Here is a 60,328-nt window from a genome sequence, read left to right as displayed (position 1 = left end):
CGAATGGATCTCACAAAAACCGGTGAGAAATAATTCTCCATGATAAAAATCGTTTCGATTCCTCGGCGACCTCCTACGAGCCACGCAACTTTTATTAACGTTTATTTAACGGAAGGAACAACGATAACTCTTTTATTAAAACGATAATTTCGTCTAAGAATGCGAAAAGAACGCGGGAAAAACATGGTGTTTTCGCAACCGTAATTTATTAATTTATTTATGAATATTTTCCGATACGAAATTCGTAAATACAAATATAACTGAAAAAACAAATTAATAAATTCATAATAATTAACTCGTGATTCTATAATATCGAAGGTGATCGTTAAATTTTGTGAAGCTAATATTTAATCGTTGACTTATCACATCGAATCTTCACACTCTTATTCGATAATTCTGTATATTTAATTAGCAATATTTAGGAATATTATCTGACGAGAGGGACAGCGATAAAAATCTTTTGTTAAAACGATAATTTTGTATAAGCACTTGTATTAAAAATTTTATATTTGATCGCGCGATGTATATACTTAATATGTATATTTATACATGAGACGGTACTCCCGGTTTCGGTACGAGCGAAAATCCCATTTCACTTAGGAGAATCAACTTCGAGTCAACCGGTCGGGATTGCAACGATACAACGAGCAAGGACTAAGCCCAAACCGGAAAGAAGACGAAACGATTGACGGAAATAGAGGAAAATGAAGTTCACCAACTCTTTTTCGCGCATAATTATCCTATCTCGTATCGAACCTGGACCCGCTAAGCACGATTTCAGGTGCTCCGCCCGGACATATTATGCCTCTCGCGGTTGCTATATGCTACACCAGGCTAGTAGACGGCAAAAGAAGAGGATACCCACATTTTTTAAATGCTAACATTTAGCAATTTAGAAAATGGGGAGGCAACCCCTTTTACTGAGCGAAAATCATGCCTAGGGGAATCCACTCGACTCCTCGACAGGGTTAACACACGCAGTGCGTGTGGCTGTAGACGAGCAAAGAGAAGGGACCCATTGACGACCATTCCGAGCAATCGATCGAGTTCTAACTAATTCGGGCCGAATCACTTGACGAAGCACGAAGCAAGAGTGTACGTTGCATAGCAACGTGTGCAAACTCGAAACATCCCAGTTAGTTGGCATCGGAAGTAGAAACTCGTGACAATAAATGAAATTGGGATTTTATATGAAAAGTCCAAAAGTTCCGCGAAAACGCGACGACGCGAGAATACTACAACGCGAAAACACGGTAACGAAGCGCTTGCCGTCCGCGGCACGTTGACGGCACCGACGACGCAAAAGGGTACTTAGCTTCCCATTCAGGCACCTTAAGATTTATCATAAATAGAAAAATTTAAGATAAACCTCAAGGCACCATCCAAGTACTAAGCCCTCCCACCGCGACAAGGTGTACCCCATGGGAGGGTTATATTATATATAATTTTATATATAATATAATACATAATTTGAAATTTATTTTGTAATATAGTACACAAATTTAAATTCGCAAATATAAACGATAAATAAAAATATAAAGGATAAGAGAACATCTATTATACAAAGCAATGTTCAAAATAATTGATTTTAAACCTAATTATTGCGCGCAATTAATTTTTACATTTTTACTTTTAAATAGATATATTTTAATATTATAAACTGCGTAATTACAAAATAATTTATATATGAAATATTTAAATAAATATATTAATTTGAAATGTTTTATAAAACATAAAAGTATCTGAAAATATTAATTAATAAAAAATTTTGTAAATGTTTTAATTATTTTAAAATAAAATGGAATATTTTTATAAGTTTATGTATTATATTTGTTATACAATTTAAAATCACTATTAAATCATAATCAAAGAAATAAAACGAAACGAAAAATATGTATATTTTGAATATATATATTATTGATAAATAATTTATATATTGTTGCGTCCGCGGAACGCGTTATATATCGAACGCGATATATATCGAACGCGCGCGACACAATTGGCAAATACTAAGCATACGCTGACGCTCGTACACTCGTAAATAATAACGCGATTTAAGGTGCACAAGAATTTTAATAAATCGCGAGTAACATACAAGAATTCAGAATAATCGTAAAACGGATCACAAATAGACGCGCGTCCGCACAACTTGACAGCTGGGCTTAGACTCTCTGACAGTCGTTGTTTATAACAATATCTTGACAACGCGCGCGAAAACGATCTTCTTCGAAAGAATTCAACGGGTAACGAATACATTCAGCGGGACGGGACGCGGGGACGCAACAATATAATAAATAATGAATGTGATAAATAATTTATATTAATGACTTACATCATATCTTATTGATCCATCCACTTCCAAAACCTCCTTTTTTCTTTTGCTTCCTTCGCTCTTTTCTCGTGGCACTTTAATCCTCGTTGCACTTACACTTATTCACGAAAAGTTCCTCGTTGCACTTGCAATTGTGTTTAGAGAAAGAATTTGATAATATATGAAACGTCTCACATCACTACTTCACTGCTCAAGAGCCACTGAACGAATGATCGTAAGTCAAGAACATTACCGCGGTTCTGTTTATATCGCCATGATCGACTATGAAAGGAAAGAATTTGATAATATATGAAACGTCACTACTTTATTGCTCAAGGTTACTGTGCGAATGATAATAAAGCCGTGTAACGTATTAACAATAGCGCGATACTATTTATCAAGGTTGAACACGGTGTTATTGATAATCCTCTCGTTGCCGAAATATTTTCTGTAATATAAAATATTCGCGCGCGGAATATTAAATTATAGAAGTATTTTAATTTATTGATTTCAATTAATTATTTTTTAACAATTTATCACGGAGTCTTTCGTTATGCTATTTACCTATTTGCATCTATAATTCGATTGTTTTACTTTGTATTCTCTCATAATCCAAATTATTTTTAGATTTTCAAGTAGAATGATAAAGTAACACGGATGAAATATATTTGTGACTCTAAATATTATAATAATAATTATTGTCCGTAAAAATCGCAACGATCGAAGTAATTATTTAATATTTTGGATTTCTATCATTTAATCGATTTTCGATTAAATTGTATATTGTTTAATAACAAGGATTGAGAAAATTAAAACATTGGTCGAAATATATTTAATTCTAATATTAAAGCTTTAACATAGCGCGCTACTGTTTATTTTTTTGTATTGCCAAAGTCGAACACCGTGTTATGGATAATTCGTTGCCGAAATATTTGATATATTATAAAATATACGCTAACGCGGAATATTAAATTATAGAAGTATTCTCATTAATTAATTAAAATTGATTATTTATTAAATAACTTATTACGGAACCTTTCGTTATGCTAATTATTTGAATTTATTCGATTATTTTATTTTCAAAGTCAAATTCTATAATATTTAGTTTTGCATTTTAGAAGACTGACTTAGAGCGAGCTAAATAAATAAATAAATAAATAAATAAATAAATAAATAAATAAATGATGTTGAGAAGAAAAAGAACACACATAAATAAATAAATAAATAATAGCGTGGAAAGAGAGAACATACTAATATTTTTATATAATAAATTATTATTAATTAAATTATTTATATTTTTATTTATATTATTTATATTATCAAAGAGACATATATGTTACCCTCTGAGAACATTCGTGGACATTGGCTTTGTAGTACATGTTCACGTTTTTAATGTCCACAGAGGGAGTATCGCTTCCAGGGATCACCTAAAAGCGAGCCATGACATCTCTCAGTCTTCTCTCTGATATGGCGTTTTCGAGTCGCGTTTGACCCGACCTGGGGTAGTTTACTAGACGTTATTGACCAATCACAGCCATTCTTCTGAAGAATGTATGGTTTCATTCTTCAGAAGAATGGCTGTGATTGGTCAATAACGTCTAGTAAACTACCCCGGGTCGGGTCAAACCCGATCACTCGAAAACGCCATATGTTTGTCTCTTTCTAACTTATTGCACTAGTGTAGCAGTGCAGCTAAAAAGAACAGATTCTGCGTTATGTCATTACAATTCTTAATGGCCGCATTCAGCAGACTCAACAGTTGGGCAACATTACTAGATTTTCCGATGTAATTCGACGCTGATTGGTCGGACCTGAAAGTAGAAACCAATCATGTTCGATTGCTACTTAGCGGTTGAGTCCGCTGAATGCGGCCATTTCTAACCAATACCACGGAAGTGGCGACCATAGATTATATATTATACTAGATAGTTAACATATGTGTAAAATTTGGTAAAAAAAAATTTCATAATTTCTTAAAAAATTTTAGATTTTTCATAATTCAAATTTATGAAGAATTCTAAAAAAATATATTAGATTTATTTATTCAAATTTTTTAATATTAAATAATTGGATAAATAAATTTTTCATAATTCAAATTTCTGAAGAATTCTAAAAACATATATCAGATTTACTTATTCAAATTTTTTAATATAAATTATTTGAATTATGAAAAATTCCTAAAATTTTCTAATGAAATTATGAAATTTCTTTTTCACCAAATTTTATACATATGTGTTATAACTATCTAGTATAATATATAATTTAAAAAATTATGGAATAAAAAATCTCAGAATATTTAACATTTATTTATATAAAAAATTCTAACAAAATTCATTTACGATAAAAATATGAAATATTTTCATTTTTTTCCTGAAGATTTGTGAAAAGTGTGCCAATTTGTACAGAAAATCTTAAGTTTTCTGCTAAAATTTTAGAATTTTTATAGAAAATTTGAACATTTTTTGAATAATTCTATAAATAATTTTTACCAGGGACATTTAATAAAATAGTAAAATGGTAAAAAAATAGTGAAATGCACTATTATATCTATTTCATTTGTCACTTCGGGAGCATCATCTGTCTTTATTTAACTTTCGGCGAACAACAAGGATGGGATGATTCCACTTGCATTGGAAACGTCAAGTGGAACATGCTTTATACGTGAGCAGAATTTCATATCAGCTGTCAATGTGCCATTTCTCTTGATAAGACATGACATGAACGCACATTACAAAGTAGATTATAAAATAAAGATAAAACACAGTGAAGAATATCAAGTATATTTTATTCTCTTATAGTGACATATATGAAAATATTATATAAATTACGCCATTTATATACATATATATTCTTTATCCAATTTATACATTCTATCCACACAAAAGCAGGTAATAAATGCTCTTATACTTATTCTAGCATCGAAATTAGCGGTCTAGTAATAGAAATCTATGGTAATCGCAGGTTTATCTTTGTACATAACCTGTGTGATGTAATCGTGCCACATTCATGAATGACGTTTCATATATAGGGTGTCCTAAAATTATCAAATGAACTCTTATCATGAACATCAATTGAGTATAGAATATTGTATATAGAATAAATTGAAAATAATATTGTACAGAAAATAAATCGAAAAAGGAAAATAATCATTATGTTTTAATAAATAACGAAAAAAATTCTAACCTTGATTTTTTAAATTTATTTCAAATTCGTCGTAAAAACAAATATTTAATTAGAATAGAACAGTAGTAAATTTATCAAACTTTTTAGAAATTTGAAAATTTATTAATTATTCATCGATATTCCCCTAAATAATAATGATTCGATTTAAAGCGCGAGTGACTTCATATTTCTTTTTTAAATAAACACACGATTAGTAAAACGTGTTCGTTAATTTCAGAGCACTCTGTAGAGCGATAAATACAAGAAACCGGCATCACATGAAGAGATTCTGAATTCAAGGGCGTGTACGCGGCGTGTGTTTTCGTTTCTTGCTTTCGTTATGTCGATCAGCTATTAGCTTCCATCGAGACTCTCTTTGCCTCCTTGCCTTTTATATAAAAATCATCGTGAAGATGGGCCAACGTGTTTCTAGAACGGACTTTGAGTGGGTTTATACAGAGGAGCCGCATGCCACGCGGCGCAAAATAATTTTAGGTATGAACATTATAAAAGAGAAGAAAATATTTATACATTTTAATGTGTTATTTATTGTAATTTAGCGATTTTTAACGAAATTTAAAAATATCGGACTCCCTATATATAAGGTTAAATACTTTTTCATATACATATAATTAAATTGCATAAAATTATCTTATATTAAATAAAGTCAAGGGATGCAGAAGACCATACTGTTTATTATAAACATTTTCTATTTTTCCTAATTAATTATTTTATATAAAAATAATATTGTAAGAGCGATAAAACATTAATTGAGCTTATTAATGCATTCTTAATCTGCCATTAAATAATGAATGCAAAATATATAATGTTAAATTTAAAATATATTTTACAGATACAGATACAGATTAAATAATCTAGTAAATAATCTAGATTAAATAATCTATCTAAATCATGTATAATTAAAAACTGACAAAACACTTGTTTGCTTAATACAATACATAATGCATAGTATGTAATGCATAATACATTTGCTTGATATAATACAATATAATATATACAATACTTAATATTTAAAATTTGTTTATTTATAAAAAATTCCAAGATATTTGACATCGAAAGAAATTACTGAAATATATAACAAGAATTCAACAAATCTTGCCTCTAATTAATTGAAAATATACATATTATCTTTGAAATAAATGCATTTTTATTTATCAAATAGATTTAAGAAATTCTGTAAATAAATTGTTTCGCAAATGTATTATATATCATAGAAATATATTATACAACATTTACAAAAGATATTTTATATATTTTTTAAAATCATATGTTTGTTAATTATTTTATTCAATTAATTCTGGAATGTTTATTATAAAAATAAATGTTTTCTTTATTTTAGAGAAATACCCGCAGATTAAAAAATTATTTGGATATGATCCAAATTTTAAATGGATTGTAACTGGAATGGTATTAATACAGTTTGTGACATTTTTCATTGTCAAAGATTTAAGTTATCCACAACTTTTGTTATCAGCATATTGTTTTGGTGGTGTAATAAATCATTCTCTTATGCTTGGTATGTATATTTCATTTATCAACACATTAAAACTACTCTAAGGTCATGTATATTATGTATAATTTTTAATACATTATGCATTGTTTTTCAGCGATACATGAAATTTCTCATAATCTTGCCTTTGGACATGCTAGACCTATGGCTAATAGACTGTTTGGTTTTTTTGCAAATTTGCCAATAGGAATACCAATATCTATTAGTTTTAAAAAATATCATCTTGAGCACCATCGTGTGAGTATTACAAGACTTGATGCAAAATATGTATTTTATATTTTATATAGTAATATACATATATGTTGTGTAGTGATATATATTTCCAATTGCATATATATATTAATAAAGTATATTTTTGGTATCTAGTATCAAGGAGATGAGAAATTAGATACAGATTTACCAACGTTATTAGAGGCAAAATTATTTAGTACAACCTTTGGAAAGTTCTGTTGGGTATTGTTGCAACCATTTTTCTATGCATTCCGACCTCTTGTAACATATCCAAAGATACCAACTTTTTTAGAATACATCAATTTAGTCTTACAATTGATATTTGATGGTTGTATATGGTATTTTTTCGGTAAGTTTCAGAAATCACATACAAATTAAGATAATAATTAATAAAATTAATTTAAATATAAAGTATAAATTTATAAATTAATAATATATATATATAAAAAGCAAAATGTATAATTTCAGGTGGTAAAGTATTGTTTTACTTGCTTATTGGCTCATTTATGGCAATGGGATTGCATCCTGTGGCAGGCCATTTTATATCAGAACATTATATGTACAAGAAAGGTTTTGAGACATATAGTTATTATGGGTGTCTAAACTTAATTACTTTCAACGTCGGATATCACAATGAGCATCATGACTTTCCTGCAGTGCCTGGTTCGAGATTGCCAGAAGTATGTCGAAAATTAATTAATTTTAATATATTATATAATAATATAGCTTATGTTTATTAATTTAACTATTTTACGCAGGTAAAACGTATAGCTGCAGAATTTTATGACAATTTGCCACAACATAATTCGTGGCTTTCTGTCTTGTACGATTTCGTGATGGATCCTGAAATTGGGCCATATGCAAGAATGAAAAGAAGGCATCGTGGATTAGATCAATAGATTTATCAATTTTTCAAATTTTCTATAAGAATGTATCGCGTATAATATCATAAAATTTACTTCTATTATTATGAAAAATTGCATATTTGTGAAAAGATATAATTTAGAAATGTACTTTATCATTTGGAACAAAACACAAATGACACATGTTGGAAAATACGATAGCGTATTTGCCCATGTTATAAAGAGAGATTAAGGATGATATTAATCTATAGCAAATATCTTTTCGATATTCTTATCTTGTCAAGTTGTTCATATTTCATAAGTTTTTGTTTTCTACAATCTAGTCATGATACCAGCATTTTTTGACTAATTATTTAACTGAATTGTTTGGAGAAATTATTTTCTTTTAATTAGCACAATGAAGAAAATAAAAATATAACATGATATATTTTAAATTTTTTCTCCATAATATTGGATACCACATTTTGCTTTCTTTTAATGTTTATATGTTAATTATTAATTATTAGTATTTTCGATAAAAACTTAAAAATTTAAATTCGAAAATATGATTAATTTTCTGTTTCTATAATTTAATACATATAGAAGAGTATATCTCTAAATTATTTTCAAAGTGATATAATCTGTATCAAAAAATGCTATATACATCTTAAAAATAGCAAATTTTTAATATGAAGGTATATTCTGTATATTTTTATATATATAATTTTTTTTATGATATTGCCATTAAATACTCTTATCATTATAGTGTCTTAATCAAAAATATACTTGATAAAATATGCCGTATAATGTGAAATTTTATATATCATTTCAATGCTAATTGAAAATTATTTGTCAATAATTATATTTTTCCGAAAAACTAAGAATATGATCAAATTAGACGTAAAATTGAATTATATCAAATTTTCTATTTATTTAATTGTACATATGCACATATTCAATTATGTTAAAAATTATATTTATTTCATAAGTTGTAATATGAAGTAAAAATTATAATATTAAAAAAACAATATGATATTAAAAAAATTATAATATTAAAAAAGTGTTTTTTATCATTATATTTTCATTTATATTTATTAATGTATTCAAATTTTATATTATATATGAATATACAGGATTTTTATTTTTCTCGGATTTTCGTTATACAAATTAAATACGATATATAATCGAACAATCATCAGAAATCCCATATGGTCTAGTGGCTAGGATACCTGGCTTTCACCCAGGAGGCTCGGGTTCGATTCCCGGTATGGGAAAATTTTTTTTTTATTTCTATTTAGTTCAGATACGAACCATAGCACGGACATGAACCATGTTACCAAGCCTAAATACTACTCCATAGGTAAAATAGATAGGTAAAATGGATCCCCGTTAAATGGCCGCTCTCTCTGCTTGTACAAATTATCACGTGGAAAGATGAGGAGAGGATTTAACGATATACTTGCTGGCGACAAGCAGAAATGGTACCAAGAATACCAGAAGACAGAGCAGCCTTGCAAACATTCCGTGTCGGAAATCGACGTGTTGCGTCTGAAAGATGAGGGAAAAAGGTATCTGGAGGCGGAGACCGCGGCTTTTCAGTCGAAACAATCCAGGTCGCCTGACTCGGAGATGAAATGGCTGAGGACGGCGTTGCAGCAAGGTACTACCTCGGATAAAATAGCGGCCAGCGTAGTCCTGGTGCAGGATAATCCAAAGTATAACTTGACTCGCCTGGCGTCTCTGGTGTCCCAAGTGCGAGGAGCCAAGCACAACCAGTGCGGCATGGTCATTATGTCTCTGAAGGAGCTCTTCCTGACTGATCTGTTACATCCCAAATTTAGGTTGTTGAAGTTGGAAGAGCAGGACCTAGATAAGCTTGATATGAGAAACGAATCGGACCCCATCGTCAAGACGAATGCCTCCAGAAATAGGCTGTTGGCGCATTGGTACTTTGAAGATCAGCTTCGCCAGCAATACGAGTCCTTTGTATTGAATTTGTCTATGGTAGCTTCCGACACAGTAGACACAAATCGTGAGAAAGCTATATCCGCGATGACGGATCTGTTGATAGGCAATGCTGAGCAGGAACACAAGTTGTTAGAGCTGCTTGTAAATAAAATTGGCGATCCACAGAGCAAAGTTGCATCTAAAGCTGTATTTTGCATCAATAAGTTACTGTACGAGCATCCAAATATGAAGCTTGTAATTCTGCGTGAAATTGAAAAATTGCTGTTTAGGAAAAATATGGCCCAGCGTACTCAATATTACGCTATATGCCTGCTGACGCAATTTGCTCTGGATAAGAATGACAATGTAATAGCTGCTACGTTGATAGAAGTGTATTTTGCATTTTTTAAGGCATGTTTGAAGAAAGGAGAACCCGATAGTAGGATGATGGCAGCAATTCTAATGGGTGTTAATAGAGCGTATCCTTTTGCCAAAATAGACTCGAAAATATTAAACGAGCACATCGATTCTGTCTATAAAGTAGTACATCTTGGATCCTTTAATGTTTCTCTAAATGCACTTAATTTGCTGCATCAAGTAAGTACTATTGAGTAGTATTTGTTGTGATATCATTGAATATCTCATCTTTGTATTTTCAATTAATTTATATTAAATCATATTTAATATTAATTTATATTAAATCATATTAATATTAATTTATATTAAATCATTTATAATAATTAATTTATATTAAATCATATTTAATAATATAATTATATTTATATTAATTTATTTAAATCATTTATATTAAAAAATTTATATTAAATAATATTAATATTAATTTATATTAAATCGTTTATATTAATTAATTTATATTAAATCATTTACAGTAAAAAACATTTGTTTTTTTTTTTTTAGATTATAGGCAAGGACGAGTCTCAGGCAAACAGATTTTACTCAGCCTTTTACAGAAAGTTATTTGATCGACAGATAGGAATAGCGAGCAAACGTGCGATATTCCTGAATTTGTTGTATCGAGTTCTTCAGAAGGATCAAAGCATAATACGTTTACACGCTTTCATTAAAAGAATCTTGCAAATTACATTCTACTTTTCTGCAAATATGGCATGCGCTATTCTGTATATCGTCTCAAAAATTCTTCAACGCAAGGACCTAAAACATCTGTTGCTCGAGCCACAAAAATCTGTTAAAATCGAAAACGACGTATGCGAGTTAAACGACAGTCCGTCCGATGTAGAGGAGGTTTGTGTAGTAGAAAAATCGAAAAAGGAAAACTCCATTGTGTTATCAAATGTCACGATTGGTGCGGACGACACATCGGAAATGAGGTCTGATATAAAGGAAGAATCGGACATAAAAGTTGACATGCAAAATATGAAGGCATACGACTCTTTCTGTCGTAATCCTCTTTATGCGGGAGCAATCACAGGATTTAACACTGAACTCCAAGCATTGTCCAGACATTTTCATCCGAGTGTCGCTTTATTCGCAAATCAGATTCTTCAAGGTGTGGTGAATTTTAAACAAATCAATTTTATACAATTTTTATTCGATATAGGCAATTGTTATTTGTGAATTTCTTTTTTTTATTTTTAGGAAAACCGATTACGTACACGGGCGATCCGCTCGAGGATCTGACATTGATTCGATTCTTGGATCGATATGTCTTTAAAAATCCCAAGAAGCTGGACGACAAAAAGGTGCAGAGGAAGAACGACCCCTTGGCACAACGCGCCGGATACACACCTAAAGGGATACGCTCTTTGCCCGTTGATAGCATGGCATATCTCAACGAAGCAGAGGAGCGAATACCAGTGGATGAGGTATTCCTCTATCGATATCTAAAGAGGAGAAACGAGATGAAACAGCGTGTCAAACAAGAAATTGATGATGATGATGAAGACGTAGAAAGCGTTAATAGTGAGGAATTTAATGATATGCTGGATCATATGGGTAGCGGTCAAGATTTTGACGACTTGGACATTGCGGCGAATATCGTACCTGGGAAGAAGAAAAGTAATATTATATATCATATAAAATATACTTTTTTGTCTTTAGCTTCTTTAAAAGGAAACAAAAGAAGTATTAGACTTAATATATATCTTCAATATATTCCACACACACATAATTATAGAAATTATTTTTATTCTTTCTTTATAATTTTTAGAAGACAAGATAAATGAAGATAATGATGAGGACAGTGATGATCAGGATGATATTAGCGATAATGATGATATATCAGAAGATCTTGAAGACGATATCGCGGAAGACGAGCAAGATTTAAGCGATATTGATTTTGGAGAAATGGATAATGAGGAAGATTTGAGCGATATAGAATTTAACGATTCCGATGATGGAGAGATCTTAGATGATGAACTAATTTCCGGTTTAAATAAAAAGTTGATAACGAAAAATTCGAAGAGCAAAGAGAAGAAAAAGGGAAGAGGAATCGACAGTGATATATTCATGTCGGCAGAGAAATTCGCCGAGATGCTGGAAGAGCAAAGCAAAACCAAAGGAAAGCACGGTGGTAGTAATACTTTTAACAGCAGCGACGGTGCTAGCGTCAAACAAATAGATTGGGAAACAAAACGGCATCAACGATTAAAAGGATCATTTAGTAAGAATAAGCGAAAAGCTGCCCAATTTAATAACAAACAGGCTAAAAAATCCAAAAGATAAATATATAATAAACACGTTTTATAGAGATAACTTCGTTTACATTCGTTTACAATAAACCTCTTTTTTCCGATTACTTTAAATCGATATTATGATCAAGGTATAGAACAAGCTGAGAGAACGACAAACACTTATTCAATTATTTGCATCATTATTAGTAGCACTTTTATCTTTTTGTAAGATTTTTAGGCAAGATCATAATATATATATATTATATATATTATTACATATATATATACAATATATTATATATATACAATATATATACATATACAATATATTATATATATAATATATATACATATACAATATATTATATATATACAATATATATACAATATATAATATATATATATATAATATATTGTATTATATATATATATATATATATATATGTATATACAATATATTATATATATTGTATATATATATACTATATAACATATATATATATACACAATAATATATAACATTGATAAATTTTGCCATTACATTTCATAATACAAATGTTTTTTTTTCATCAATATAATTTTTGATATGATTAATCATGACAATTCAAATAATAGAATGCGATATTTTAATACGAACAAGTCGTCTTTAAACAATAATATTAGATCATTATTTCCAAGGGACTTTTAATTAAGAAATATTAAAAAATATTATGTAAATTATATAAAACTAAATCATAATTCTTTGACAATTTTTCTTGACGACTTATTTTCATTGAAAAATATGACTTTCTATTACAATTGATGTACGTTAGATGTGTACATTTGAAACTTTTAGGCAAACGATAAATATGCGATTTTTCTCAATTTATATTTATATAGAATACTGTAATACAAAAAAAATTGCAGAACATTTAGAAAAAAATTGATTCAAGAGAATATTACTTTATAATTGATTGTGTGCTTTATAATTGACTGTCACTATTTACTAATAGTAATATGTAATTTATCTTTGAAGTATTAAAAAAGAATTTTGAATATGTATATATATACATTAAAAATATTCTCAAGGGAGTTTTTAAGCGATAGTCTTTTACATGAATTTAAAGTGCTGCTTTTTTTTCTGCACATCAAACATTAAACACAATATTTAATATCTATACGAATTACCTATTTAGCTTCCCAATCTTCAACAGAATTTTCAATTATTCAAAATCTAAAGAGATTATCAACTAATGAGCGTAAAATATAGTGCAGATAATTATAATATATATAGTATAATAATAGTTATGCAACACTTTTTTACTTTAATATCTTTAACAGGAATATATAGGTACAATGAGAAATTAGAGAAAAACTGGAAGGGAAAATAGGTCTTTCATATAGATAAAAATTGTCCATTCTAATCAATTAATACATGTACAACAGGACAGTGCTAGCTCGCTTGTAACTCTCCAGTTTTTTTTAAAAAAATTATAAATCTATATTTTATTTGCAATGTGTGCAATGACAATAGATAAACTTGCAAGTTGTTCAGTTATTTTATTACACGTATTTAAAAAATGTTAAATGTGATATATCCTAAAGCGAGCTGTATATATGTATCTGTAAGTTGGACGCTACTCTGGGTCAGGTTTGGTAGAGTTTTCCTCATCATGAGTAGGGCTGTGCCACGTAAGTCGTTCCTCGTAAAATTTAATGACAATTTGTGGGCACTTTTCGTTGGCGATGCGAGCAGGCACTAAATCTGCATCATCCGTTCCTTTCCACTTCATTAAAAACATCAGTTCACCACTGGAATCTGTCGCGCCAATAATACGTTCGGGTTCCAAGTTTCTATCAAATCCTGTAAGATGAATATTTGCAGTTAAGAAAATGAAATTCAATAATTATTCATTAAAATAAACAGTGGCTTTAATTTGTTACAAAAAGTAAAAAACAAAGGGAAGAAAAAGAGAACAAAAAAAAGATAAAAATAAAAACTACAAATTTAAAAGAAATTTTCGATGCTTCCCTCCTTTACCTTCCGCCTTCTTCTCTTCTACTACTGACTTCTTTTTAGCCTGAGTAGGTGTCGGTGTGCTGGCACTTTTTCGTTTTTTCTGCTCTTTCTCTTCGTGTCGTTTTCCTGACGCCGCCGCCTCCTTCTTTTTCCGTTGCTCCTCGAATTGAGCGATTAGATCAGGGCAATCTAAATTTTCCTCAGGCTCCCAGGTGTTTTCATCATTTGAATATCCTTTCCATTTTAGGAAATACTCCACCTACGATCCAGAGAGAAACATGTATTTAGAATAAATCTTAGTTACAAGGTATAAACGACAGGATCTTATGTACCTTTCCCTTCACGACTCTTCTATCTAAAACTTTTTCCACGCTGAATTCCTCCTCTGTCTCATTATCCGTCGGAGGAGACTCCTTGACCTTGCTCATTATGGCTCGTTATACACTGTAAATATGAGGATTAAATAAGTTTTATTAATTCTTGTTTTTTTTTTCTAGAAAATCATTTAGGAAGATATAATAAAAGACAAAAATATAGAATTTCTGAATTTGTACAAGTGTGATAAAGCAACGTACAGAAAACTCTCTCGCTTTCTCTATGAAACAAAAGGGCTACCACCAATTACTTAACTTACAGTAATATAACATATATATATATGCAATTACAATAGGTTTTCTTGTAAATAATTATCGGATATATTCCCAATAGTAAAAAAATATAGAAATTGCAAGGAAAACAAAGGACTATTCGAGACAGGTTGACAAGTGTAATACATGCTTGCTCATGATTTTTATATCATTTTAAAATAATTCACAAGCGAGAGATCCAAACTGCGTGGATTCTCCCAAGATCGGAGAAAGATTTCGCGTGACCGCACGATTAATCACAATCGGCGGTTCGGATGCAAAATGGCGGAGATGAAAGCGGTGGCGGCGTCGCGTTTACCGGTACTCGTGACTTCGCGTGCATCGCGCGAAGACGACGCGATTTACCCGCGTTTATGGCGCGTTCGTGATAAGGATAACGGGTACTCACATAAGGCCTCGTTAAACCGCGTCCAAAAAACCTCCTCGATACGACAGATCGCCGCAAATTGCTCCTTTTATCGCGAACGCACAGCTTCTCGATTGTTTGCGGTGCGTCACTCGCGATCCCGCGCGTTGCCGCGAAAAATGTAAGGCTGGCCAACTGTCCAGCGCGAAAAATCCCTAGGCATCCCTAGGGAATTAATCTGCAGTTAGGTTGGTGAGGTCTGGGAACTTTCCCAGCAGAGAGAAGACGTGATGGCGTTTTCGATTTGTCAGGTTCAATCGCTCCGGGGTAGTTTACTAGATGTTATTGACCAATCACAGTCATTCTTCTGAAGAATATATGGTTACATTCTTCAAAAAAATCGCTATGATTGGTCAATAACGTCTAGTAAACTACCCCGGAGCAATTGAACCCGACAAGTCCACGAATGTTCTCAGAGGGTAACATATATGTCTCTCTGATGATATAAATAATATAAATAAAAATATAAATAATTTAATTAATAATAATTTATTATATAAAAATATTAGTATGTTGTCTCTTTTCACGATATTATTTATTTATGTCTCCTTTTTCTTCTCTCAATCATTTATTTATTTATTTATTTATTTATTTAGCTCGCTTTAAGTCAGTCTTTTAAAATGCAAAACTAAATATTATAAAATTTGACTTCGGAAAAGCGCGGTAAAACAATCGAATAAATTCAAATCATTGGAATAACAAAAGGTTTCGTGATCAACATCAATTGTTTAATAATTAATTTAAAATAAAATATACCTCTATAATTTAAAATTCCGCGTGTATATGTAGTACGTAAAATATTTTGGCAGAGAATTATCAATAATATCATGTTTGGCCTTGGCGACGTTTAGCAAGCACGCTATACATGTCACGGCTTTGTCATCATTCGCACGGTGACTCTCGAGTAATAAAGTAGTGATGAGAAACGCTTCGTATATTGTAATTTTTGTACTAAACACGATTACGATTAGTATCAAAACATAATTTGTTATAAATATTAATAAGTATTAATTAATTAAAAACTAATTAACGACATAAAACTGTATCGCAACGATAAATCTTTATCGAATCGCATTCATTCCCCACACAGCACATTATACTAAAAGATAACGAAAAGATGTCTTTTTTAAGTTATCTTTTCGACAAAACGAAAAGATGTCTATAAAGACATCTTTTCGCTTTGTCGAAAAAAATGACATAAAAAAGACATAATAGTATGTGGCATATGTTTCTTCGCTTGCCGCTACGCGACGAGCCACTCTTAACTTTTCTCGTATTTAATATTTATCACGAAATGTATATAAAGAATTAGTAATTATCAAGCGACGCGGTAGCGTCGCGACGCCAAGTACATAAAAAACTGATAAAAAATTGGATCCGAGCATTGAGAATCACTGTTCTCGAGGCGGCGCTACCAAGTAGCTTATCCGGAATTTTACGTTAAATGACGTCACATAAACTTTTAATTGAAATATTTCAGAAACTAAAGCCGTAATTAAAAATCTAACGGCATTTTTCTCATATAATGTGAATACAAGCTTTCGATTGTGACCAGTTTGAATAAAATCGGTGCAGTCAATCCCGAGAAATGATAATCGCATGTCAGAATTGTGACATTTTTCATTTTCATTCATAAGGTTCAGACTCATGAACGTATCTTCGCACGCACACATTCAAAACGATTTTGTCCCTCAAGCTGCGTTCATACCGCGCATATATGATTATTCGCTTTAGTATGCAAAAATGCTTTAAGAAACAAAACCATTTATGTACATGTGTGTGCATACGTGTGATATGTGTATATGTGTGTGTATACGTGTGAGAGATTAATTTATCGCATAACAATTTTCAAAAACCTCTTGGAGGTAAAATCTAATCTATCTCGAAAACGGTATCACAAAAATATAAAAACTGTACCGTTAGATAAGACTTCTAAGGAGACTAATTTATCGTATTATAACAATATTCAAAAACCACCCCTTGGGAGTGAACTCTAATATCTAGAAAATGAAACCTTGTAAAAATACGCGACTTATCCTTAGTAAAGATTTTTTAAAATGCATATACATTTTTTGCAGAAATAATATAAATTTTTACAAAAAGGTGGTAATATCCCTCTAGAAACAACCTTATAACGGTAAAATAAAATACGTCAAGTATATAAAAATGTATGGTTCCATTCTTCAGAAGAATGGCTGTGAACACAATTGCAAGTACAACGAGGAACTTTTCGTGAATGAGTGTAAGTGTAACGAGGAATTGAAATAAATGCAAGGAGGATTGAAGTGCCACGAGGAAAAAGCGAAGAAAGCAAAAGAGAAAAGGAGGTTTTGGAAATGGATGGACTAATAAGATATGATGTAAGTCATTAATATAAATTATTTATCACATTCATTATTTATTATATTGTTGCGTCCGCGGAACGATACATATCGAACGCGTGCGACACAATCGGCATACGCTGACGCTCGTGCACTCGTAAATAATAACACGATTCAAAATATACATATTTCTCGTTTCGTTTTATTTCTTTGATAGTGATTCAATAGTGGTTTTAAATTGTAACATATACAGGGTGGGCCATTTTAATCTATGCACCCAAATTTCTTTGTACCTAAGACAGATACGGAAAAATGATTCAGACAAAAGTTTTATGGTTTCGAGGGGGCCATAAGATGGTATCATTGGTTTGACCTTGAAGAGTTATTTGAAGGTCACATGAAGGTCACCTTTAATTTCTTAAACGGAACCTACTATTTGTCATTGCACATTCTTGTAGCTTATCTCGAGAGCTTTCCAAAACACTATAATTAAGTACTTTTTTGTTAAGTACTTTTTGAGTTATGAGGCTTGAAATAATTTCTTAATTTTACATAAACCGTAAAATATCTTGTAAAATATTCATTTTTCGATTATCTTACCTTAATACTTTTATGTACAAAATAATGAGAGGAATCAATTGGTGTAAAGAAAATACATAGTTGTTTTTAAGAAAAAATATGGAATTGTTAATTGCAAATTCCATATTTTTTCTTAAAAACAACTATGTGTTTTCTTTACACCAATTGATTCTTCTTATTATTTTGTACATAAAAGTATTAAGGTAAGATAATCGAAAAATGAATATTTTACAAGATATTTTACGGTTTATGTAAAATTAAGAAATTATTTCAAGCCTCATAACTCAAAAAGTACTTAACAAAAAAGTACTTAATTATAGTGTTTTGGAAAGCTCTCGAGATAAGCTACAAGAATGTGCAATGACAAATAGTAGGTTCCGTTTAAGAAATTAAAGGTGACCTTCATGTGACCTTCAAATAACTCTTCAAGGTCAAACCAATGATACCATCTTATGGCCCCCTCGAAACCATAAAACTTTTGTCTGAATCATTTTTCCGTATCTGTCTTAGGTACAAAGAAATTTGGGTGCATAGATTAAAATGGCCCACTCTGTATAATACATATACTTATGAAAAATATTCCATTTTATTTTAAAATAATTAAAACATTTATAAAATTTTTTATTAATTAATATTTTCAGATACTTCTTATATTTTATAAAACATTTCATATTAATATATTTATTTAAATATTTCATATATAAAAAAATAGAAATTATTTTATTTATCATATTTTTAAAAGTTTATATCTAAGAAATATAAATTATTTTGTAATTACGCGATTTATAACATTAAAATATATCTATTTAAAAGTAAAAATTAATTGCGCGCAATAATTAGTTTTAAAATTAATTATTTTGAACATTGCTTTATATAATAGATTTTCTTTTATCTTTTATATTTTTATTTATCGTTTATATTTGCGAATTTAAATTTATGTACTATATTACAAAATAAACTTCAAATTATGTATTATATTATATATAAAATTACATATAATATAACCCTCCCATGGGGTACACCTTGTCGCGGTGGAAGGGCTTAGTATTTGGATGGTGCCTTGAGATTTATTTTAAATTTTTCTATTTATGATAAATCTCAAGGAGACTGAATGGGAAACTAAGTACCCTTTCGCGTTGTCGGTGCCGTCAACGTGCCGCGGACGGCAAGCGCTTCGTTACCGCGTTTTCGCGTTGTAGTATTCTCGCGTCGCGTTTTCGCGGAACTTTTGGACTTTTTCATATAAAATCCCAATTTCATTTATTGTCACGAGTCTCTACTTCCGATGCCAACTATGTGGGATGTTTCGAGTTTCCACACGTTGCTATGCAACGTACACTCGTGCTTCGTGCTTCGTCAAGTGATTCAGCCCGAATTAGTTAGAACTCGATCGATTGCTCGGAATAGTCGTCAATGGGTCCCTTCTCTTTGCTCATCTACAGCCACATGCACTGCGTGTGTTAACCCTGTCGAGGAGTCGAGTGGATTCCCCTAGGCACGATTTTCGCTCGGTAAAAGGGATTGCCTCCCCATTTTCTAAATTGCTGAATGTTAGCATTTAAAAAATGTGGGTATCCTCTTCTTTTGCCGTCTACTAGCCTGGTGTAGCATAAAGCAACCGCGGGAGGCATAATATGTCCGGGCGGAGCACCTGAAATCGTGCTTAGCGGGTCCAGGTTCGATACGAGAGTGACAATTGGCCTCCTTGTCACTCCGGGTCACTCATTTGTTGTGCTGCCGAAACATGTTCTTTTACAAGGGTTTTTATCGGCTTTTTTTTATTTATTTATAGCGCTCTAACGATTATTTCTTTTTATACTTATGATTTCTTTCTTTCTATGCGACATACGAAAAACATTTGTCAATGAATACGGATCATTTCACTTCGCTGAATTTGTTATATTTCTTACTGAAGAAGACTAAGTAAAGTCGAAACGTTTTTGTTATTTTTCAATTAAACGAATTTATGATTATTTGTATTTATGTTATTTAGACCTTAGTAATTAGCTCGTATTATTGGCCCTAGAATTTTTAATTTTTATTTTTTGATTATTGCTTTGCAACACACGAGCAGATTTAGTATTATTATTGTTTAATTTTCGTTTCATTTTTTTAACTTATTTGAATCTATATACATTGATTATCATTGATTAATCATTTCAAATAATAAAAATTTTGCAATTTTCTTATGTTGAAAATATATTGATACTAATAGCATCAATTATTAAATTGTATCTGTTATAATTATAATATAAATTGTAATTATATTTTTTATTTTTCATAATTTTCTGTGCAATTGTATATAAATTGTAATCTAATTGTAATAATGTAAAAGAAATCTAATGTACATACATTACACGAAATTAGAAGAATACGTACAATAACAAAATTTGTTGAATTAACACATTTAATATATATTTTATTTGAATATTTTCATTGCAAAATTATTCAAGTATTTGGATAGTTTACTTTTTATACTAAAAGATTATTAATAAATTCGAGAAACTTTCCTAATCGCGCAAATACCGTAAAAAAAATTCTTTTACATAATATAAAGAATATTAAATAAAAATATCAAGAGAGACACGATGTTAACCCAATAATTAAATATTAGCTTTTTATAGAAAAATATTTATTTCATCTTTGAATATTACAGTATCTTTCGCGATTGAATAATTTATTTACTATCAATTTACATACATAAATATCTTGTTATACAGCAGTAGCCGGTGCTACCGGCATTTTGTGCACATAGCACGGAACAAAACCAGAAATTGTGCACATTATGTATTACCCTCTGAGAACATTCATGGACATTGGCTTTGTAGTTCATGTCCATAGAGGGAGGATCGCTTTCAGGGATCACCTAAAAGCAGGCCATGACATCTCTCAGTCTTCTCTCTGTTTCTAGCAAGATTTTTTACAATGACGTATATAACTAGACCAAGCTTTCATATAGTTTATAGGTGAGGGGAGTGAAGCCGGATATTGACAGTTTAAAACAGAGAGAGAACGTTGAATGGCCTCTATGCTTTCTCTTTCTATTCTATAGACTGTCAAAAGCAATATGACGTGATATGACACAAACGCAAACTGGACATGCGAAACAGTATATGAGTAAAATTGGTAAAAATACACGTAAAAATATATACATATATAAATTTTTTGAAAAAAATATTACAAATATTGCATTAAAATAAGGACAAAATGGCTGTTTGCTGTATTTGTGGCATCGATTATGCACCAAAATCAATTTTATTACTAAATAAATATAACAATATTTGTATTATGATCATGTGTATACTGCATAAAATAGTATTAATATCAATAATGTATCAAGATAAATGAAAATTTCGATTCCATTTTTATTTCTGTACCACCTTATATATAGCTCTTGACAGCTTTGGGACGGCCATTTGCTTCTTGTATGATAGAAAAGGAAAGCATAGATGCCGTTCAACGTTCTCACTCTGTCTTAAACTGCCAATTTCCGGCTTCACCCCTCTCTGAGAATGCTTGGTCTAGTTATATACGTCATTGATTTTTTACCATTAGGGTGGGTTTTCATTTGACACTCAATGCTTATTTTTAGCGTCAAAAGACATCATGTGATGAAAAAATGACGAATTGGTATCTTCATTTTTAGTCACGTGATGTTTTTTGATGCTAGAAAATGAGCGTCGAGCGTCAAAAAACATCACGTGACTAAAAATAAAGATACCAATTCGTCATTTTTTGATCACATGATGTCTTTTGACGCTAAAAATGAGCGTCGAGCGTCAAATGAAAACCCACCCTTACGATTGCGTGCCGAATATTCCCGCCACGAGCATGCGAGTAATCGAAGCACTATACTACTTATCTTATCATTCTTTCAGAAGGCAGCAGAAGAGTACGACCGGAAAGAGTTTCAATCAACAACAAGCATGAAATGATACTGCCGATGTTAAATGGAACGTACTTAATGAGGACATTTTCCAGAGATAATTCTATTTATATTCGATAACAATAAACTTTTTTTTCAATTACTCTAAATCGATATTATGATCAATACAGAACAATCTGAAAGAACGACAAACACTTATTCATTATTAGTAGCATTTTTATCTTCTCTTTTCTCTTTTTATCTTCTCTTAAAATTTGTAGGCAAAATCATATTGATCACCATTAAATATATTACAAAATAATACAAAAGAATACAATATATAAAATAATACAAAAATTAAAAATGTTAAATATATTTTTATGTTTAATTTATTTTTTTTTAATGTGTTAAATAAATATCTTTTTTCACTATTATCCACTTCTAAATGCCAGCAACTATTATTTGCAGTTAATTTTCACATCGAACGCAAAGGAAAATAAATACATAAGAACAAATAAGAAAATATTAAATTCAAGTTATATGTTCATACATTACAGTTTTTACATGCCGTATATAATTATGGTGTATAGAAAATTCCGCGCGTAAGATGGATTACATTTTAAACATAAATATTTGAATTTTAAACTAGAGACTTTTAAAAAATTGATGAGGCTCTATATTTATCCCTGAGTATAAAATTTATTTTCCTCATGTTACAATTTATAAGTTGTCGGGTATTTTTTTATACTAAGTTTAATATATAATATATAATGCAAATGTGTTTTTTAATTCTTTTTAAATAAATCAAAGTTTATACAAAAATTTTGAATTTAAATTTTCCATACATATAATATTAAATAAAACGAGAATTTTTTTCATTTTTGCATATAAAGATGTTGCTTGACACTTTCTTAAAAGACAATTTAATATCATATTATACATAATGAATTACAATCTATAAATGCGGTTATGCAGATGAATCTAGTGAAAATTAATAATTTCTTTACTCGTCATATTTAAACATTTATATGGATCGAAATTTTTAATTTTCTCACGGTTTATTTGCACGCGCGCGCGCGAGTCAAAAGAAATATTACAAAAGTCTATATTAATAGAAATAAAACCCCCTATTTTTCATTACATATCCTTGTAGCTCACTTCGAGAGCTTCCCAAAACATAATTAAGTTATTCGTTAAGTACTTTCCGAGTTATGAGGCTTGAAATAATTTCTTAATTTTACATAAACGATAAAATATATATAATAAAATATTCATTTTTCGATTACCTTATCTTAATACTTTTATGTAAAATAATGAGAGGAATCAATTGGTGTAAAAAAAATATATAGTTGTTTTTGAGAAAAAATAATGTAATTGTTAATTACAAATTACATATTTTTTCTTATTATTACATTATTTTTATTATTGCATTATTTTTATTATTATTTTATAGTTTTCATAGCATATTTTTATTATTTTATAGTTTTCAATATCGAAATTTTAGCCAACTCATTGGAATAATGATGCAAATATATAAAAATGTGAATGTAATACTCATATTTTTCATTTTTTTATGTTCTTCCTGATATTTTACTATTCTTTTCCTCACAATTGCAATCAATCAATCATGATTATTGAAAACTATTAATCTTTATGTTGACTGAAATATATGAAGGCAATCAATTCTGTCGATTTAATAAAAACTATCATTAAATCGAGATTTTGTTGTTCTTGTCCTTTAAATCGAATTCTCATGTGCTTCATCATTTTTCTATCAAATAATAGTCTATAATATATATGAAAGAAAATCTTATATACGATTATATATATATAAATTTTCTTTCGTAATTTTTAACGGTATGAGATAGTAGTTAAAACAATTATTCAGCATATTTAACTGAAAAAATTATATATATATATATATATATATATATATATATATATATAAGAATGTTCGTTAAAATAATAGCAAATAAATTATCAGTATGTATTGACAGTGCATCAAAAAAAAATTATCAGCAAACAGATAAAAATATCTTAATATGAAGTTTATAATTTTACACAATGTTATTTAAGTGTCAGTATAAAAGGATTCATCGCATTGCTAAAGTAGTGCCAGAGTCTTTTAGTAGTTAATACGAGAGTTTATTCTTTTAGCAGTTAATATTCATTGTAAGTTTGTGAAGTAAATAGTAAGATATCTCTTAAATATTTATTTATTCTCTTACTTATCTTTCAAATATTGTTTTAATAATTCGTATTAATTTAATAAAATAAGGTTATTATCTTTTTTTCTTTCTTACAAAGTTTGTCAAAGAACGAATTATATTATTTTATATAAATTATTGAATATATATATAATAGATATATATTAATATATCGTGTGTCTATGTGTATATGTGTAAACTACAAAGTAAACTACTATAAAGTAAAGTAAAATTATATTTTTCCTTTATTCAAGCATAATTTATAAATAAAATCAACGCAATCTACTTATAATCATTATTTAAATTATTAAAATTATTGCTTAGTTAATAGAAAAGGAGCAAAAATGGGCGAATTCTCTAATAATAACAATAATTCACTTTGATAATAAGTGACTAAAAGTGTGGAATATGCACGAATATAGATTAACTTTTATTTACTAAATCTTTGGAATTGGCTCAGTGTTAGAATGTGTGACATTCTTTTGAAGGCAGATTCTCTGGCCAATTTAAAAACGATTTTTCCTCAGCAAAAATGTCGAGGGAGATCATTATTTTTTGCATATTCTCAATTTTTGTCATCATGTATCTTTCTAAGCCTTAAATTAAAATTCTATTAAAGTAAACTACCTAAAATTAACTAAAGAATGTGACTTTATTAATATTTTATTCCCATAAGCCTTAGTTTGCGAAAAACCCTTTATTTTCAATCGTTTATAACTCGAAAACTATTAGTGCCGCGACATTTTCGATGAGGAAAAATCGTTTTTAAATTGGCCAGAGAATCTGCCTTTAAAATATCAAGCGTTAGTTTCGGGACACCCTGTATATGTATATATAGATGGTAGAAAGAAAATAATGTGAACACCTGAAAAATACATTATATATATTATATAAAAGATATTTGTAATACAAATATAATCTTTATTTTGACAATTTATGTTACAGTCGATGCATGTGGATATTTGGAAGTCGATTTTCATATTCATATTTGTTTTCATTCACATATTCATACTTCTCTAAGAAATTCATCTTTGTAAGCTAATATCATCAAAAAATGATAGAGATAAATGTTTTAAAGAAATATATCTTACGACGTATTTATAGTATAAGATAGTAGTCGAAACATTTATGTAGCATATTTAATCACAAACAAATTATGTATATAATAGCATGTTCGTTTAAATAGAAGATGAATCAGTCGTATGTATAATCTATTCGATTGACAATCCATAAAAAAAAAATTTATCGGTTACTCATAGAGATAAAACTATCTTAATGTGCACATAATGTTTATAATTTTACACAATGCCAGTATAAAATAATTTATTGCATTGCTAAAATTAATAGTTCAATATATAGAATGTATAAAAGAATTTAATATGAAAGTTTGTTCTTTTAGTAGTTAATATTCATTGTAAGATCATTATGAAATAAATAGTGAGTATCTTAAACACTTTTATTACTATTTATGCTTTTACAAAATATTTGGAATTGGCGCAGAATGTGTGCCTATATACATTTTTTAAGCAACTTTTTTTTTCAAGAGAAAAATTTTTCTCTTTGTATATCATTGATTTTATTGAAATATCGATATTTAAAAAGATTGATTTTAAACGACAATTAAATTGATCATTTAAATATTTTGAATCTTAATTCAACTTTCCATACGGGATCATTGCACGATCGTTTCTGAGATAAATACTATCTATTTAGACTTGCAAATCACATTACTGATAATGTATCGTTCTTGAAATGTGAAAGTTCATTCTCATTATCTTAATATACGACGGTTATATGAGTCTGAAAGCACCCGTCAAACTGAACGGATGTGTCTTTACTCGTGACTCATTTTAGAAATATTCCGAGTTCCTCTATATAAATTGGTGATTTATTCTCCTGTTCCTTTTAATTCGTGTCATCATTTACGAGTGTGCGAGTGCCGCGTGTATATCATGTGCTGATCAGTTGTGTAGCGCGTGTTTAATATTTATTTCGAGATCCACGGAGGCAACAACATATGCTCTTGAATTATATAAATATACATATAAACCTTAAATTTACATTGTTAGTTTGTGGAAATTTATCTTACTGAAACTTACTGATATATATAGCTTCTGTTATTAATAGAAAGTTATTAATAAAAAATAAATTAACGCGTTTATTCCATTTAACATACTTGGGATATCAAGATAATTATCTTAGTTTTAGTAAAGCAAATATAATTTACTTCGTGACCAACGATCCGAGAACCAGAGTATTGAGAAGCTGAAGAAAACTGAGTTTAATTAGACGGCTAATCACATCGAGGAATAATGTTTATTATTATATTACTAGTATTCATTCTTACTTTATTGTCGTATAATTATTATGTGCATCATAGAAGAAATGGACGACTCATTAATCTGATACCAGGACCACCGGGTATTTTGATTGCTGGCAATGTATTCGAATTTCTTGTTTCACCAGGCAAGTAAAAATATTTAATATGTTTGCTTTAATTGGTATACGATCTGTTATTTATTTATACAAGCAAAAATTAAATTTGTAAATTTTTTTAATTCTTTGAAATATATGCCTATCAACATTATTGGTTGTTTTTAAAATAATTATTCAAGTTTAGCAGTATCTTTCTTCACAATAATATTCATTTTCTTAATTATCATTAATTTGTTTTTAATGTATTTGATATAATAATACAGAGTAACATCTAAAAATACTGATAAAATCAATCTCAAAAATTTTTGTATTTATATTTATAATATTCTTATATATTTTTCAGAGAAACAATGGAAGGTGCTGCACTCCATGCTTGACGAATATTATCCCATTACAAAAACCTGGACTTTCTTTTTACCTTTCATATCTATTCGCCATCCAGATGATCTAGAGGTAATAAATTACAAAATTCAATTTTTTTATTATTAAATTATGATTTAGCTAGATTTAGAAATCTTACGTTACATGTAAAAATATTTTCGCACGTAAAAAAATGTATTTTAACAAAGTAAAAAGAGGAATTAAAGATATATTAATTCGAGATAATAATAATTTGGGATTTTTATTAGAGATTATTTGTGTATATGTGAGAGATTAAAGTTAAATGATCTGAGATTGAATGCTATAATAAACTGATGTTTCATATTTAATATCTATTATCATTTTTAATCTATTGTGATTGTAGACGATAATGAGTAGCACCAAGCACATCGAGAAAAGTGCTATGTATAGTCTGTTACATCCTTGGTTTAGCACAGGTCTTCTTACTAGCACAGGTAATGTCATTACATTACATCACATATATATATATAAACGCATATATATTTTATTATTACAGCTTGATATTATCAATTTTAATTACGCAGAGAATGAAATGAAATTCAGCGATATGAAATGGAAATAAATTTGAAATAATAAATTTGAATAATTAGTATTACCCAAAGATTTGATATCAAATTGAAAATACAAGAATATATTATTTATATTATTATAATTATTATTTATATATCAATTAGATGTTATCTTGTTTTTTCTTTCAGGCGCCAAATGGCAATCGCGGCGAAAGATATTAACACCTGCATTCCATTTCAATATATTGAATCAGTTTGTTGACATCTTGAGCAAGGAAAGCGCTCACATGATAAAGTCTTTAAAGGATGAAGAAGGAGCAATTGTGAAAAATTTAATACCATTTATTAGTGAACATACGCTGAATATAATATGTGGTAAAGTTCTTATTATTCTCTTTTTGTAATTATGTACGAGCGTTTTGTTTTAAATAATCATAGCTTAAGAAAAGAAGACGATAGAACATAAAATATCAATGCTGAAGAGAAGATCGATAATATTAATATTATCGATAACATCGATTCGATTTTTATACTACAGTATTTATATTTTTCGGCTGTGATTTCGGCTTTTTATAACAAATTTATTTATAGAAACTGCCATGGGCATCTCCCTGCATGATCTCGGAGCATTTCAACAACAGTATCGAGAGGCAGTTCACCAAATGAGTGAATTGGTTGTTTATAGGTAATTTACATAATCAGATGTGATAAATACAGTGAATGATTATTATATATCTACAATCTTTTAAATTGTGATATATAGTTATATTCTGTAAGGGGTAGATTAATTATTGAATAGTCGCAAAAATTGATAATGAAATAAATCATTTAATTAGCAATTAGCAACATTAAAACATATTACATACACTCAATTAAATGTTTTATTTTGAAATAAAAGTTATTTGCAGCTTTTATAATGTTGAGAATATCGTGAATATTAAAATATTAAAATATATAAATTGTGCAATGAAGTCTGAAGATAAGTTATCTTTTATTAAAGAATCTATAATTATAAAACTAATGCAATGTCCTTAGAAAATTTTATTCTTAGAAATTTTCAAAATTAATAGAAGGAAAATACCTTCTTGATATACACATATATAGTTATAAATTTTGCAATATTTACATATACATATATGTATATATTTTCGTTATATATAATTACTTAAAATTTACTTCATAATTTTACGGAGGCTTTAAAAATGAGGCTTTTATACAATTATATCATTATTGAAATTACATAATCTTATTTAATTACGATTTAGAATAGTGAGGCCTTGGCTGTATATTGATCTATTATTCGCATTGTCTCCACAAGGAAGAAGACAAAAGAAAATCCTTAAGATATTGCATGGATTTACAGAAAAAGTACGTTATAAATCATATTACTTAAAATTCTCTGTATTCTGTTCTTTTATGTGAAATTATAATAGATTTTATAATCTTCATACAGCAAAATTATATTGTTATATTATGAATATTAATAACACAAACACATAATAGTAGTATAACATATTATTTAATGCAATTTATTAAAAAAATTAATATCATTGTCATTTATGCTACTCATCTAGATCATCGCAGAAAGGAAACTTTACCACGAACACACCAATGATCGATATTTGAAAAACTTTGAAAATGAGGAGGCAGACGATGCAGAAGTATTCGGAAGTACGTAAGATGAGAGATTTTAAGTTTGATTGCATAATATAATATTATAAATCAAACTTGTAAAGTATTTATATTAAACACATATCATATATAATCACGCGTAATAGTGCAACATACGTCTGCCGTAAAATTGTTCGTTATTTATAAGTTTGAATTTTAAATGAGAACAATGCCATTTAATTAAAATGCGATATGCAAAAATGATAGTGATGCTAATACATTCATGTTTTTTTTAGTCAGCAAAAAACGACTAGCTATGTTGGATCTCTTAATAGCTGCGTCTCGAGATGGATCTTTGACTGATTTGGATATTAGAGAGGAAGTCGATACTTTTATGTTTGAAGTATGTTTTTGTAATTTTCCTTTTTTTAATTTTCCGTTTTCACATAGATTATTTAAACATGTATAATGTGACGTAATTACAGGGTCACGATACTACAGCGATAGGTATAACATTTGCATTGTTATTATTAGCTGAACACAAAGATATCCAGGTACCTTTTTGTCGATATACATCATTTATATTGTGATTTTTATTCAAATTAGTATAGACATGTAGCTCTTGTTGCTCTATATTGTTCCTATATGTATGTATATTATAATTATTAACAAATTATATATTTATTATATAATTATAATTATTAATAATAATTAATTTAAATAATAAATTTTAATAAAGTCTTTATATTTATTTTAAAGAGATTTTAATTTTTTCAAAATATATACGAATATATATGTATGTATATACATATGTATTTAAAAAAAATTAAAATATCTTTGAAATAAATATAAAGACTTTATTAAAATTTATTAATAATTTATCTCTGCCTAGATCATAATATTATAAATATTCTAATTATTATCGTTGATGTAGGAATGTGTGAGGATTGAAGTCAATACCATGATACAAGAGAACGACGGAAAACTTACTATGAAATCGTTGCAAAGTTTACCATATTTAGACAGATGTTTAAAGGAAGCGCTACGTTTATATCCCAGCGTATATTTTATATCACGATATGCTGCAAAAGATGTAAAACTTCGTGAGTAATTAATTACTTTTTTACTGCATGTATCTTCGTTGTCGCATGATATATTATCGAAAATATACAGAGTATTCCTGACTTAAATTTGAAATATAATATCAAAATTTAATTATGAAATAATTTGTTCAAAAAATGATGGTCTCTAAACTAGAGATAAATTAAACTTCATTTTAATTTTCGTGCGATGTTAAAACATTATGTTCTTCACCATCCCTCGCAATAGACTACGGTTTGTTTTTTTATTTACAATCCTGTTTATTTCTTCGCAAAACCGTTGGCCACCAAACCCACGCTCAAACATTCAGAGATAAATTGTAACATCGTACCTATTGATGAGAGAATTGGTAATATTTTGTAATTTCTGGAACCATTCAAGGAATTAACAATTATTTGACATGAAATAGATTGAGTTTTACAGTCCAAATACAAGCCTATCGATGACCTCCAAGTTTCAAAAATAGAAGCATTATTCATTCCTATAATTCTGTAACTTTAGAAACCAATGTCTTTTAAACGAAACGTTTGTAAGCGTATTTCCTGAAGAAAATGTTTTTTGTTTGAACTCTTAGAATTATATTTCAAGTTTAGCCGTTTAATCCAGCATCCTGCATATATATTTAATTTCTTTAACATTGTAAGATATATCTGTTATGTACATTTTATTTTTCAAAAGAATTCTTATTTTTGTATAAATCATATTTAATTTTATATTTTCTTCAGAGTCATATGTAGTACCTGCCAGGACGGGTATACATCTTAATATCTATGGAGTTCACAGAGATCCTAATTTCTGGCCAAATCCGGAAGTGTTCGATCCGGATAGATTTTTGCCCGACAGGATTCAGGATCGTCATCCTTTTTGCTATCTACCGTTCAGCGCAGGACCGCGGAATTGCATAGGTAAGTTACTCGCGATTTTTGTTTCTTTATCATATCGGTAGTTTCCGATATATTTCCGATTATATTTCTAATTGCAGGTCAGCGATTTGGTCTGCTGGAGATGAAAGCTATGATAGCTCCACTTGTACGTAATTTTTATTTGGAGCCTGTTGATTATTTAAAAGACATCCAGATGAAAGCCGATATGATACTTCGTCCTTCTCATCCGGTTCATATAAAACTCGTTCCAGTCAGCTAATGATTATTTAAAGCGAACACGGATATCACAAAAATGTAAAAAATTCATATCTTGCAAAAAATGGAAGAAAATATTATTGAGTATAAATATTATATTTATTATATCGTAAAAATATACACAGGATATCTTGCAAGTCCGAGTAACAAATTCTTATATGTTGAAATTCAACAAATTCATTCAATTGTGTAAGATTTTCTCCATCGTTATTTATAATCGCGATAAAAATATAAATATAAATATATACATATATACAGGTGGTAGAAAGAAAATAATGTGAACACCTGAAAAATACATTATATTTGTTTATTAATAAAATGTTAGGCTACCATTTGCCTTTAATATTTAATTTTCCTTGGAATAAAATCATACAGTTCTTTAATAGCCTCCAGTGGAATATTGTCTCATTCTTTTATTAAAATATCTACCAATTGCTTTAGAGATGTGAAAGGAGGAAATGCTGCTTCTCACTCTCTTTTCCAAAACTGCCCATAATGATTCGATGATATTTAAATCGGGTGATTGTGCTGGAAGAGAAAATTAAATTCGTTGTGTTTTTGATGCTGTTCAAATCAAGATTGAACTTTTCTAGCTGTGTGTATGAGTGCGTTAGTATCTTAAAAAATGGCGAATGGGACGATGTTCCACTAGAGACTATTCAAAAATTGTATGATTTTATTTGAAGGAGAATTGAAATTATTAAAAGCAAATGGTGGCCAATATCTTATTAATAAAAAATATAGTATTTATTTTTTAGATGCTCACATTATTTTGTCTATCTCCTGTGTGTGTGTGTGTGTGTGTGTGTGTATATATATATTGTCATGTCCAGTGATTCCTAGATCCCGCAGAAATTTTTCTTTTCTCACTATATTCCAATAGGCTACAAGCACAGACCAACACGAAACTAAGAGAGACACACTTATATGTAACCTATAATAAGATGCGAATCTGAGAAAGAAAGACATATATGAAATCTTCTATACGAGCGAGATAGACTTATACGTAACACTTAGAAAAGACAAGGACCGATATAAGAAAGTTCTTTTAAACATATGTTTCTTTTATTATACAAACTACATAAAAATAACGTAAAATATGTCCAAAGAGATTAAGAAGAATCTAATTATGTAAAAATCATGATAAATGACCAATATTTTAAATAATCAATTATTGTAAATCTTTGGAAAAGTCATTTATCGTAATTTGTTATAACTACTGTAATGTATGTAAGACACGACTTTGCAAACGATGCATTCAGAGAATCAAATCAATATGTATTCCTAGAAAACCTTCTCTTGAAGACCACCCAAGGAGTTCGCGGAAATCCCTTTCATAGAATAAGCCAAGGAACTCGTTCTTAAAACTCTGTCAAATTACAATATTATATACACATACACATAATATCAAATGTTATATAAACATATATTAATTTCAAATTCAAATCAATTATTCTAGGAAATAATAGTTAAAAATAAGAATATTTTCTTATACTAAGTTTTAAATATATAATATATAATGCAAATATGTGTCTTTTAATTCTTTTCAAATAAATCGAAGTTTTTACAAAAATTTTGAATTTAAATTTTTCATCTATATAATATTAAAACGAGAATTTTTCACTTTTGCATATAAAAAATGTTTCTTGACATTTTCTTAAAAGAAAAATTAATATCATATTATACATAATGAATTGCGGTTATGCAGATGAATCTAGTGAAAATTAATAATTTCTTTACGCATCATATTTAGACATTTATATGGATCGAAATTTTTAATTTCTCACAGTTTATTTGTGCGCGCGCGCGCGCGAGACCAAAGAAATATTACAAAAGTCTATATTTATAGAAATAAAACATAAATATATTAATATCTGATTTTTTTCAAAATTAAAGCTCGTATAAATATATTTGATTGCGGATGAAGAAAAGGAGATACAAGAAAAAAGCAGAAGTCTATTTTTTGATGTTTTAATACGATTTGAATCCGAGATCAATTGTACTTGATAATAGTTTAATACGGTTCGTAATTAAGACGATATATTGTATAGAATTGTAGAAAATATTTGTAATACAAATATAATCTCTATTTTAACAATTTATGTTACATTCGATGCATGTGAATATTTGGAAGTCGATTTTCTTATTCATATTTATTTTCAGTCATATTTATGCTTCAGTCATATTCATGCTTCTCTAAGAAATTCATCTCTGTAAGCTAATATCGTCAAAAAATGAGAAAGACAAATGTTTTAAAGAAATATATCTTATAACGTATTTATATTGTATAAGATAGTAGCCTCTAGTCAAAACATTTATGCAGCATATTTAATCACAAACAAATTATGTATATAATAACATGTTCGTTTAAATAATAGAAGATGAATCAGTCGTATGTATAATCTATTCGATTGATAATCCATAAAAAAAAAAATTTATCGGTTACTCATAGAGATAAATCTATCTTAATGTGCACATAATGTTTATAATTTTACACAATGCCAGTATAAAATTATCGCATTGCTAAAATCAATAGTTCAATGTATAGAATGTATAAAAGAGTTTCATAAGACAGTTTGTTCTTTTAGTAGTTAATATTCATTGTAAGATCAAGAAATAAATAGTGAGTATCTTAAACACTTTTATTATTATTATTTATATTATATTTTTTATTATTATTTATCCTTTTATAAAATATTTGGAATTGGCGCAATGTTAGAATATGTGCCTATATACAGGGTGTTTCCGCAACATACACATTATGTTGGGTTGCCTATCTGCTCACTTGCTTTACTGGGCTCGCAGAATAAGATCAAAATGGGAATAAGGAAAAAGGAATCTGTTTTTATCACTCTATTATAATGAATAATTGTGAAATTTAATATAAATAAAATATTTATCTAATAATAAATAAAATAATAATAAATAAAATAACATAAATAAAATTTAATAAACAAATTTGGACGAATATAATGAAAAATACTTATAATGAAAAATATATTTGATTTTTAATTATAATAAATTATAAAAACTCGATATAATCACTATTTTCTTCTAAACATAGAGCAATCCTGCTGAAAATGTCTCTCACTTGTTTTATCAGAAGAGTGATCTTTGCCCATGAATCCTATGCCTATGGACTTTTTTATGTGGAACATCTTAAAAATAACATAGTTGTTTTTTCTTTACACCAATTGATTCCTCTCATTATTTTGTACATAAAATTATTAACGTAAGATAATCGAAAAATGAATATTTTACTAGATATTTTATGGTTTATGTAAAATTAAGAAATTATTTCAAGCCTTATAACTCAAAAAGTACTTGAGGGAAAAATATTTTATTATAGTGTTTTGGAAAGTCCTCGAGATAAGCTACAAGAATATCTAATAAAAAATAGAAAATTTTATTTAAGAAATTGACGGTGACCTTCACGTGACCTTCAAATGACTCTCCAAAGTCAAATCATTGCCACCATCTGATGGCCCCCTTCACGCCATATAACTTTTGTCTGAAACATTTTTTCCTACAATCAAAATTAAAAAAGTTATTTGGGGTGATCGATTAAAATGGGACACCCTGTATATATATAAATTTTTTTCGTAATTTTTAACGATATGAGATAGTAGTCAAAACAATTATTCAGCATATTTAACTGAAAAAATTATATATATAGCAGAATGTTCGTTAACCGTTTGAGTGCAACGGACTTTGTAGAAACTGGATCGAAAAATGCCAAGCGATGCGATAGCGCTTGTCTAATTCCGAGTCGAAAAGAGCCAAGCGACGCGATAGCGCTTGTTTGGTTCCATGTCGGAAAGTGCCAACCGCGATTGCGCTGTTTTTTAAGCAATAATTATTATCCAGGGTGTATACTACCGGAAAAAATTTGGAAAACCTGGAATTCTCAGGGATTGTTATTTTAATCTGAAAAATCAGGGAATTCTCATCGAATTTTATTAAGACTCAGGGAATTTTTTAAAAACTACTTCTTTGATCATTTTTTTTATATTGTAAGTGTAAACATTCGCTCTGTGTAGAATATCTTGAGCGATATCGAGCGTGCAGTTACTGTGAATTTGCAGATTAATGCGCTGGCACTTTTGAGTACTGGACAGGGGCAGCGCGGTCGCGCCGCTTGGCACTCAAATAAATCATCCGTATTAACAGTGCATCAAAAAAAAAATTATCAGCAAACAGATAAAAATATCTTAATATGAAGTTTAGAATTTTACACAATGTTATATAAGTGTCAGTATAAAAGGATTCATCGCATTGCTAAAGTAGTGCCAGTCTTTTAGTAGTTAATACGAGAGTTTATTCTTTTAGCAGTTAATATTCATTGTAAGTTTGTGAAGTAAATAGTAAGAGATATTTCTTAAACACTTTTATTTATCTTCTTACTTATCCTTCAAATATTGTTTTAATAATTCATATTAATTTAATAAAATAAGGTTATTATCTATTTTTTCTTTCTTACAAAATTTGTCAAAGAACGAATTATATTATTTTATATAAATTATTGAATATATATATAATAGATATATATTAATATATCGTGTGTCTATGTGTATGTGTGTAAACTACAAAGTAAACTACTATAAAGTAAAATAAAATTATATTTTTCCTTTATTCAAGCATAATTCATAAATGCAATCAACGCAATCTACTTATAATCATTATTTAAATTATTAAAATTATTGCTTAGTTAATAGAAAAGGAGCAAAAATGGGCGAATCTCTAATAATAAAAATAATTCGTTTTGATGATAAGTAACTAAAAGTGTGGAATAAAAGTGTGGAAACTTTTATTTACTAAATCTTTGGAGTGGCTCAGTGTTAGAATGTGTGACAATATACATTTTTTAAGCAACTTTTTTTTCTTCAAGAGAAAAATTTTCCTCTTTGTGTATCATTGATATTATCGAAATATCGATTTTTAAAAAGATTGATTTTAAACGAAAATTAAATTGGTCATTTAAATATTTTGAATTTTAAATTTTTCTTACAGAATGATTGCACAATCGTTTCTGAGATAGATACTATTTATTTGAACTTTCAAATCACACTGCTGATAATGTATCGTTCTCGAAAGATGAAAGTTTATTCTGATTAATTAATACGCTCTTGAATTAAGAAAAAATAATTATAAATATTTATAGACCTTAAATTTACATTGTTAGTTTGTAGAAATTTATTTTACTAATAATAAACAAAATAAAATTTAGGTAACTGTTTTACAAGATTTGCGATTATTTTTAAATACTAGATAAATTCATCACACACACACACACACACACACACACACACACACACACACACACACACACACACACACATATATAGAGCTTTCTGTAGTTATTAATAAAAAATGAATGATTAACACATTTTATTTCATTTAACATATTTAGGATATCAAGGTATTTATCTTATCTTGTTAGTTTTAGTAAAGCAAATATATATATAATTTACTTTGTGACCTACGATCTGAGAACCAGAGGAATGGGATGCTGAAGAAAATTGAGTTTAGACGATTAATTACATCAAGGAATAATGTTTATTATTTTACTGCTATTATCCATTCTTACTTTATTATTGTCGAATTATTATGTGCATCATACAAGAAATGGACGACTTATTAATCTGATACCAGGACCACCGGGTTTTCTGATTGCTGGCAATTTATTTGATATTCTTGTTTCACCAGGCAAGTAAAAATTTTTAAGGTATTTGCTTTAATTGGTATATGATCTGTTATATTCAAGCAAAAATTAAATTCGTAAATTTTCTGCTTTGAAATATATGCCTATTAACATTATTGGTTGTTTTTAAAATAATTATTCAAGTTTATCAGTATTTTTCTTTGCAATAATATTCATTTTCTTAATTATCATTAACTTATTTTAATGTGTGTTTGATGTAATTTATTTTTATTTGATATATTGATACAGTGATATTCAAAAATAATGAAAAAACTAATTTCGTCAAAAATTTTTGTGTTCATATTTATAATATATTTATATATTTTTCAGAGGAACTATGGAAGTACTTTCATTCCACATTTGATAAGTATTATCCCATTACAAGAACCTGGACTGTATTTTACCATGTCATATCTATTCGTCATCCAGATGATCTCGAGGTAATAAAACACAAAAATTAAATTCCTTTTAGAAATTATAATTTAGCTAGATTTAGAAATCTTGCGTTACATATAAAAATATTTTCGCATGTAAAAAATGTTTTTTAACAAAATAAAAAGAAAAATCGAAGATAATAATAATTTGAGATTGTTATTAGATTACTTGTGTGAAAGATTGAAGTGTAATGATCTGAGATTGAATGATTATAAACTGATTTTATCTATAATAAACTGATTAATATCTATTATCAGTTTTAATTTATTGTGATTTTAGACAATAATGAGTAGCACTAAGCATATCGAGAAAAGTTCTATATACGATGTATTACATCCTTGGTTTAGCACAGGTCTTCTTACTAGCACAGGTAATGTCATTACATTACACTAAGCACATATATATTTTATTATTACAGCTTGATATTATCTATTTTAATTACGCAGAGAATCAAATAAAATTTAATGATATAAAATAGAATAAATGAATAAATTTGAAATAATTATTATTACCTAAAGATTTAATATCAAATTAAAAAATTCAAAACAAGAATATATTATTTATATTTTAATTATTATTTATATATCAATTAGATGTTACCTTGTTTTTTCTTTTAGGCACCAAATGGCAATCGCGACGAAAGATATTAACACCTGCATTTCATTTCAATATATTGAATCAGTTTGTTGATATCTTGAGCAAAGAAAGCGCTCGCATGATAAAGTCTTTGAAGGATGAAGAAGGAATAATTGTGAAAGATTTAATACCATTTATTGGTGAACATACGCTGAATGTAATATGTGGTAAAGTTTCTGCATTCTGTAAAATTCTTATTATTCTCTGTTTGTAATTATGTACGGGCGCTTTAAATAATCATAGCTTAAAAATGCAGACGATTTCTTGCTATATATAAAATATTGAAAGGAAGATCGATAATACATTCGATTTGTTATACTATAGTATTTTTCCGCTGTGATTTCGGTCTTTCATAACGAAATCATTTATAGAAACTGCCATGGGCATCTCTCTGCATGATCTTGGTACATTTCAACAACAGTATCGAGAGGCAGTTCATCAAATAAGTGAACAGTTTATTTACAGGTAATTTATATAATCAGATATGATAAATACAGTGAATGATTATTATATATCTACAATTCTTTAAATTGTAACATATAGTTATATTCTATAAGAGATAGATTAATTATTGAATAGTCACAAAAGTAGATAATTAAATAAGTTATTTAATTAGCAATTTGCAACATTAAAATATATTGCATACACTCAATTAAATGTTTTATTTTGAAATAAAAGTTATTTGTAGCTTTTATAATGTTGAGAATATCGAGAATATTAAAATATTGAAATATTAAAATAAATAAATTGTAGAATGAAATCTGAAGATAAGTTAGCTTCGATTAGGAAATCTATAATTATAACAAAATACAAGAAGTCTTTAGAAAATTTCATGTTAGGAATTATCAAAATCAAGAGAGAAAATACCTTGCTGATACATATAATTATAAATCTTGTAATATATATACATATACATATATACATATTTATTTATTTATTTATATTTATATTTATATTCTTTTTATATATAATTACTTAAAATTTACTATATAATTTTACGGAGGTTTTAAATGAGACTTTACGAAATTATATATATCTTTATTGAAATTACACATATCTTATTTAATTACGATTTAGATTAGTGAGGCCTTGGTTGTATAACGATCTATTATTCGCGTTGTCCCCGCAAGGAAGAAGACAAAAGAAAATCCTTAAGATATTACATGGATTTACAGAAAAAGTACGTTATAAATCATATTACTTAAAATTCTTTGTATTCTCTTCTTTTATGTGAAATTATAATAGATTTTATAATCTTCATACAGCAAAATATTTGACTGTTATATTATGAATATTAATAACACAAACACATAGTAATAGTATAATATATTACTTAATACAATTTATTAAAAAATTTAATATCATTGTCATTTATGCTACTCATCTAGATCATCGCAGAAAGGAAACTTTATCACGAACATACCAATGATCGATATTTGAAAAATTTTGAAAAAGAGGAGACAGATGATGCAGAAGTATTCAGAAGTACGTAAGATAAGAGATTTTATTTTAAGTTTGATCGCGTATTACAATATTATAAATCATACTTTTAAAGTATTTGTATTAAACACATATCGTATATAATCACACGTAATAGTGCAATATATGTCTGCCGTAAAATTGTTCATTATTTATAAGTTTGAATTTTAAACGAGAACGATGAAATTTAGTTAAAATGCAATATGCAGAAATGAAAATGACGCTAACATATTCATGCTTTTTAGTCAGCAAAAAACGACTAGCCATGTTGGATCTCTTAATAGCGGCATCTCGGGAAGGATCTTTGACTGATTTGGATATTAGAGAGGAAGTTGATACTTTTATGTTTGAAGTATGTTTTTGTAATTTTCCTTTTTCTAATTTTCACATAGATTATTTAAGCATATAATGTGACGTAATTACAGGGTCACGATACTACAGCGATAGGAATAACGTTTGCTTTGTTATTATTAGCTGAACACAAAGATATCCAGGTACTTTTTTGTCAATATACATCATTTATATTATTGATTTTTACTCAAATTAATAGATGTTTAGCTTTTGTTACTATGTTGTTTCTATATATGTGTACATATACATATTGAAAAACTTAAAATATCTTTAAAATAAATATAAAAAATTTATTAAAATATACTAATAATTTATTTCTACTTAGAGATCATAATATTATAAATATTCTAATTATTATTATTGATGTAGGAACGTGTAAGGATTGAAGTAAATACCGTGATGCAAGAGAACGAAGGAAAACTTACTATGAGATCGTTACAAAATTTGCTATATTTAGACAGATGTTTAAAGGAAGCGCTACGTTTATATCCCAGCGTACATTTTATATCACGACATACTGCGGAAGATGTAAAACTACGTAATTAATTACTTTCTTGCTACATGTATCTTCGAACATTGTCACATTATATATTATCGAAAATATACTTAAATGATCAAACTTGAAATATAATATCAATATTTAATTATTAAACGTTTTGTTCAAAATGATGGCTTTTAACCCGAAGATAAATATTGCACCTATTGATGAGAGAATGAGTGATATTTTGTAATTTCTTCAAGCATTCAAGGAACCTAACAATTATTTGAACATGGAATGGATGGCGTTTTGTTTACAGTCCAAGCCTATCGATAACCTTCAAAACAAAATAAAAAACAAGAAACATTATTTATTCCTACAATTCTGTAACTTTAGAAATCGAAGTCTCTTGAACGAAGAGTTTGCGTGCATATTTCCTGAGGAATTTTTTTTTATTTCAGGTCTTAGAATTATATTTCAAGTTTGACCATTTAACTCACCACCCTGTATACGTATTTCTTTAATTTCTTTAATATTTTAAAGATACATGTGTTATGTACATTTTTATATTTTTCAAAAAAGGTTTTATTTTTGTATAAATTATATTGAATTTTATATATTTCCTTCAGAGTCATATGTAGTGCCTGCTGGAGCGCGTATACATCTTAATATCTATGGAGTTCACAGAGATCCTAATTTCTGGCCAAATCCGGAAGTGTTCGATCCGGATAGATTTTTGCCCGACAGAATTCAGAATCGTCATCCTTATTCCTATCTACCGTTCAGCGCAGGGCCGCGGAATTGCATAGGTAAATTACTCGCGATTTTTATTTCTTCACAATTTTTTCTTCATATCGATAGTTTCTGATATATTTCTAATTGCAGGTCAACGATTCGGTATGTTGGAGATGAAAGCTATAATCGCTCCACTTGTACATAATTTTTATTTGGAGCCTGTTGATTACTTAAAAGACGTTCGAATGAAATCCGATATAATACTTCGTCCTTCTTATCCGGTTCATATAAAATTCGTTCCAATTAGATGCTAATGATTGTTTAAAATGGACACAGATATCGCAAAAATGTAAAAAGTTGAACTTGGAAGAAAATATTATTGCATATAAATGTTATGTTTATTGTATCGAGAAAATATACATACAGGATATCTTGCAAGTCTGAGTATCGACTTCCAAATATTCACATGCATTGAATGTAACATAAATTGTCAAAATAGGGAAAATATTTGTAATACAAATATAATCCCTATTTTGACAATTTATGTTACATTCAATGCATGTGAATATTTGGAAGTCGATACTCAGACTTGCAAGATATCCTGTATGTATATTTTCTCGATACAATAAACATAACATTTATATGCAATAATATTTTCTTCCAAGTTCAACTTTTTACATTTTTGCGATATCTGTGTCCATTTTAAACAATCATTAGCATCTAATTGGAACGAATTTTATATGAATATATACAGGGTGTCCCGAAACTAACGCTTGATATTTTGAAGGCAGATTCTCTGGCCAATTTAAAAACGATTTTTCCTCAGCAAAAATGTCGAGGGAGATCATTATTTTTTGCATATTCTCAATTTTTGTCATCATGTATCTTTCTAACTAAGCCTTAAATTAAAATTCTATTAAAGTAAACTACCTAAAATTAACTAAAGAATGTGACTTTATTAATATTTTATTCCCATAAGCCTTAGTTTGCGAAAAACCCTTTATTTTCAATCGTTTATAACTCGAAAACTATTAGTGCCGCGACATTTTCGATGAGGAAAAATCGTTTTTAAATTGGCCAGAGAATCTGCCTTTAAAATATCAAGCGTTAGTTTCGGGACACCCTGTATATGTATATATAGATGGTAGAAAGAAAATAATGTGAACACCTGAAAAATACATTATATATATTATATAAAAGATATTTGTAATACAAATATAATCTTTATTTTGACAATTTATGTTACAGTCGATGCATGTGGATATTTGGAAGTCGATTTTCATATTCATATTTGTTTTCATTCACATATTCATACTTCTCTAAGAAATTCATCTTTGTAAGCTAATATCATCAAAAAATGATAGAGATAAATGTTTTAAAGAAATATATCTTACGACGTATTTATAGTATAAGATAGTAGTCGAAACATTTATGTAGCATATTTAATCACAAACAAATTATGTATATAATAGCATGTTCGTTTAAATAGAAGATGAATCAGTCGTATGTATAATCTATTCGATTGACAATCCATAAAAAAAAAATTTATCGGTTACTCATAGAGATAAAACTATCTTAATGTGCACATAATGTTTATAATTTTACACAATGCCAGTATAAAATAATTTATTGCATTGCTAAAATTAATAGTTCAATATATAGAATGTATAAAAGAATTTAATATGAAAGTTTGTTCTTTTAGTAGTTAATATTCATTGTAAGATCATTATGAAATAAATAGTGAGTATCTTAAACACTTTTATTACTATTTATGCTTTTACAAAATATTTGGAATTGGCGCAGAATGTGTGCCTATATACATTTTTTAAGCAACTTTTTTTCTTCAAGAGAAAAATTTTTCTTTTTGTGTATCATCGATATTATTGAAATAGCGATTTTTAAAAAGATTGATTTTAAACGAAAATTAAATTAGTCATTTAAATATTTTGAATCTCAAATCAATTTTCTATCCGGGATTTTTACACAATCGTTTCTCAGATAAATACTATTTTATTTGGACTTCCAAAAATCACATTACTGATAATATATTGTTTCCGAAATGTGAAAATTCATTCCGATTATCTTAATATACAACAGTTATCTGAGTCTGAAAGCACCCGTCAAACTGAACGGATGTGTCTTTACTCGTGACTCATTTTAGAAATATTCCGAGTTCCTCTATATAAATTGGTGATTTATTCTCCTGTTCCTTTTAGTTCGTGTCATCATTTACGAGTGTGCGAGTGCCGCGTGTATAGCATGTACCGTGCAATTGTGTAGCGTGTGTTTAAAAGATTATGTCTAGTCAGCAGACCGAAAAAAGTATGATGTTTGGGAATTTTTTTTTAAAAGGATAATAATTTTTTTTTACAAATAAATTTTTATTCAAAAGTATTCACAAATATTAAGGATGTTATTATATTTTTTTTAAAATAAAATATTAAAAAATGTAAAAGTTATAACTATTCTCCCGGATATTGTTTTTTAAAAAGCGCTGCGCAGTGAACAGTGCTATTCGAAGCTAATTCATCTGATGTCAAAAATTCGATAAACTGTAGTTAATGTATGAAATTGTCTAGTAGATAAACAAAGGATTAATCAAAAAATTGTTTTCGGACAAAATGGCAGCCATTTGCCACTAAAATATTCTTTTTCGACTTAAAAATTAATAATTATTAAGTAAAAAAAAGTATTCATTAAACTTTCGAAAGCCCTTGAGATAAGCTACAAGAATATGTAATAAAAAATAAGGGATTCCATTTAAAAAATTTAAGATGACCTTGTTCTGATATAAATAGATCATTTCAAGCCCTACAACATTTATCTGAAAGATTTTTTTTATACAACTCATATTTTTCGAGATAATCCGGTGTTCCGACCTTTTTGTTACATCCCGTATAGCTTTCTGTAGTTATTAGTAAAAAATAAATTAATACATTTTATTCCACTTAACATACTTTGGATATCAAGCTAATTATCTTAGTTTCAGTAAAACAAATATAATTTACTTCGTGACCAACGATCCGAGAGCCAGAGTATTGAGAAGCTGAAGAAAACTGAGTTTAATCAGACGGCTAATCACATCAAGGAATAATGTTTATTATTATTATTATTATATTACTAGTATCCATTCTTACTTTATTGTTATATAATTATTACGTGCATCATAGAAGAAATGAACGATTCATTAATCTGATACCAGGACCACCGGGTATTTTGATTGCTGGCAATGTATTCGAATTTCTTGTTTCACCAGGCAAGTAAAAATATTTAATATGTTTGCTTTAATTGGTATACGATCTGTTATTTATTTATACAAGCAAAAATTAAATTTGTAAATTTTTTTAATTCTTTGAAATATATGCCTATCAACATTATTGGTTATTTTTAAAATAATTATTCAAGTTTAGCAGTATCTTTCTTCACAATAATATTCATTTTCTTAATTATCATTAATTTGTTTTTAATGTATTTGATATAATAATACAGAGTAACATCTAAAAATACTGATAAAATCAATCTCCAAAATTTTTGTATTTATATTTATAATATTCTTATATATTTTTCAGAGAAACAATGGTAGGTGCTGCATTCGATGCTTGACGAATATTATCCCATTAGAAAAATCTGGAGATTTTTTTCACCTTTCGTATCTATTCGTCACCCAGATGATCTAGAGGTAATAAATTACAAAATTCAATTTTTTTATTATTAAATTATGATTTAGCTAGATTTAGAAATCTTAAGTTACATATAAAAATATATTAATGTAGAAAAATGTATTTTAACAAAGTGAAAGGAGGAATCAAAGATATATTAATTTGAGATAATAGTAATTTGAGACTTTTGTTAGAGATTATTTGTGTATATGTGAGAGATTAAAGTGAAATGATCTGAGATTGAATGCTATAATAAACTGATGTTTCATATTTAATATCTATTATCAATTTTAATCTATTGTTATTTTAGACGATAATGAGCAGCAACAAGCACATCATGAAAGATACTGCGTATGATTTGTTACATCCTTGGTTTAGCACAGGTCTTCTTACTAGCACAGGTAATGTCATTACATCACATCACATATATGTATAAGCGCATATATGTATATTTTATTACTACATCTTGATGTTATTTATTTTAATTACGCAGAGAATGAAATGAAATTTAGCGATATAAAATGAAAATAAATTTGTAATAATTAATATTACCTAAAGATTTGATATTAAATTGAAAAAACAAGAATATATTATTTATGTATCAATTAGATGTTATCTTGTTTTTTCAGGCACCAAATGGCAATCGCGGCGAAAGATATTAACACCTGCATTCCATTTCAATATATTGAATCAGTTTGTTGATATCTTGAGCAAGGAAAGCGCTCACATGATAAAGTCTTTAAAGGATGAAGAAGGAGCAATTGTGAAAGATTTAATACCATTTATTGGTGAACATACGCTGAATATAATATGTGGTAAAGTTCTTATTATTCTCTTTTTGTAATTATGTACGAACGTTTTGTTTTAAATAATCATAGCTTAAGAAAAGAAGAGGATAAAACATAAAATATCAGTGCTGAAGGGAAGATCGATAATATTAATATTATTGAAAAGATTAATTCGATTTTTATACTACAGTATTTATATTTTTCGGCTGCGATTTCGGCTCTTTATAACAAATTCATTTATAGAAACTGCCATGGGCATCTCTTTGCATGATCTCGGAGCATTTCAACAACAGTATCGAGACGCAGTTCAGCAAATGAATGAATTGTTTATTTATAGGTAATGTACATAATCAGATATGATAAATATAGTGAATGATTATTATATGTCTACAATGTCGTTTAAATTGTGATATATAGTTATATTCTGTAAGGGGTATATTAATTATTGAATAGTCACAAAAATTGATAATTAAATAAGTCAGTTAATTAGCAATTAGCAACATTAAAACATATTACATACACTCAATTAAACATTTTATTTTGAAATAAAAGTTATTTACAGCTTTTATAATGTTGAGAATATTAAAATATTTAAATATTAAAATATATAAATTATTCAATAAAATCTGAAGATAAGTTATCTTTTATTAAAGAATCTATAATTATAAAACTAATAGAATGTCCTTAGAAAATTTTATTCTTAGAAATTTTCAAAATTAATAGAAGGAAAATACCTTCTTGATATACACATATAGAGTTATAAATTTTGCAATATTTACATATACATATATGTATATATTTTCGTTATATATAATTACTTAAAATTTACTTCATAATTTTACGGAGGCTTTAAAAATGAGGCTTTTATACAATTATATCATTATTGAAATTACATAATCTTATTTTATTACGATTTAGATTAGTGAGACCTTGGCTGCATAACGATTTATTATTCGCGTTGTCGCCGCAAGGAAGACGACAAAAGAAGATCCTTAAGATATTACATGGATTTACAGAAAAAGTGCGTTATAAATCATGTTACTTAAAATTCTTTCTATTCTCTTTTTTTATGTGAAATTATAATAGATTTTATAATCTTCATACAGCAAAATATTATACTGTTATCTTATGAATATCAATAACATAAACACATAATAATAGTATAATATATTATTTACTACAATTTATTAAAAAATTTAATATCATTGTCATTTATGCTACTCATCTAGATCATCGCAGAAAGGAAACTTTATCACGAACACACTAATGATCGATATTTGAAAAATTTTGAAAAAGAGGATGCAGAAGTATTCGGAAGTACGTAAGATAGGAGATTGTATTTTAAGTTTGATCGCGTAATACAATATTATAAATCATACCTTTAAAGTATTTGTATTAAACACATATCGTATATAATCACACGTAATAGTGCAATATACGTCTGCCGTAAATTGTTCATTATTTATAAGTTTGAATTTTAAACGAGATCGATGCCATTTAATTAAAATGCGATATGCAAAAATGAAAGTGACGCTAATATATTCACGCTTTTTAGTCAGTAAAAAACGGCTAGCCATGTTGGACCTCTTAATAGCTGCATCTCGAGAAGGATCTTTGACTGATTTGGATATTAGAGAGGAAGTTGATACTTTTATGTTTGAAGTATGTTTTTGTAATTTTCCTTTTTTTAATTTTCTGCTTTCACATAGATTATTTAAACATGTATAATGTGACGTAATTACAGGGTCACGATACTACAGCGATAGGAATAACGTTTGCATTGTTATTATTAGCTGAACACAAAGATATCCAGGTACCTTTTTGTCAATATACATCATTTATATTGTTGATTTTTACTTAAATTAGTAGATGTTTAGCTTTTGTTACTATATTGTTTCTATATATGTATATATACATATTAAAAAAATTAAAATATGTTTAAAATAAGTATAAAAAATTTATTAAAATATACTAATAATTTATTTCTACCTAGAGATTATAATATTATAAATATTCTAATTATTATCATTGATGTAGGAACGTGTGAGGATTGAAGTAAATACCGTGATGCAAGAGAACGAAGGAAAACTTACTATGAGATCGTTGCAAAATTTAGTATATTTAGACAGATGTTTAAAGGAAGCGCTACGTTTATATCCCAGCGTATCTTTTATATCACGACATACTGCGGAAGATGTAAAACTACGTGAGTAATTAATTACTTTCTCGCTACATGTATCTTTGAACATTGTCACATTACATATTATCGAAAATATACTTAAATGATCAAACTTGAAATATAATATCAAAATTTAATTATTAAATGTTTTGTTCAAAATGATGGCTTCCAAACCAGAGATAAACATTGCACCTGTTGACGAAAGAATGAGTGATATTCTGTAATTTCTTTAAGCATTCAAGGAACTAACAATTATTTGAACATGGAATGGATGGCGTTTTGTTTACAGTCCAAGCCACGGTCTTACATACAGGTCTGTAAACTCAGGCCTTTTTTAGTGGTGGGGGAGGTCTCACTTAGTGTGTCCGTTTTTCGACTAGAAGTCGCAATACGAGCGAGAGAGACAGAGATAGACGGCAGTAGTCGTTCTCTCTCTAACATACGTCTAAATGCGACTTCTAGATCGCAGCGAACCTAGCAGGCAAACTGTGAACTCCCGAAAAACGGACACACTAAGTGAGACCTCCCCCACCACCGGAGTTTCCAGACCTGTATGTAAGACCGTGGTCCAAGCCTATCGATAACCTTCAAAACAAAACAAAAAACAAGAAACATTATTTATTCCTATAATTCTGTAACTTTAGAAATCAAAGTCTCTTGAACGAAGCGTTTGCATGCACATTTCCTGAGGAAATTTTTTTTTGTTTCAGGTCTTAGAATTATATTTGATGTTTGACCATTTAACTCACCACCCTGTATACATATTTAATTTCTTTAACATTTTAAAGATACATGTGTTATGTACATTTTTATATTTTTCAAAAAAGGTTTTATTTTTGTATAAATTATATTGAATTTTATATATTTCCTTCAGAGTCATATGTAGTGCCTGCTAGAACGCGTATACATCTTAATATCTACGGAGTTCACAGAGATCCTAATTTCTGGCCAAATCCGGAAGTGTTCGATCCGGATAGATTTTTGCTCGACAGAATTCAGAATCGTCATCCTTATTCCTATCTACCGTTCAGCGCAGGGCCGCGGAATTGCATAGGTAAATTACTCGCGATTTTTGTTTCTTCACATTTTTTTCTTCATATCGATAGTTTCTGATATATTTCTAATTGCAGGTCAACGTTTCGGTATGTTGGAGATGAAAGCTATGATAGCTCCACTTGTAAATAATTTTTATTTGGAGCCTGTTGATTATTTAAAAGACGTCCGGATGAAAACTGGTATGATACTTCATCCTTCTCATCCGGTTCATATACAATTCGTTCCAATCAGATGCTAATGATTGTTTAAAACACAGATATCACAAAAATGTAAAAAATTGAATTTGGAAGGAAATATTATTACATAAAAGATTACATTTATTGTCGCGAAAATATACATACAGGATATCTTACAAGTCCGAGTAACAAATTTTTATATGTTCAAATTCAATAAATTCATTCAATTGTGTAAGATTTTTTATCGTTATTTATAATTGCGGTAGAAATATAAATATAAATATATACATATATGTACAGGTGGTAGAAAGAAAATAATGTGAACACCTGAAAAATACATTATATTTGTTTATTAATAAAATGTTGGGCTACTATTTGCCTTTAATATTTAATTTTCCTTGGAATAAAATCATACAATTTTTTAATAGCCTCCAGTGGAATATTGTCTCATTCTTTTATTAAAATATCTACCAATTGCTTTAGAGATGTGAAAGGAGGAAATGCTGCTTCTCACTCTCTTTTCCAAAAGTGCCCGTAATGGTTCGATGATATTTAAATCGGGTAATTGTGCTGGTCAGAGAATATTAAATTCGTTGTGTTTTTGGTGCTATTAAAATCAAGATTGAACTTTTCTAGCTGTGTGTATGAGTGCGTTACCATCTTAAGAAATGACGAATGGGACAATGTTCCATTAGAGGCTATTCAAAAATTGTATGATTCTATTCGAAGGAGAATTGAAACTATTAAAAGCAAATGGTGGCCAATATCTTATTAATAAACAAATATAGTATTTATTTTTTAGATGCCCACATTATTTTGCCTATCCCCTGTATATATATGTATACGCTCCACCATTTGCGTTCAATTCTCCTTCGAATAGAATCATATATATAAATTTTACTTCGCAATTTTTAACGGTATAAGACAGTAATCAATTATTATTCAACATTTAATCAGGAACAAATTTTATACATATAGTAGCATGTTTAAGTAATAGAAAATAAATCAGCTGTATACACAATGTGTACGTATTGACAATGTATCAAAAAGAAATTATCGCATACTATACACAGCTGTATTGACAATATAAAAAGAAATTATCAGCATGCAATAAAAATACCTTAATATGCAGTTTATAATTTTACACAACGCTACTTAAGTGTCAGTATAAAAGGATTCATTGCATTGCTAAAATCAGTAGTGCCGAAGTTCAATATAGAATATATAAAAGAGTTTGTTCTTTTAATAGTTAATATTCATTGTAAGTTTATTATAATGTAAATAGTAAGATATATCTTAAAAACACTTTTATTTATATCCTTTTATTTATCCTTAAAATATTGTCTTAATAATTCGTATTTAACTTAATAAAATAAGCTTATTAATCTTTTTTCTTTCTTTCTTGCAAAGTTTGTGAAAGAACGAATTATATTATTTTAATAATTAGAGATTTGGCTCAAGTAATCAAAAAATTAAAAAGAAAATGGCATAAGAGCCAACGCGCGGTAGTTGGAGCGCAGAGAAGCAACAACACTTTTTTCTTTTTTCAATATTAGTTTATTAAAAAATACATTATAATAACAAAAAACGAACGTTTCGGATCTTTTGATCCTTCTTCAGCGCGATGTTAACAATTTATATTACAGATAGTGACGCGTTACATTAAACGAATTTGTTCTCAACGCGTAGGTGACGCTAAATTGCATCCCGCGGAGGTCTAGTAAGCGCTCTGCTTCCAACAGTCAATTAAATATACTATAGTTATGCTATGCGACGTCACAGCAGATCTTACAAACCGAATAAAAATAATAAAATAAATACCGAAAGATATTACATGTGAATAAGCTTTTTTGCTTAAGGGGGGAACCTGGTTTAGAACGCTGAAAATAAGATGAACTTTGCGAATTTTTTCAGAACTAACAATAAAATCGATCTTTTCAAAATTTTAAGGACAATTTATTACATGTTTGAACAATACAAAAAATATTTTTTATTAAAAAAATTATGATATTTATATTGAGTTTTTTAATGATTATGGTTGTGCCTCGTGACCGAAGTTGCGAATTGGCGGGAAAAATGCAACCTCCATTTCTTGTCTGAAACAAAAAAAATCGATCTGGTTTTACTTGTCATAAAATTCTATCGTCGATGAACTAAAAAAAATTAAGAAAAATATATAAAATTATAAAAATTATGGGACTTTAGTGAAAAATAGCGATTTTGACCCTAAAATTTTGACCTATTTATGTAAAAATAAATTATTTAAACTAGTTTTTTCTTAAATGTTTTTAGTTCATATAGAATGGTTTACAATTATGTAACTAAAAAATGTTGGGAGAAGTCGATTGGTCGGATAGTTTTTTCTCTATCTTTCCCGCCAATTTGGAAAAAGTGGTTTCGAGAAAATTGCGTTTAAAGTTTGCGGTACTAAAAAAGAATAATTATTGGTAACTTACAGTTAATCTGCTATACCAGGTCCATATAACAAGCCTTCCGCTTCCTCATAAAACTCGTTTTGTTGGATTTCGTGAAGCCTACGAGCTATACGAGCCTCTTTTGTGCTGCTTAGTCAGCGCCGCTCCAGTCTCGTAACTCGTTCTTCGTCGTATTTGTCGGCGAATATTTTACATTGTTGACCAATGTTTATTTCCAGCAACATCATTGTTTGCAATATAGTGGAATATCCTTCATTAAAGATTCCTGCAGCAATAAAAGCGGCGATTTCAATAATTTTCGAGCCAGAATTCAAATGTTTCGGAACGAGACGCCAGATCGTTGAATTAAAACTCTCGTTAGAGTTTTGCGTATGTCCGCCTAAGCATCTTGTTAAAAATTCTTCTTTTGACAGTTCTTCATAAATAGAAATAAGATGTTTTTCAATATCTGATGTAATAATTCGAGAGCGATGGTCGTAATTTTTTTCTTCACTTCTGGCTTCAGCTTTGCACCACTCGCACCAACTCTCGGCTTCCATCAGACAATTTTTATGCCTTGGCTGTTCATTTGTAGAATAATAGTGATATAATGTTGCCATTACAGCTTTTTTCATATTCATCACGAGCTCTTCTTTTTGAAAATTTCTTAATCGTAATCGTAAATCAATCAGCCATTTCAGCTACACTTACACATATAAACATGTACACAGACTTCCTGTACATGAACACTGACTCAAATATGCTTCGACAAACATTTGCCAAGCAAAATAATACCGTATCAGAAACCAAAAGATGGAGCACAACCTTAATTCTTACCGCGCGCTCCTATACTTGCGCGCTCCTACATTGCTCTTCAAGCTGTAACTATAAAAATATTTCGAATTTCGCTCTATAACTTTACGAGTATCTTCTTTGAGAGTACTACTATCGATTAAAGTAAAAAAAAAAATTTCGAAATTTTTGGCCCTATAAACCAGGTTCCCCCCTTAAATTAATAGTTAGAAGCATGGCTCACCAGATTTCGCGCTTTTTACAATTAATAATATAATATGCCGCTGTGCGCCCCATGTCGATTCGAGATTCGATGACGAACTGTATAAATATATCCTCGGTTGTCAGGACGTAAACATGGACTCAACCAAGGACATGCAGTTGACTCAACAATAACAAACAATACCGACGCGTGAACGAACGCCTCATATTTTCGATAAATTATCGATTATCGTCGCAAATGTATGATGCAAGCCCTCTGTATCACTCTGCAAGTTTAAGCTATTTTTTTGGCGCTTGATAAACAGCATTTCAGAGACAAGCCTTTTGCCCAACGAGGACTCCCTGTCCAAAATCTCAGATTCTTCCCAATTAAAATCATGACCGAATTCCAGTCTGTGATTAGTTATAACCGAAGGTTGTAACGTATTTCGTCGAATGTGATTTCGGTGTTCAGAAATTCGTTTTCTTAACTGTCTGCTAGTTTGGCCGACATATGACGCATCGCAATCATTGCACGAGACTTTATACACTACATTGTTACACGAATCTTTTGGCATTATGTCTTTATGGACCTTAACAAAATTACGAAGTTTATTTAAACCAAAATAAGAAACTCCCGTGTCATGATTACGAAGAACTCGCTTAAATTGTTCCGAAAACGTTGGAATGTATGGGATTGTGAAATATGAAGAGGGTCTTTTCTCAGGGTGATCCTCGTCGGGCTCCAAGCCTGTCCAATTCAAGGCCAATAGCAACTTCAGACGTATTACATGGAAAATGTAAAATAGAGGATAGCCATTGTCCAAGAGGACGCCGACTATCAGCTCAAAGTTTTTTTGATGGAATCTCGGATGCGATAATAAAAAGGCACGATCCACCAATCCTACGATTGTTCCCCTCTTATAGCATAGTGGATGATTCGACTTATAATTTAGATATCTCCCGGAAAAAGTAGGTTTGTGATACCAATCACAAAATTATTCGATTAAATTATTGTTCACGATTATTGTAACATCAAAAAAATTAAGTTTATTATCAACTCCCTTCTCCAATGTGAACTGAAGCCTTGCGTGAAAAGAGTTGAAGATACCCAAGACCTCATTGAACATAGAAGAGGTAGCCGCCAAAGCTATATCATCCACATACCTATAATAGAATGGTAGATTGAAGGGAACTCGTCCAATTGCTTTATATAATATATTATTTTATATAATTTATCGAATATATATATATATATATATATATATATATATATATTCGATATATATATTATATATATATAATATATATATATATATTACATATATATATATATATATATATATATATATATATATATATTATATAATTGATATTATTGAAATATCAATTTTTAAAAAGATTGATTTTAAATGAAAATTAAATTAGTCATTTAAATATTTTGAATCTCAAATCAACTTTCCATACGGGATGATTGCACAATCGTTTCTGGGAGATAAATATTATTTTATTTCAGCTTTAAAATCATATTATTGATAATGTTGTTCCCGAAATATGAAAGTTTATTTTGATTAATTAATATACCTTTACATTAAGTATAACTATAAAAATCTATAAATTTTAAATTCACATTGTTAGTTTGTGGAAATTTATTTTACTGAAACATAATTTATTTAGCTAATTGTTTCACAAAATTCGCGATTTATTTTTGAATACAATAAATGAATTCGTTTTATATATATATATATATATATATATATATATATATATATATATATATATATACGTATATGTGTGTGTGTGTGTGTGTAGCTTTGTGTATTAATAAAAAATGACTGATTAACTCATTTTATTTCATTTATGACTAACATATTTAGGATATCAAGATAATTATCTCAGTTTCAGTAAAACAAATATATATATTATTTACTTCGTGACCTACGATCAGAGAACCAGAGGAATAGGATGCTGAAGAAAATTGAATTTAATTAGACAGCTAATAACATCAAGGGGAATAATGTTTATTATTTTATTACTATTATTCATTCTTACTTTATTGTTATCTAATTATTACGTGCATCATAGAAGAAATGCACGACTGATTAATTTGATACCAGGACCACCGGGTTTTCCGATTGTTGGCAATTTATTTGAATTTCTTGTTTCACCAGGCAAGTAAACATTTTTAATGTATTTGCTTTAATTGGTATATGATCTGTTATTAATATATACAAGCACAAATTAAATTCATAAATTTTCTGCTTTGAAATGTATGCTTATCAACATTGTTGATTGTTTTTAAGATAATTATTCAAGTTTATTAGTATTTTTCTTTGCAATAATACTCATTTTCTTAATTGTCATTAACTTATTTTAATGTGTGTTTGATGTAATTTATTTTTATTTGATATATTGAAACAGTGATATACAAAAATAATGAAAAAACCAATTTCGTCAAAAATTTTTGTGTTCATATTTATAATATATTTATATATTTTTCAGAGGAACTATGGAAGTTCCTGCATTCCATATTTGATAAATATTACCCCATTACAAAAACCTGGACTTTTTTTAACCCTTTTATATCTATTCGTCATCCAGATGATCTCGAGGTAATAAAACACAAAAATTAAATTTTTTTAGAAATTATAATTTAGCTAGATTTAGAAATCTTGCGTTACGTATAAAAATATTTTAGCATATCAAAAATATTTTTTAACAAAATAAAAAGAGAAATCGAAACTAATAATAATTTAATTTACATATTATCGAAAATATACAGGGTATTCCTGACTTAAATGATCAAACTTGAAATATAATATCAAAATTTAATTATTAAATGTTTTGTTCAAAATGATGGCTTCTAAACCAGAGATAAACATTGCACCTGTTGATGAGAGAATGAGTGATATAATATAATTACTTCAAGCATTCAAGGAACTGACAATTATTTGACATGGAATGGATGGTGTTTTGTTTATAGTTCAAGCCTATCGATGATCTTCAAGACAAAACAAAAAACAAGAAACATTATTTATTACTACAATTCTGTAACTTTAGAAATCGAAGTCTCTTGAACGAAGCGTTTGCTGCCTATTTCCTAAGGAATTTTTTTTTGTTTCAGGTCTTAGAATTATATTTCAAGTTTGACCATTTAACTCATCACCCTGCATACATATTTAATTTCTTTAACATTTTAAAGATACATGTGTTATGTACATTTTCATATTTTTCAAAAGAATTTTTATTTTTGTATAAATTATATTGAATTTTATATATTTCCTTCAGAGTCATATGTAGTGCCTGCTAGAACGGGTATACATCTTAATATCTACGGAGTTCATAGAGATCCTAATTTCTGGCCGAATCCAGAAGTGTTCGATCCGGATAGATTTTTGCCCGACAGAATTCAGAATCGTCATCCTTATTCCTATTTACCGTTCAGCGCAGGGCCGCGGAATTGCATAGGTAAATTACTCGCGATTTTTGTTTCTTCACAATTTTTTCTTCATATCGATAGTTTCTGATATATTTCTAATTGCAGGTCAACGATTCGGTATGTTGGAGATGAAAGCTACGATAGCTCCACTTGTACATAATTTTTATTTGGAGCCTGTTGATTATTTAAAAGACGTCCGGATGAAAGTCGATATAATACTTCGTCCTTCTCATCCGGTTCATATAAAATTCGTTCCAATCAGATGCTAACGATTATTTACAACGAACACGGATATCACAAAAGTGTAAAAAGTTGATAACTTGTAAGAAAAAGGAGAAAATATTATTACGTATAAATATTAAATTTATTATATCGTAAAAATATACAAGGTGTTGATTTAAAACTATCCACCCGTTTATTTCATGATTGATTATTTTTTGCGAAAAATACCAAAAGACGTCAATTTTATTTTCGAAGGGGACTGATTTAAGTACATTAAATGCAACGAAATTATTTCATCTCCTGCGTCGGGATAGCAAGCCCTTCAAAAATTTTAAATGGCAATAGGGCAATATCAAGTGATATATTATTTTAAAAATCTTTTGATTCTCTGTACAACTCTCTTTCTTCATTTTATTTAAGTAAATATTTTTCGAGAAATCGCACTTCGAAGTTTTAGTTGTTAAAAATATTTTACATACAAAGATACATTTTGAAGTACAATTTATTTGTCATTTATTACAACAAATGTTCAAAATCGTCTCCATTATTTTTTAAACAATAATATTAACGATTCTCAAATTCTGAACGAACGGAGTGATCGTAGCAGTAAACGAATAAACTAACGATTACTGGTTTTGCAATGAAATTTAATGGTTTTACGCGCGACGCATTCATTTTTTTACAGTGAATTTTACTTTAACTGACTATAATCAGGGAGATGTAAGATAAAGTAACAAAAAAATAAGCATATTCCACTGAATATCAGTGAAATATTCATTGATTCTCAGTAAAAATCTTATTTTAATGTTTAAATTAGTGATATTTTCACTGATTCATTTTTAAAGAGCACGATGACTAATTATGATTATGTAGCTAAGCGATCATCTCTAAAATTTTAATCGAAGTAATAAAAATCATTTACAGCCATCAGCGAAGCGGCGGGCAATCGTTAATCAATTTTACACGTTTTAAAGACAATTGATAACGATTTTAAATCCTATAAGTTGTACGCGTTAGGAAAGAAAACAAATAAAGATTTCACACTGCGTATATATTAAACATTACATATAGTGCATTTTGTTTTAGATAATAAAGAGCCAAAAAGCAAGTGCTACTACAAAACAAGTTACGATAAATATTCGACTCCCGTTTGAGAATTCCTTGATTCCCAGTCTGGTAACGATCTCATATTATGGCGAGACACAACAAATTCAAAATCGTTTATTTTAAATCGTTGCCACAAGATTAATTTGGCAAATTGCCACATATTTGTTAAAAATTATTAATTAAAAATTATAATAAATGTAAATAATTTATTAAAAATTATTCCTTTAATAGATACTTAATCATTTTCAATTGGATCAAAATTAAATTAGAGCCACAGCGATAGTTGCGTAGAAGTGTAAGGAAGAAACAACATTTCCTTCTTTCTGATTAAACTTATATTTCAAATTAAATATAATTACATTAACAAAAATGAATGTCTCGGATCATCTTTGGATCCCTCTTTAGCGCTACGCGTTCGTCTTTTTTTAATATAATTATATATAATATAAAATATTATGTATAATTATATTATATTGTATATTTTTAAACTGGTATAACGTATGTTATGGATTGCTTGTAATTATTTTAATATATTTCGCCAACACATTTCACTTTTAAAGCATAGTAATATTCTAAATTTTTTAAATCATTTTTAATTTGTGCTTATTTAATGTATTCGAGGTGTAGTATTTATTAACAAAATAAACAATAAAGTAATTTTATTATAAAATATACATATTTAATATCGTTATGTACATCTTAATAATACATTATAAATTGTAAATTACAAATTATACATTATAAATTATAAAATATACATATTAATTATATATCTTCATTACTGTCTTTGTTACTGGTTTAATCGTTGGCTTAATTGCGTGTATTGATATAATGTCATATTTATCGGTATAATTATTTGAATTACTTTAATAAACGGATCCTTTCATTACATTCAATTGATTTGAAAATATATTTTCCATGTACTTTTGTTGTCCAGGTGACATTTCGTTTATAAAAGGAAGGCCGTAGAAAATGTAGGCTGGAAGAAATAATAATTATTATAAATAAAATTATTTCTCTCTCTCTTTCCGTATTATAAAAATAAATGAAAAGTAAATAGAATTATTGAAATGAGTCGTCTAATCATAAAATAGAATTTGTTAAAAAGAATTTAATTTTCTTAAGTAAGATTTTAATATTTGTGCGATATAGTGGAAGTAAGAATACTTACGTAAAAGATAATTGGTTTCATATTCGACACTGTCAAGATCGCTGTACTTTATAAAAAAATCGGCATTTAGAAGTAATTGACATACATCTGTATCAGCACCACATGCATATTGAAACGGCGAAGTGTATTTCTTCATACATCATGTAAATACAAGAATAAAGTTAAAAATATGTAAAAGAAACCTATAATTAGAAAATAATATCTAAAATATTAACATATCTATACCTCGAAATATGATCCGTAAAATGGATAATCCTTCATACAGTCATATATTTTGAATGCATCGTGAGATACAATCATACTTAAATGGAATCTCCCACCAGGTTTCAACATCTTATAAACATTCTGAAACTCTTGCCTGTTAATAAAGAAAATAATATATTTAATCCATAATTATAAAAGTTGGACATATTAAGATATTTTTGAACTACAAATTTTATTTCCTTAATCTGATTTTATTTTAATACGGTATCAAAATTAATTAACAATAAAAAATTTTCTGTTGCTAGCATGTTTTATCGTAACTTGAATCATAATATTTTAACAACAAGATTTTGATTAAAGAAAATAAAAAATTTATACTTACAGAATATCATTACGAGAATGCACAGTGGGAAATGAAAATATGTGGTCAAATTCAGCGATATATTTTTGCGGCAAAACACCTTTCGTTTGAATATCAAGAACTTCAAAATCGATTCGGTCAGTGTTATCATAAGTGTTTTTCTAGCATATTCGATCATGCTTTCTGAACTATCGATACCTATAAATAAGCAATAATTGGGAATTAGGGAATAATTTTACCTTAATTATATATTCTTATATAATCGATTATATTCTTACCTATTATTGTCGATTTTCGATGAAGCTTCGGTAAAAGAAAATGTCTCGTTGTATATCCGAAAGAACAATTAATTTCCATGCATTTTCCAGGTGACACTAATCCTTCATATTTTAGATCCCATGAGTCTGTATAGAGACTAACATTCTTTTCTTTTAAAGTTTCCTCTGGATTGAACTTCATCATTTTTATGGAGTCAAAGACGTACAAACACTAAAATGTTATTACTTTTTTATAATCCGTTCATTAAACTAAAAATATTACGTCGTTCAACTAATTAAAAATATTTATGTGTTATAATATTTTGAAAATTCCACCATACACCTACACAACGCACACACGGAATCTGTACAGAACGTACAATGTAGTCCGACTGTTGCATACAAAATGAGACTCAAAATTTTCCATAGCCCCTTGGGCACACAGTCAAGTTTGGGGGTATAACGAAGTGGGGAACAGCTATTGTGTCTGTTTAGTGCGGGTGTTATTTGTACTTTGTATCGGTGGTCAGTTGAACAAGGCCATTTAATTCGTCAATCTCTCATTGGTTCAATCTCACCGTATCCAAAAA

The 60,328-nt window shown here is 28.5% G+C and overlaps 4 protein-coding genes, 1 non-coding gene and 2 pseudogenes across 6 annotated transcripts; 6 read left to right on the top strand and 1 right to left on the bottom strand.

Annotated features, from left to right (window-relative positions):
- The first annotated feature begins 4,980 nt into the window (after positions 1-4,980).
- On the top strand, positions 4,981-8,532 carry Ifc (delta4-sphingolipid-FADS-like protein ifc). The gene is made up of 7 exons (XM_083104759.1): positions 4,981-5,199; positions 5,712-5,968; positions 6,834-7,010; positions 7,102-7,241; positions 7,371-7,584; positions 7,704-7,915; positions 7,994-8,532. The coding sequence occupies exons 2-7, from the start codon at positions 5,887-5,889 to the stop codon at positions 8,132-8,134; spliced, it is 966 nt and encodes a 321-aa protein (XP_082960885.1). The 5' UTR covers positions 4,981-5,199; positions 5,712-5,886; the 3' UTR covers positions 8,135-8,532.
- Positions 8,533-9,279: 747 nt separating this feature from the next.
- Positions 9,280-9,351, top strand: Trnae-uuc (transfer RNA glutamic acid (anticodon UUC)). Its single transcript has one exon. It is a non-coding gene; the product is annotated as a tRNA-Glu (tRNA).
- A 109-nt stretch (positions 9,352-9,460) lies between these two features.
- Positions 9,461-12,757, top strand: Noc1 (Nucleolar complex protein 1). Its single transcript, XM_083104277.1, has 4 exons — positions 9,461-10,621; positions 10,943-11,552; positions 11,642-12,061; positions 12,213-12,757. Exons 1-4 carry the CDS (start codon positions 9,512-9,514, stop codon positions 12,725-12,727), a joined length of 2,655 nt encoding a protein of 884 aa, XP_082960403.1. The 5' UTR covers positions 9,461-9,511; the 3' UTR covers positions 12,728-12,757.
- Positions 12,758-14,030: 1,273 nt separating this feature from the next.
- Positions 14,031-15,866, bottom strand: LOC145974434 (chromobox protein homolog 5). Its single transcript, XM_083104274.1, has 4 exons — positions 15,710-15,866; positions 15,007-15,118; positions 14,696-14,933; positions 14,031-14,518 (listed from the first exon to the last, which is right to left on the bottom strand). Exons 2-4 carry the CDS (start codon positions 15,100-15,102, stop codon positions 14,292-14,294), a joined length of 561 nt encoding a protein of 186 aa, XP_082960400.1. The 5' UTR covers positions 15,103-15,118; positions 15,710-15,866; the 3' UTR covers positions 14,031-14,291.
- A 10,667-nt stretch (positions 15,867-26,533) lies between these two features.
- On the top strand, positions 26,534-33,482 carry LOC145974056 (cytochrome P450 4C1-like). Its single transcript, XM_083103796.1, has 13 exons — positions 26,534-26,763; positions 26,902-27,165; positions 27,479-27,588; positions 27,881-27,971; positions 28,236-28,421; positions 28,638-28,731; positions 29,312-29,414; positions 29,621-29,717; positions 29,954-30,060; positions 30,143-30,211; positions 30,592-30,760; positions 31,484-31,663; positions 31,741-33,482. The coding sequence occupies exons 2-13, from the start codon at positions 27,012-27,014 to the stop codon at positions 31,899-31,901; spliced, it is 1,521 nt and encodes a 506-aa protein (XP_082959922.1). The 5' UTR covers positions 26,534-26,763; positions 26,902-27,011; the 3' UTR covers positions 31,902-33,482.
- Positions 33,483-36,423: 2,941 nt separating this feature from the next.
- Positions 36,424-49,756, top strand: LOC145975021 (uncharacterized; annotated as a pseudogene). The gene is made up of 25 exons (XR_014439862.1): positions 36,424-37,603; positions 37,929-38,038; positions 38,313-38,403; positions 38,651-38,836; positions 39,041-39,134; positions 39,747-39,849; positions 40,058-40,154; positions 40,394-40,500; positions 40,574-40,642; positions 40,869-41,037; positions 41,607-41,786; positions 41,863-42,021; positions 43,929-43,955; positions 44,801-44,968; positions 45,282-45,391; positions 45,682-45,772; positions 46,001-46,186; positions 46,403-46,496; positions 47,078-47,180; positions 47,389-47,476; positions 47,715-47,821; positions 47,904-47,972; positions 48,197-48,365; positions 49,213-49,392; positions 49,469-49,756. The product of XR_014439862.1 is annotated as an uncharacterized LOC145975021 (transcript).
- Positions 49,757-55,830: 6,074 nt separating this feature from the next.
- LOC145975020 (cytochrome P450 4C1 pseudogene) lies at positions 55,831-56,685 on the top strand (annotated as a pseudogene).
- The last annotated feature ends 3,643 nt before the right edge of the window (positions 56,686-60,328 follow it).

This window comes from Camponotus vicinus, unplaced genomic scaffold, assembly GCF_025532165.1.
Source record: "Camponotus vicinus isolate PSW18456_S1 unplaced genomic scaffold, iyCamVici1.0 SCAF_7, whole genome shotgun sequence".
In the NCBI taxonomy this organism is placed as follows: Eukaryota; Metazoa; Arthropoda; class Insecta; order Hymenoptera; family Formicidae; genus Camponotus; species Camponotus vicinus.
The sequence above is the reverse complement of the archived record's forward strand: the minus strand, read 5'-3'. Positions and strand labels throughout refer to the sequence as shown.

What these genes read in the sequence shown, in the direction of transcription:
- Ifc (XM_083104759.1), top strand. Translation starts at nt 5,887, where the DNA reads ATGGGCCAACGTGTTTCTAGAACGGACTTTGAGTGGGTTTATACAGAG. An exon ending in ATCATCTTGAGCACCATCGT is followed by an intron (nt 7,242 to 7,370) that starts GTGAGTATTACA and finishes TTTGGTATCTAG; the next exon opens with TATCAAGGAGATGAGAAATT. An exon ending in CTGGTTCGAGATTGCCAGAA is followed by an intron (nt 7,916 to 7,993) that starts GTATGTCGAAAA and finishes TATTTTACGCAG; the next exon opens with GTAAAACGTATAGCTGCAGA.
- Noc1 (XM_083104277.1), top strand. Translation starts at nt 9,512, where the DNA reads ATGAGGAGAGGATTTAACGATATACTTGCTGGCGACAAGCAGAAATGG. An exon ending in CACTTAATTTGCTGCATCAA is followed by an intron (nt 10,622 to 10,942) that starts GTAAGTACTATT and finishes TTTTTTTTTTAG; the next exon opens with ATTATAGGCAAGGACGAGTC. An exon ending in CGCAAATCAGATTCTTCAAG is followed by an intron (nt 11,553 to 11,641) that starts GTGTGGTGAATT and finishes TTTTATTTTTAG; the next exon opens with GAAAACCGATTACGTACACG.
- LOC145974434 (XM_083104274.1), bottom strand. Translation starts at nt 15,102, where the DNA reads ATGAGCAAGGTCAAGGAGTCTCCTCCGACGGATAATGAGACAGAGGAG. An exon ending in GAAGAGTCGTGAAGGGAAAG is followed by an intron (nt 14,934 to 15,006) that starts GTACATAAGATC and finishes TCTGGATCGTAG; the next exon opens with GTGGAGTATTTCCTAAAATG. An exon ending in AGAAGAGAAGAAGGCGGAAG is followed by an intron (nt 14,519 to 14,695) that starts GTAAAGGAGGGA and finishes TTCATCTTACAG; the next exon opens with GATTTGATAGAAACTTGGAA.
- LOC145974056 (XM_083103796.1), top strand. Translation starts at nt 27,012, where the DNA reads ATGTTTATTATTATATTACTAGTATTCATTCTTACTTTATTGTCGTAT. An exon ending in CGAATTTCTTGTTTCACCAG is followed by an intron (nt 27,166 to 27,478) that starts GCAAGTAAAAAT and finishes TATATTTTTCAG; the next exon opens with AGAAACAATGGAAGGTGCTG. An exon ending in CGATGCAGAAGTATTCGGAA is followed by an intron (nt 29,718 to 29,953) that starts GTACGTAAGATG and finishes TGTTTTTTTTAG; the next exon opens with TCAGCAAAAAACGACTAGCT.